The sequence below is a fragment of the Phyllobates terribilis genome, unplaced genomic scaffold, assembly GCF_046119375.1.
Source record: "Phyllobates terribilis strain yellow unplaced genomic scaffold, ASM4611937v1 Scaffold_99__1_contigs__length_5935540, whole genome shotgun sequence".
Taxonomy (NCBI): Eukaryota; Metazoa; Chordata; class Amphibia; order Anura; family Dendrobatidae; genus Phyllobates; species Phyllobates terribilis.
In genome coordinates, this window is record NW_027362859.1 from 2,491,877 (window position 1) to 2,554,431 (window position 62,555).

The 62,555-nt window shown below is 46.1% G+C and overlaps 2 protein-coding genes across 3 annotated transcripts; both read right to left on the bottom strand.

Moving 5' to 3' along the window:
* Positions 1–286: 286 nt before the first annotated feature.
* Positions 287–21,001, bottom strand: LOC141198699 (uncharacterized). 2 transcript variants are annotated; one of them, XM_073663109.1, is made up of 7 exons: positions 20,935–21,001; positions 6,364–6,503; positions 6,055–6,234; positions 5,848–5,971; positions 5,667–5,764; positions 5,382–5,472; positions 287–2,362 (listed from the first exon to the last, which is right to left on the bottom strand). In XM_073663109.1, exons 2-7 carry the CDS (start codon positions 6,430–6,432, stop codon positions 918–920), a joined length of 2,007 nt encoding a protein of 668 aa, XP_073519210.1. In that variant the 5' UTR covers positions 6,433–6,503; positions 20,935–21,001; the 3' UTR covers positions 287–917. The 2 variants fall into 2 exon arrangements, with proteins under 2 accessions (XP_073519210.1, XP_073519209.1); XM_073663108.1 differs by having other exon boundaries at positions 287–2,365.
* A 14,668-nt stretch (positions 21,002–35,669) lies between these two features.
* On the bottom strand, positions 35,670–62,311 carry LOC141198700 (uncharacterized). The gene is made up of 7 exons (XM_073663110.1): positions 62,259–62,311; positions 48,058–48,207; positions 47,824–47,928; positions 47,617–47,740; positions 47,436–47,533; positions 47,147–47,237; positions 35,670–44,244 (listed from the first exon to the last, which is right to left on the bottom strand). Exons 2-7 carry the CDS (start codon positions 48,163–48,165, stop codon positions 41,876–41,878), a joined length of 2,895 nt encoding a protein of 964 aa, XP_073519211.1. The 5' UTR covers positions 48,166–48,207; positions 62,259–62,311; the 3' UTR covers positions 35,670–41,875.
* Between the last annotated feature and the right edge of the window lie 244 nt (positions 62,312–62,555).

Here is a 62,555-nt window from a genome sequence, read left to right on the forward strand (position 1 = left end):
GAGAGTTCTGACCAGCAATGAATCAAGATCTAAATCCCATTGAACACCTGTGGAGAGATCTTAAAATTGCTGTATGGAGAAAAATATTAAAATTTGAGAGTAATCAGTGGTTGATACCATCTTTTCAGTTAGCCATTAAAAGGTAAGAAATTTCAAGCTTTCAAGACTACTCAGGTCTCTTCATCAGACATAGTATAACAAAATCTGAAGAGTCACATATTTATACACAACAGGGCACAGGAATAATGCAATAGATAAGACAAGTGACGTGAAGCAGAACTATCAGTATGGGAGAGGGAGAAGCAGTTGTGGCCGTAAAAATGTTTGGCCACAAGTAGATCTATTCTTTTATTGTGTGGCGATGAGAATTCATCCTTGTTTTAAGGTTTTACCCTGTCTCCCCTACATACAGACCCCCAGTTGGACATTTGGTACATATAATTAAATTCATTGTGATGCAGCTGAAAGTACCTGGGATCTTGTGGTCCTGATGTGAGTTGGGAATCTTTATCTTGTCCATGGTCATTATAAATGGACAGGTTTACATTTACAGTTGGTGAGGATGTATTTTATAAGTTTCACCACAAAGGTGAAACTAATCCTCCCAGTCAGTTTGCTTTCCCTCCCAGTACCTTTTCATTCTAACAATGTTAGGTTTCTGGGAGATTATACTTGTTCCTTTTATTTTTGGTTCTCCTTAGCTTGCCTTAATTGCCCTATATGAATGTGTTTTTGTTTCTCACTCAGAGTTTTCGTATTTTACTTCACACTTTCCTTTCCCCTTGTTTAGAGTGTGTTGAAGCCTCCCCTCTGGTTCCTCAGGAGGTGTGAGAAACTCCTCAATGGCTTATTAGTTAGTTAGGTCTGCGGTGGCGTTTTTAGTTGTACAGCTAGGGCCTTTCTAGTCTGTACAGAAATTAGTTGGGTGTAGTTGCGGCATTCTCCCCTGTGTGGATTGTCCAGTGGTTATCAAGATGCACTTTCTGGTTATAACATTTCCCACATTTTGAACATGAAAAAGGCTTCACCCCTGTGTGAGTTCTCTGATGTTTGGTAAGACTTGATTTCTCTGTAAAACATTTCCCACATTCTGAACAGGAAAATGGCTTTTCTCCTGTGTGAGTTCTCTGATGGTTGATAAGAGTTGATTTCACTGTAAAATATTTCCCACATTCTGAACATGAAAATGGCTTCTCCCCTGTGTGAGTTCTCTGATGTACAATAAGATTTGATTTCTCTTTAAAACATTTCCCACATTCTGAACAGGAAAATGGCTTCTCTCCTGTGTGAGTTCTCTGATGGTTGATAAGAGTTGATTTCTCTGTAAAATATTTCCCACATTCTGAACAGGAAAATGGCTTCTCCTCTGTGTGGTTTCTCTGGTGCTTAAGAAAACTAGATTTCTGGTTAAAACATTTTCCACATTCTGAACAGGAAAATGGCTTCTCCCCTGTGTGAGTGCTCTGATGTGTGATAAGATTTGATTTCTCTGTAAAACATTTCCCACATTCTGAACAGGAAAATGGCTTCTCTCCTGTGTGAGTTCTCTGATGGTTTATAAGAGTTGATTTCTCTGTAAAATATTTCCCACATTCTGAACAGGAAAATGGCTTCTCCCCTGTGTGAATTCTCTGATGTTTGATAAGATTTGATTTCTGTGTAAAACATTTCCCACATTCTGAACAGGAAAATGGCTTCTCCCCTGTGTGAGTTCTCTGATGTGCGATAAGAGTTGATTTCTTTGCAAAATATTTCCCACATTCGAAACATGAAAATGGCTTCTCCCCTGTGTGAGTTTTCTGATGTTCGATAAGCGTTGATTGCAATGTAAAACAGTTCCCACATTCTGAACATGAAAAAGGCTTCTCCCCTGTGTGAGTTCTCTGATGTTTAATAAGATTTGATTCCTGTACAAAACATTTCCCACATTCTGAACAGGAAAATGGCTTCTCCCCTGTGTGAGTTCTCAGGTGCCTAACAAAATCTGATTTCTGATTAAAACATCTCCCACACTTGGAACAAGAAAATCTATTCTTCGCTGTGTGAATTTTTTGAGGTTTAAGAAAAGACTTTTTGAGGGGAAAACTATTTCTATATTCTGAACGTGAAAATGGCTTCTTTGCTTTAGGGGCAATTTGTTTTTTAATGTTTATTTTGTGACTTTGATTTTCCTTAGTAGTCGGTAATGAATCAGAAGACAGAACCTGTTTCATAGGATCAGATGATTGATCTTTGTTGTGAAGGGATGATGGTAAATCTGGAGTAATGGCATTCACTTCAATTGTATCCTGTGAGATCTCAAAATTATCTGATTTGAAAACTGAAGATGTCAGCTCTCCCACTGATCTCCTGGTACAGTCATCTGCTAAGAATAAAACCAATTATTATTTTTTAATAAAAAATCCTTGAATTTTATATTTTTGAACATTTCTACTTAAACTGTCTGTAAAAAAAGGCAAGTTATATAAAAAAAATTCACGTATTCACCAGGACAATAACAGTTCACAGTCTAATAGAAAACCTCATAGAATGGAGCAGTGGAGCGTGGTGTTCAACTGTTTTTTCATTCTGCCTCCCAAATATGGAATAAAAAGCCACCAATGTTATGTAGGCGAAAACAATACCAATAAAAACTTCTCCTCATCTCACAAAAAAACAAGTCCCCACTCAGATCCATCATCTGTCAATGGAATAACAGAGGTTTCCACATTATTAGTGGCTCAAAGGCTCTTGAAAAGCAACATGGCTTCCATAAACCAATCCAGCAATATCCGCTCCCCCAAAGTCAGATCTCCCCCTTGCTTCTGAGCTTTGCAGTAGTTTATGTGCCTAAACCACATTTAGCATCCATGTATTTGGTTTTACTATAATGAGAAGAACCCACTTAATTTACGGTGTGTATCTCCTGGAGCACAATCTGGGCACTATGTGTTGGGTAATAAACTAGCCCATTTGCAATTTTCACTCTCCAACGTCCATTGCGTGGTAATTTCTGGAAAGCGACTGTGGAGTCAAAATAGTCACTACTCCTATAGCTTAATTCACTGAGGGTTATAATTTCCAAAATGGAGTCACTTTATGGGGATTTCTACTGCTCTGGTTTTCCGCCATTTTGTCATATTACGACTTCTGAAAAAGGTGTGTCCCATCTCATCTGGGACATCTACTTCTCCTCCTGCTTCAACTTGTGTGACGTCTGCTTCTGTCACCAGGAGCCACCTTATTCATTCTGCAGGCAGCGCTGGTCATGGAGGAGACGTCAGAACCAGAAGCTCTGGGCGGTGCAGGCTCTACGCAGCCACTAAGATTAGGGTGCCTGGGACCTGAAGTACCATCCAGTCTGGCAGTATGGGTGTGTGTTGTCCAGCTGGAGTAATCTGCTCCCAGCTTCAGCCATTTGGAAAGCACCGCACCCTACTAAAGCTGGAAGCATATTGCCGGAAGCTGCCAGATACAGCCTTGTTCTCCTCTGGTTCAGTCATCTGTGATCAGCTCCCGGCTTGTGCATTTGTTTCTGTTGTGACCTCGGCCCGTGTACTGACTACTCTTGTGTCTTCTAATTTTGTATTTTCTCTATCCTCTTGGTTCTGACCCGGCTACCTGACTATTCTTCTTTCAATCTTGCTCCAGAGAACAGCAGTTAACACCATGGCCCAAGCCTAGGGGTCTCTGTGTAACTCCAGATCCACGTAGAGGGGTTAAATGGTGATGAGCAAAGTAATTTGTGAAATCAGTAAACCGGGTAGATAAGACAAGCCTGTTTGTGGTAGCCATCTTTTGAGCTGCCAGGTGACCATGAACAGCGTCCCCAATACATTGTGTCTGCGAACTATTCCAGCAAAATCTGCATTCCTAATATCTAAATGGCGCTCCTTCTCTTCTTAACCTGCCATGTGCCCAGACAGTAGTGTACAACCGTATATAGGGGGATCAAGAGAAGTTGGAAAATAATTTGTAAGGTTCATTTGTTTCCTATTATCTTTTGTGAAGAATTCCAGAGTTATCACCACATAAAGTGACACATGTCAGATTTGAAAAATGGGCCCTGATTAGGAACAGAAACTGGGTGCGGGAAGAGGTTAAAGCAGAGGATTTCTAAAGTCAAAAACTGTGACTATAGACAATAAAACATCTACTGAAATGATCAAACTGAACAGAGAAAAATGAGTAACTAGTGGTGAAACCTCTCTGTGGTAATTAGAGTATGGGGCTCAGTGGCTCTTGGCAATCTAAACTATCGTAAGGGACAATATATTCTGTCAGATGAGAAGAAATATTAGACATTTAAAGTGAACTTTTTATAATAGTGCAGAGCGGAGGTGTCTTAAATTTAGATCTCGGGCATTTGGAAGAGGCAATGGACATCTATTTGAAAGACTACCAGGGAGTTACAGCGTCACATAAGTGAGGCAGGCCGATCCCATCACAATGAAACTATCATACAGAATGAACTAAAAAAGAATATAAAAACATGTAACATCCCCAACAACAATGTATGTATGAAGGGAGAAATCCAACACTAAACTGGAGTTGCACTCATTTATGGTGGACCATTTGGCGCGAACAAGTCGGAACCCCGAACACGAACCTGAATTTGAAATTCGCTCAATTCTATTTATGACGTGGAGTGAATCCATAAAACCAGGGCTCGAGCCAACACATCTCCTGCAGGCGTGAATAAATGTATATTACAGCCATCAGCCACGCACAACTTAGAGATATATCATGGCACAGGTGTAATGTTTTTCATGTAGTTTATCACAATCCTGTTTGAAGTTAGCTGGTTTTAAAAGAAGTTGAAAAGTCAGGATAAAGGGAAACTCTGTTGTTATTGTACAGAAATTCACACTTGGCCTCACTGCACATTTAATTTTGTCGATCATAAAAGTGAAGTTTGGCCAGAAAGACTGGACCTGGTCTTGTAGGGACCATATGAGCACATTCAGCAGCACAGAAGGGAGAGAAGGTAGATTCATCTAATAAGATATCAGGGATCTAGGAAGCCAACAGCATCATTATCCTCCGCTTTCTCTTACAGACCCATCATAATATTTTTCTTCAAGTGATTTTCTCACTTGTCAGCACATTCTAAGTACGCTGTCATTTGGCTTTATAGTTTACAGACCTGGGCAGGTAACGGTCAGCGTCTCCTAATCCCAGGGTGTAGGTGGATCCTCCAGGTTGTAAGTGCTACAGAAAAGGGCTTTCACAATTACACAAAGTAATCTGAATATTTTTGGACGGAGGAGAATGTTGTGGACTAGCGGCAAAATGGTGATCACATGATTGTGATATGGCCGCACTACACCACTGATAAAGAAGCCACAGCCGGTGACTGAGAAGAATCTGTGACTTCTCTGCATTTAGTGGTTACTACTCACCTGGGTACTCATATGTAGGAATCTCCTCTTTACACCGCTCATCACCCCTCACATATGTATCTGTAATATTAATATGGGTCAGATCTTCACCCTGAAAGAAATATTATAAAAGTCAAAGACAGATGGAGAAGTCACAAGTTTGATCGGCTCTAATCCTGTTATCTCCACCGTTCTCATGACACAAATATAAAACATAATAGTGGTGGATAAAACAAAACTGAAGACATGACCTTCACAGCCGTCTACACATCATAGGGGAGATGATGATACCTTCTCTCCATCTACCTGATGATCCTGAGGAACATTGGGATCTTCTTGTTTACAGTTCTGTGGAAGACGACGACGGGGACATCTCTCTGGTGTTGTCCTCTTACTGGATAGATCTGGAGGAAACACATACAGGGACTGAATTCATTCTTTACATACAGATAATTATAGGCCGTGTGTATTTAGTCCTGTCTATTACCTGGTGATGTGAGGGGCTGGGGAACCTCCATCATGATGTCCCTGTACAGATCTTTGTGTCCCTCTAAATACTCCCATTCCTCCATTGAGAAATAGACAGCGACATCCTGACACCTTATAGAAACCTGACACATACAAAGATACAGTCATGCATCCAATCACTCCATAGCGTTACTGTATAAAGTCCCATGATTTCCAGCAGTGTCACCTCTCCAGTCAGCAGCTCAATCATCTTGTAGGCGAGTTCTAGGATCTTCTGGTCATTGATGTCCTCATGTATCAGAGGGTGAGGTGGAGGCCCTGTGATTGGGCTCTGTGGTCTTCCCCATCCCTCAGACACAGGGTCCTGAGAGCGCTCACTAGAGGTCTTCTTCACTACTGTGTAATCCTGGTTATGGAGAGACACAGTAATAAATCTCACTACAGACATTTCCAGAGTCCTCACCTTTCCAGTTCTGTCCATTTGTTATTCCCATAGATAAGAATGATGTAATGTGACGTCATCAGAATCTCTCACCTCTCCAGTAAGCCGGAAGAGGATCTCTAGGGTGAGGTGTAATATCCTCTCCACCATCTTGTCTATCATTTTCCTGGATAAATCAGGAAAATTTTCTTATATAGACAATCTTCACTGAGAGGATCCGGTATTTTAGAGATCTGAATGAGAAAAAGATAAGCTGATGGATAAGACCATTTTTCTGCAATGATGCGGAATCCAAAATGTACCACGAGCACCCTTTATCTGGTGTTCAGGTCTATTGCCTGTATATTAAAATCTGTGACATTTGAGCAGTACCTTTTCACCCGTAAAAATCGGCCCTTGGGTAATCCTCTTTTCATGGGGATAGGGGTGGTGGTTATCCCACTTCAATAGTTTATTAGTCCTTGAAGGTTTATGGTAGACTAGATGGTGGCCCGATTCTAACGCATCTGGTATTCTAGAACATGTATGCCGCCGACCAGGCGCAATCAGCATAGCAGTGTTTAAATTTGGCGCCAAAATCGCTCATTGATCGCAGCCGGCGGCCGTGACCAATCAGCAGAGCCGTGTTTAAATTTGGCGCCAATATCGCTGATTGGTCGCGGAAGCCGGCCACGGCCAATCAGCGAACCGTGTTAGTGAGGACTGGAGAGCGTGTTTAAATTTGGCGCCAAAATCGCTGATTGATCGCGGCCGGCAGCCGCGACTAATCAGCAGAGCGGTGTTTAAATTTGGCGCCAATATCGCAGATTGGTCGCGGCCGCCGGCGAACCGTAATGGTGAGGACCGGGCACCGGCGCTGGCTGTGCGGGTACTTAAGCTGCGAGCAGCCGGGAGATGGGCGGCTGCTAGCAGCCGAAGTATCCCGACCGGCGGCGGCGCTCCCCGGTCCTCCTTTCACACTTGCCGTCGAGAGATCAGCGGGCCAAGCCGCTGACCTCACGACGTTAGCAGCATGGAGGTCAGCGGCGCCGCCGGTCGGGGTACTTGTACTGCCAGCTAGCACCGCCGCTGACCTCTGTGCAGAGCGTTGTTTAAATTTGGCGCCAATATCGCTGATTGGTCGCGGCCGGCCCCAAACGTTGCAATCATCATTGGCCCCAATCTCCTCCCTCTCATGCCCTGACTTTGCACTGAAGCATTATAACAAAATATTGCAATGCGCCCTGGATGAAGCTGCACCTCCTACACAGAGAACAACTCGGCACAGACGGCGACAACCCTGGAACACGCTGCAAACACGTTTTCTCCAGTGGTGCGCCAGGTGTGCCAAACGGCTGTGGACAAAATCTAATCTGGCCGAAGATTTCCTCCATTATAAATTTATGCTTAAAACCTATAACTCCGCCCTTCACCTCTCCAAACAAACCTACTTTAACAACCTAATCATCTCATGGTCCAATAATCCTAAACACCTGTTTGACACTTTTCACTCCTTCCTTAATCAAACAGCACAGGCCCCAACCACCAACCTCAGCACTGACGATCTGGCCAATTATTTAAAAGAAAAAATTGACCATATTCGATAGGAAATTTTCTCTCAATCCCCAAATGTTATGCATACTCCTCCCTCCCACACTGCATCTTGCTCATTTTCTGACTTCGAACCAGTCACGGAAGAAGAAGCGAAAAGGCTCCTTTCTTCCTCTCGCTCTACCACCTGCACCAGTGACCCTATTCCCTCACATCTCCTTCAGTCCCTTTCTCCAGCTGTCACTACTCACCTAACTAAAATATTAAACCTCTACCTCTCATCTATTATTTTTTCCCTCCTTTTTTAAACACGCCAGCATACATCCATTACTTAAAAAAACATCCCTCGACCAGAACTGTGCTGTTAACTACAGACCTGTTTTCAATCTTCCCTTTATCTCTAAACTCCTGGAAGGACTGGTCCACTCCTGTCTAATCCGCTATCTCTCAGATAACTAACATTCTACTGAAACTGCACTCACTAAAGTTTCTAATGATCAACTAACAGCCAAATCTAATGGTCACTACTCCCTGCTGATTCTCCTGGATCTCTCTGCAGCATTCGACACTGTGGATCTACCTCTCTGAGCGCTCCTTCACTGTGTCTTTTGTTGGCTTCTCTTCTTCTCCCCTTCCCCTTATTGTCGGGGTTCCTCAAGGATCAGTCCTAGACACCCTTCTTTTCTACTTATATACCGCTTCTATTGGACAAACAATCAGCAGATTCGGTTTTCAGTACCATCTCTATGCCGATGACACCCAATTATACACCTCTTCTCCGGACATCACTCCTGCATTATTACAAAATACCAGTGATTGTCTTTCCGCTGTCTCTAACACTATGCCCTCCGTCTATCTAAAATTGAATCTGTCATAAACTGAACTACTCGGATTTCCTCCCTCCACTAACCTACCTGTGCCCGATATTGCCATTTCTGTTTGTGACTCCATCATTACTCGCCAGCAACATGCCCGCTGTCTTGGGGTCATACTTGATTCAGATCTTTCCTTCACTCCTCATATCAAATCACTCGCTCGCTCGTGTCTTCTACACCTCAAAAACATCTCTAGAATCAGAAATTTTCTTACCTTTGACTCTGTAAAAACTCTTACTGTAGCTCTTATTCATTCTCGTCTGGACTATTGCAACTCTTTACTTATCGGTCTCCCTCTTTCTAAACTTTCCCCTCTCCAATCCGTCCTGAACGCAGCTGTCAGGGTCATATTCCTCACCTACCGATACAACGATGTTTCTTCCCTGTGCCAGTCATTGCACTGATTGCTCATCCAATACAGAGTTCAATATAAACTTATTGCTCTTACCCACAAAGCTATCCACGATTCAGCACCACTCTACATCTCCTCCCTTGTCTCAGTCCACCACCCTACCAGTGCCCTCTGTTCTGCTAATGACTTAAAGCTAAAATCCTCCATAATCCGAATCTCCCACTCCCGTCTCCAAGATTTCTCGCATGCTGCACCAATTCTTTGGAATGCACTACCCAGGACAATTTGATTAATTCCCAATACCCACAGTTTTAAGCGTGCCGTAAAAACTCTTTTATTTAGACTGGCCTATCACCTCAACACACTTATCTAACTGTCCCAGTTTGGCCCATATTAAAATTTTCTTCAAAATCATGCTCATACCATCCATGCACTGAATAGCCTCTGTCTGTACTGTACACATACTGGCTGGTGATCAGTTCATGTAGTGTTATGTACTTACCGTATTTAGTATATTCAGGCAGTATATATACAATATATGTACATTGTGCCTTTTGTGTCTCCCCTATTTCCTTATAGACTGTAAGCTTGTGAGCAGGGCCCTCACTCCTTTTAACATCTGAGTTATGCTTATTCTGTAAATTCTGTATTGTCAGTATAAGTCCCCCCTAAAATTGTAAAGTGCTGTGGAATTCCCTGACAAATTCAAAAGATTGTTCACTCGTCCCTGACCAGGTGATAAAAATGTCATCAATATATTTGTACCATACCCCAATATATGGATCACATCACTTATGATCATCCCTGAATATTGTGGATTCCTCCCACCAGTCCAGGGATAAGTTAGCATATGAGGGGGCACAGAGGCTCCCCATCGCAGTACCCCTGAGCTGGTGGAAGTACTTCCTGTCAAAAAGAAAGAAGTTATGAGTAAGAGTGAATTTTAGAAGATCCTCCATGAAGTCATTATGTCTGCTACACTCTATTGATCTTGATTTCAAGAAATGTTTTACTCCTCTGATACCATCCTCATGTGGTATATTACTGTACAAAGCCTCAATATCTAGTAAGGCCTGCTCCCCTACATGCCTGTATACATGCTCAAGGGTATACATGTAGGGGAGCAGGGAAAGGGAAAACCATTTTCCAGAGGGATTATTCCAACTGCAGGACCTCAGGCGCTAATGCGGGAACATTACACTGTAATGGCTTCATACATCCTGCATAAGGGGCATAATGGGGGCATCACACTGTGTGGGGGCATCATACATCCTGCATAAGGGGCATAATAGGGGCATTACACTGTGTGGGGGCATCATACATCCTGCATAAGGGGCATAATGGGGGCATTACACTGTGGGGAGATCATACATCCAGCATAAAGGACATAATGGGGGCATTACACTGTGTGGGGGGCATCATACATACAGCATAAGGGGCATAATGGGGGCATTATACTGTGTGGGGGGCATCATACATACTGGATAAGGGGCATAATGGGGGCATCATACATACTGCATAAGGGGCATAATGGGAGCATTACACTGTGGGGGGCGTCATACATCCTGCATAAGGGGCATAATGGGGGCATTAACACTGTGTGGGGGCATCATACATACAGCATAAGGGGCATAATGGGGGCATTACACTGTGGGGGGCATCATACATCCTGCAAAAGGGGCATATAGGGGGCATTACACTGTGTGAGGGCATCATACATCCTGCATAAGGGGCATAATGGGGGCATTACACTGTGTGGGGGCATCATACATCCTGCATAAGGGGCATTACACTGTGTGGGGGCATCATACATACAGCATAAGGGGCATAATGGGGGCATCATACATCCTGCATAAGGGGCATAATGGGGGCATTACACTGTGTGGGGGCATCATACATCCTGCATAAGGGGCATAATGGGGGCATTACACTGTGTGGGGGCATCATACATCCTGCATAAGGGGCATAATGGGGGCATTACACTGTGTGGGGGCATCATACATCCTGCATAAGGGGCATTACACTGTGTGGGGGCATCATACATCCAGCATAAGGGGCATAATGGGGGCATCATACATCCTGCATAAGGGGCATAATGGGGGCATTACACTGTGTGGGGGCATCATACATCCTGCATAAGGGGCATAATGGGGGCATTACACTGTGTGGGGGCATCATACATACTGCATATGGGGCATAATGGGGGCATTACACGGTGTGGGGGCATCATACATCCTGCATAAGGGGCATAATGGGGGCATTACACTGTGTGGGGGCATCATGCATCCTGTATAAGGGGCATAATGGGGGCATTACACTGTGGGGGCATCATACATCCTGCATAAGGGGCATAATGGGGGCATTATACTGTGTGGGGGGCATCATACATACTGGATAAGGGGCATAATGGGGGCATCATACATACTGCATAAGGGGCATAATGGGGGCATTACACATACTGCATAATGGGAGCATTACACTGTGGGGGGCGTCATACATCCTGCATAAGGAGCATATTGGGGGCATTACACTGTGTGAGGGCATCATACATCCTGCATAAGGGGCATAATGGGGCATCATACATCCTGCATAAGGGGCATTACACTGTGTGGGGGCATCATACATACAGCATAAGGGGCATAATGGGGGCATCATACATCCTGCATAAGGGGCATAATGGGGGCATTACACTGTGTGGGGGCATCATACATCCTGCATAAGGGGCATAATGGGGGCATCATACATCCTGCATAAGGGGCATAATGGGGGCATTACACTGTGCGGGGGCATCATACATCCTGCATAAGGGGCATAATGGGGGCATTACACTGTGTGAGGGCATCATACATCCTACATAAGGGGAATTACACTGTGTGGGGGCATCATACCTACTGCAGAAGGGGCATAATGGGGGCATTACACTGTGTGGGGGCATCATACATCCTGCATAAGGGGCATTACACTGTGTGGGGGCATCATACATCCAGCATAAGGGGCATAATGGGGGCATCATACATCCTGCATAAGGGGCATAATGGGGGCATCATACATCCTGCATAAGGGGCATAATGGGGGCATTACACTGTGTGGGGCATCATACATCCTGCATAAGGGGCATAATGGGGGCATCATACATACTGTATAAGGGGCATAATGGGGGCATTACACTGTGGGGGCATCATACATCCTGCATAAGGGGCATAATGGGGGCATTATACTGTGTGGGGGGCATCATACATACTGGATAAGGGGCATAATGGGGGCATCATACATACTGCATAAGGGGCATAATGGGGGCATTACACATACTGCATAATGGGCATAATGGGAGCATTACACTGTGGGGGGCGTCATACATCCTGCATAAGGGGCATAATGGGGGCATTAACACTGTGTGGGGGCATCATACATACAGCATAAGGGGCATAATGGGGACATTACACTGTGGGGGGCATCATACATCCTGCAAAAGGGGCATAATGGGGGCATTACACTGTGTGAGGGCATCATACATCCTGCATAAGGGGCATAATGGGGGCATTACACAGTATGGGGGCATCATACATCCTGCATAAGGGGCATTACACTGTGTGGGGGCATCATACATCCAGCATAAGGGGCATAATGGGGGCATCATACATCCTGCATAAGGGGCATAATGGGGGCATTACACTGTGTGGGGGCATCATACATCCTGCATAATGGGGGCATCATACATCCTGCATAAGGGGCATAATGGGGGCATTACACTGTGTGGGGGCATCATACATCCTGCATAAGGGGCATAATGGGGGCATTACACTGTGTGAGGGCATCATACATCCTGCATAAGGGGCATAATGGGGGCATTACACATCCTGCATAAGGGGCATTACACTGTGTGGGGGCATCATACATCCAGCATAAGGGGCATAATGGGGGCATCATACATCCTGCATAAGGGGCATAATGGGGGCATTACACTGTGAGGGGACATCATACATACTGCATAATGGGCATAATGGGGGCATCATACATCCTGCATAAGGGGCATAATGGGGGCATTACACTGTGTGGGGGTATCATACATCCTGCATAAGGGGCATAATGGGGGCATTACACTGTGTGGGGGCATCATACATACTGTATAAGGGGCATAATGGGGGCATTACACTGTGGGGGCATCATACATCCTGCATAAGGGGCATAATGGGGGCATTATACTGTGTGGGGGGCATCATACATACTGGATAAGGGGCATAATGGGGGCATCATACATCCTGCATAAGGGGCATAATGGGAGCATTACACTGTGGGGGGCGTCGTACATCCTGCATAAGGGGCATAATGGGGGCATTACACTGTGTGGGGGCATCATACATCCTGCATAAGGGGCATAATGGGGGCATCATACATCCTGCATAAGGGGCATAATGGGGGCATTACACTGTGTGGGGGCATCATACATCCTGCATAAGGGGCATCATACATACAGCATAAGGGGCATAATGGGGGCATCATACATCCTGCATAAGGGGCATAATGGGGGCATTACACGGTGTGGGGGCATCATACATCCTGCATAAGGGGCATAATGAGGGCATTACACTGTGTGGGGGCATCATACATCCTGCATAAGGGGCATAATGGGGGCATTACACTGTGTGGGGGCATCATACATCCTGCATAAGGGGCATTACACTGTGTGGGGGCATCATACATCCAGCATAAGGGGCATAATGGGGGCATCATACATCCTGCATAAGGGGCATAATGGGGGCATTACACTGTGTGGGGGCATCATACATCCTGCATAAGGGGCATAATGGGGGCATTACACTGTGTGGGGGCATCATACATCCTGTATAAGGGGCATAATGGGGGCATTACACTGTGGGGGCATCATACATCCTGCATAAGGGGCATAATGGGGGCATTATACTGTGTGGGGGGCATCATACATACTGGATAAGGGGCATAATGGGGGCATCATACATACTGCATAAGGGGCATAATGGGGGCATTACACATACTGCATAATGGGAGCATTACACTGTGGGGGGCGTCATACATCCTGCATAAGGGGCATATTGGGGGCATTACACTGTGTGAGGGCATCATACATCCTGCATAAGGGGCATAATGGGGCATCATACATCCTGCATAAGGGGCATTACACTGTGTGGGGGCATCATACATACAGCATAAGGGGCATAATGGGGGCATCATACATCCTGCATAAGGGGCATAATGGGGGCATTACACTGTGTGGGGGCATCATACATCCTGCATAAGGGGCATAATGGGGGCATCATACATCCTGCATAAGGGGCATAATGGGGGCATTACACTGTGCGGGGGCATCATACATCCTGCATAAGGGGCATAATGGGGGCATTACACTGTGTGAGGGCATCATACATCCTGCATAAGGGGAATTACACTGTGTGGGGGCATCATACCTACTGCAGAAGGGGCATAATGGGGGCATTACACTGTGTGGGGGCATCATACATCCTGCATAAGGGGCATTACACTGTGTGGGGGCATCATACATCCAGCATAAGGGGCATAATGGGGGCATCATACATCCTGCATAAGGGGCATAATGGGGGCATCATACATCCTGCATAAGGGGCATAATGGGGGCATTACACTGTGAGGGGACATCATACATACTGCATAAGGGGCATAATGGGCGCATCATACATCCTGCATAAGTGGCATAATGGGGGCATTACACTGTGTGGGGGTATCATACATCCTGCATAAGGGGCATAATGGGGGCATTACACTGTGTGGGGCATCATACATCCTGCATAAGGGGCATAATGGGGGCATTACACTGTGTGGGGGCATCATACATCCTGCATAAGGGGCATAATGTGGGCATTACACTGTGTGGGAGCATCATACATACTGCATAAGGGGCATAATGTGGGCATTACACTGTGTGGGGGCATCATACATCCTGCATAATGGGGGCATTACACTGTGTGGGGGCATCATACATACTGCACAAGGGGCATAATGGGGGCATTACACGGTGTGGGGGCATCATACATCCTGCATAAGGGGCATAATGGGGGCATTCCACTGTGTGGGGGCATCATACATACTGCATAAGGGGCATAATGGGGGCAATACACGGTGTGGGGGCATCATACATCCTGCATAAGGCGCATAATGAGGGCATTACACTGTGTGGGGGCATCATACATACTGTATAAGGGGCATAATGGGGGCATTACACTGTGTGGGGGCATCATACATACTGCACAAGGGGCATAATGGGGGCATTACACTGTGTGGGGGCATCATACATACTGCACAAGGGGCATAATGGGGGCATTACACGGTGTGGGGGCATCATACATCCTGCATAAGGGGCATAATGGGGGCATTACACTGTGCGGGGGCATCATACATACTGCATAAGGGGCATAATGGGGGCATTACACTGTGTGGGGGCATCATACATACTGTATAAGAGGCATAATGGGGGCATTACACTGTGTGGGGGCATCATACATACTGCACAAGGGGCATAATGGGGGCATTACACGGTGTGGGGGCATCATACATCCTGCATAAGAGGCATAATGAGGGCATTACACTGTGCGGGGGCATCATACATACTGCATACGGGGCATTACACGGTGTGGGGGCATCATACATCCTGCATAAGGGGCATAATGAGGGCATTACACTGTGTGGTGGCATCATACATACTGTATAAGGGGCATAATGGGGGCATTACACGGTGTGGGGGCATAATGGGGGCATTACACTGTGTGGGGGCATCATACATCCTGCATAAGGGGCATAATGGGGGCATTACACTGTGTGGGGGCATCATACATACTGCATATGGGGCATAATGGGGGCATTACACGGTGTGGGGGCATCATACATCCTGCATAAGGGGCATAATGGGGGCATTACACTGTGTGGGGGCATCATACATACTGTATAAGGGGCATAATGGGGGCATTACACTGTGGGGGCATCATACATCCTGCATAAGGGGCATAATGGGGGCATTACACTGTGTGGGGCATCATACATCCTTTATAAGGGGCATAATGGGGGCATTACACGGTGTGGGGGCATCATACATCCTGCATAAGGGGCATAATGGGGGCATCATACATACTGTATAAGGGGCATAATGGGGGCATTACACTGTGGGGGCATCATACATCCTGCATAAGGGGCATAATGGGGGCATTATACTGTGTGGGGGGCATCATACATACTGGATAAGGGGCATAATGGGGGCATCATACATACTGCATAAGGGGCATAATGGGGGCATTACACTGTGGGGGGCGTCATACATCCTGCATAAGGGGCATAATGGGGGCATTACACTGTGGGGGGCATCATACATCCTGCAAAAGGGGCATAATGGGGGCATTACACTGTGTGAGGGCATCATACATCCTGCATAAGGGGCATAATGGGGGCATTACACAGTATGGGGGCATCATACATCCTGCATAAGGGGCATTACACTGTGTGGGGGCATCATACATCCAGCATAAGGGGCATAATGGGGGCATCATACATCCTGCATAAGGGGCATAATGGGGGCATTACACTGTGTGGGGGCATCATACATCCTGCATAATGGGGGCATCATACATCCTGCATAAGGGGCATAATGGGGGCATTACACTGTGTGGGGGCATCATACATCCTGCATAAGGGGCATAATGGGGGCATTACACTGTGTGAGGGCATCATACATCCTGCATAAGGGGCATAATGGGGGCATTACACATCCTGCATAAGGGGCATTACACTGTGTGGGGGCATCATACATACTGCACAAGGGGCATAATGGGGGCATTACACGGTGTGGGGGCATCATACATCCTGCATAAGGGGCATAATGGGGGCATTACACTGTGCGGGGGCATCATACATACTGCATAAGGGGCATAATGGGGGCATTACACTGTGTGGGGGCATCATACATACTGTATAAGAGGCATAATGGGGGCATTACACTGTGTGGGGGCATCATACATACTGCACAAGGGGCATAATGGGGGCATTACACGGTGTGGGGGCATCATACATCCTGCATAAGAGGCATAATGAGGGCATTACACTGTGCGGGGGCATCATACATACTGCATACGGGGCATTACACGGTGTGGGGGCATCATACATCCTGCATAAGGGGCATAATGAGGGCATTACACTGTGTGGTGGCATCATACATACTGTATAAGGGGCATAATGGGGGCATTACACGGTGTGGGGGCATAATGGGGGCATTACACTGTGTGGGGGCATCATACATCCTGCATAAGGGGCATAATGGGGGCATTACACTGTGTGGGGGCATCATACATCCTGCATAAGGGGCATAATGGGGGCATTACACTGTGTGGGGGCATCATACATACTGCATAATGGGCATAATGGGGGCATCATACATCCTGCATAAGGGGCATAATGGGGGCATTACACTGTGTGGGGGCATCATACATACTGCATATGGGGCATAATGGGGGCATTACACTGTGTGGGGGCATCATACATCCTGCATAAGGGGCATAATGGGGGCATTACACTGTGTGGGGGCATCATACATACTGTATAAGGGGCATAATGGGGGCATTACACTGTGGGGGCATCATACATCCTGCATAAGGGGCATAATGGGGGCATTACACTGTGTGGGGCATCATACATCCTTTATAAGGGGCATAATGGGGGCATTACACGGTGTGGGGGCATCATACATCCTGCATAAGGGGCATAATGGGGGCATCATACATACTGTATAAGGGGCATAATGGGGGCATTACACTGTGGGGGCATCATACATCCTGCATAAGGGGCATAATGGGGGCATTATACTGTGTGGGGGGCATCATACATACTGGATAAGGGGCATAATGGGGGCATCATACATACTGCATAAGGGGCATAATGGGGGCATTACACTGTGGGGGGCGTCATACATCCTGCATAAGGGGCATAATGGGGGCATTACACTGTGGGGGGCATCATACATCCTGCAAAAGGGGCATAATGGGGGCATTACACTGTGTGAGGGCATCATACATCCTGCATAAGGGGCATAATGGGGGCATTACACAGTATGGGGGCATCATACATCCTGCATAAGGGGCATTACACTGTGTGGGGGCATCATACATCCAGCATAAGGGGCATAATGGGGGCATCATACATCCTGCATAAGGGGCATAATGGGGGCATTACACTGTGTGGGGGCATCATACATCCTGCATAATGGGGGCATCATACATCCTGCATAAGGGGCATAATGGGGGCATTACACTGTGTGGGGGCATCATACATCCTGCATAAGGGGCATAATGGGGGCATTACACTGTGTGAGGGCATCATACATCCTGCATAAGGGGCATAATGGGGGCATTACACATCCTGCATAAGGGGCATTACACTGTGTGGGGGCATCATACATCCAGCATAAGGGGCATAATGGGGGCATCATACATCCTGCATAAGGGGCATAATGGGGGCATTACACTGTGAGGGGACATCATACATACTGCATAATGGGCATAATGGGGGCATCATACATCCTGCATAAGGGGCATAATGGGGGCATTACACTGTGTGGGGGTATCATACATCCTGCATAAGGGGCATAATGGGGGCATTACACTGTGTGGGGGCATCATACATACTGTATAAGGGGCATAATGGGGGCATTACACTGTGGGGGCATCATACATCCTGCATAAGGGGCATAATGGGGGCATTATACTGTGTGGGGGGCATCATACATACTGGATAAGGGGCATAATGGGGGCATCATACATCCTGCATAAGGGGCATAATGGGAGCATTACACTGTGGGGGGCGTCATACATCCTGCATAAGGGGCATAATGGGGGCATTAACACTGTGTGGGGGCATCATACATACAGCATAAGGGGCATAATGGGGGCATTACACTGTGGGGGGCATCATACATCCTGCAAAAGGGGCATAATGGGGGCATTACACTGTGTGAGGGCATCATACATCCTGCATAAGGGGCATAATGGTGGCATTACACTGTGTGGGGGCATCATACATCCTGCATAAGGGGCATTACACTGTGTGGGGGCATCATACATACAGCATAAGGGGCATAATGGGGGCATCATACATCCTGCATAAGGGGCATAATGGGGGCATTACACTGTGTGGGGGCATCATACATCCTGCATAAGGGGCATAATGGGGGCATCATACATCCTGCATAAGGGGCATAATGGGGGCATCATACATCCTGCATAAGGGGCATAATGGGGGCATTACACTGTGTGGGGGCATCATACATACTGCATATGGGGCATAATGGGGGCATTACACTGTGTGGGGGCATCATACATCCTGCATAAGGGGCATAATGGGGGCATTACACTGTGTGGGGGCATCATACATACTGTATAAGGGGCATAATGGGGGCATTACACTGTGGGGGCATCATACATCCTGCATAAGGGGCATAATGGGGGCATTACACTGTGTGGGGCATCATACATCCTTTATAAGGGGCATAATGGGGGCATTACACGGTGTGGGGGCATCATACATCCTGCATAAGGGGCATAATGGGTGCATTATACTGTGTGGGGGGCATCATACATACCGTATAAGGGGCATAATGGGGGCATCATACATACTGCATAAGGGTAATAATGGGGGCATTACACATACTGCATAATGGGCATAATGGGAGCATTACACTGTGGGGGGCGTCATACATCCTGCATAAGGGGCATAATGGGGGCATTAACACTGTGTGGGGGCATCATACATACAGCATAAGGGGCATAATGGGGGCATTACACTGTGGGGGGCATCATACATCCTGCAAAAGGAGCATAATGGAGGCATTACACTGTGTGAGGGCATCATACATTGTGCATAAGGGGCATAATGGGGGCATTACACTGTATGGGGGCATCATACATCCTGCATAAGGGGCATTACACTGTGTGGGGGCATCATACATCCAGCATAAGGGGCATAATGGGGGCATCATACATCCTGCATAAGGGGCATAATGGGGGCATTACACTGTGTGGGGGCATCATACATCCTGCATAAGGGGCATAATGGGGGCATCATACATCCTGCATAAGGGGCATAATGGGGGCATTACACTGTGTGGGGCATCATACATCCTTTATAAGGGGCATAATGGGGGCATTACACTGTGTGGGGGCATCATACATCCTGCATAAGGGGCATAATGGGTGCATTATACTGTGTGGGGGGCATCATACATACCGTATAAGGGGCATAATGGGGGCATCATACATACTGCATAAGGGTAATAATGGGGGCATTACACTGTGGGGGGCGTCATACATCCTGCATAAGGGGCATAATGGGGGCATTACACATCCTGCATAAGGGGCATTACACTGTGTGGGGGCATCATACATCCAGCATAAGGGGCATAATGGGGGCATCATACATCCTGCATAAGGGGCATAATGGGGGCATTACACTGTGTGGGGGCATCATACATCCTGCATAAGGGGCATAATGGGGGCATTACACTGTGTGGGGGCATCATACATCCTGCATAAGGGGCATAATGGGGGCATTACACTGTGTGGGGGCATCAGACATACTGTATAAGGGGCATAATGGGGGCATTACACTGTGTGGGGGCTTCATACATACTGCATAAGGGGCATAATGGGGGCATTACACTGTGGGGCCAGTAAAGGGGTCCTGTACTATAAGAACAATACGTTTCCTCCCTTCCTGTCTCCATAGTTGGGTCGTATGTATCTATTACAGGAAACAGAACAAAAACCTTATGATTCTTATAAAGGGGCAACACAAGACTCCAAAAGAGTCTCGGTGCTGAAGGGGTTAATGCCCCCTGCGCCCAGTAATGGGGTCTCCACATACCTCCACCTGCAGAGCCGCCACCACATATATGGCTGCTCTGTGCGCACAGGACCTGTGATGAGGTCACAGGAGGGGAGGAGTCAGGGGTCACATGATCAGGGGCCTCAGTGGATGCAGGACTCTGCTGTGCTGGTTGTCATGGTGCTGGATGAGCTGAAGTTTATGTGTGGGGTCAGGAGGGGTTTACAGTGTAGATGTAGCAGAGCCGCGTGTGTACGAGGTGTACGGAGCAGATCCGCGCGTGTACGAGGTGTACGGAGCAGAGCCGCGTGTGTACGAGGTGTACGGCGCGGAGCCGCGTGTGTACGAGGTGTACGGAGCGGAGCCGCGTGTGTACGAGGTGTACGGAGCGGATCCGCGTGTGTACGAGCTGTACGGAGCGGAGCCGCGTGTGTACGAGGTGTACGGAGCGGAGCCGCGTGTGTACGAGGTGTACGGAGCGGAGCCATGTGTGTACGAGGTGTACGGAGCGGAGCCGTGTGTGTACGAGGTGTACGGAGCAGAGCCGTGTGTGTACGAGGTGTACGGAGCGGAGCCGCGTGTGTACGAGGTGTACGGAGCGGAGCCGCGTGTGTACGAGGTGTACGGAGCACAGCCGTGTGTGTACGAGGTGTACGGAGCGGAGCCGCGTGTGTACGAGGTGTACGGAGCAGAGCCGCGTGTGTACGAGGTGTACGGAGCAGAGCCGCGTGTGTACGAGGTGTACGGAGCAGAGCCGCGTGTGTACGAGGTGTACGGAGCAGAGCCGCGTGTGTACGAGGTGTACGGAGCAGAGCCGCGTGTGTACGAGGTGTACGGAGCAGAGCCGCGCGTGTACGAGGTGTACGGAGCAGAGCCGCGCGTGTACGAGGTGTACGGAGCAGAGCCGCGCGTGCACGAGGTGTACGGAGCAGAGCCGCGTGTGTACGAGGTGTACGGAGTGGAGCTGTGTGCGTACGAGGTGTACGGAGCGGAGCTGCGCATGTATGAGGTGTACGGAGCGTAGCCATGTGTGTACGAGGTGTACAGAGCGGAGCCATGTGTGTACGAGGTGTACGGAGCGGAGGTGTACGGAGCGGAGGTGTACGGAGCGGAGCCACGTGTGTACGAGGGGTATGGAGCAGAGCCGTGTGTGTATGGAGCGGAGCCGCGCGTGTATGAAGTGTACGGAGCGGAGCTGTGTGCGTACGAGGTGTACGGAGCGGAGCCATACGTGTACGAGGTGTACGGAGCGGAGCCACGTGTGTACGAGGTGTACAGAGCGGAGCCACGTGTGTACGAGGTGTACAGGGCGGAGCCACGCGTGTACGAGGCTTACGGAGCAGAGCCGCGCGTGTACGAGGTGTACGGAGCAGAGCCGTGTATGTATGGAGCGGAGCCGTGTGTGTACGAGGTGTACGGAGCGGAGACTTGTGTGTACGAGGTGTACGGAGCGGAGCCGCGTGTGCACGAGGTGTATGGAGCGGAGTCACATGTCTATGAGGTGTACGGAGCGGAGCCGCGTGTGTACGAGGTGTATGGAGCAGAGCCGCAGGTGTACGGAGCGGAGCTGTGTGCGTATGAGGTGTATGGAGCAGAGCCACGTGTGTACGAGGTGTACGGAGCGGAGCTGTGTGCGTACGAGGTGTACGGAGCGGAGCCACGTGTGTACGACGTGTATGGAGCGGAGCCGTGTGTGTACGAGGTGTACGGAGCGGAGCCGCGCGTCTATGAGGTGTACGGAGCGGAGCATCGTGTGTACGAGGTGTACGGAGCGGAGCCGTGTGTTTACGAGGTGTACGGAGCAGAGCCGTGTGTGTACGAGGTGTACGGAGAGGAACCGCGTGTGTACGAGGTGTACGGAGCGGAGCCGTGTGTACGAGGTCTACAGAGCGGAGCCACGCGTGTACGAGGTGTACGGAGTGGAGCCGCATGTGTACGAGGTGTACGGAGCGGAGCCGCGTGTGTTCGAGGTTTTTCCCTCGTATCTTCACCATTTGGCTGTGTGACAATAATATTACATTTGTTCACCTACCATGCCGGCAGGTCCTATATTAGGCAGGTCCTATATTAGGCAGCTCCACCCACCGCTCTCTGCTGAATGTTGGTTGCTGGGCAGTTCACTCTGCTAGTGTCCAGTTTGTTGCTCCTGTTATACCTCGCACTCATGTCTCCGACTCTTCCACCAGCTGCTGCGGTCCTGGGGACTACCATTGAGTAGTACCCGATGTCTACCAGCAGCCCATCCTATCCTCTCCACCAGAGGCTCTAGTGAAGACCTGGTAGACACCTGGTTATGCCCCTCCAGGGTAAGCCCGGCCCGTGGCGCTGTGGGTCCACATCCACTAGCGTTACACCAAGTAACTGTGTGTACAATTACGGTGGCACAGCCTAATCATAGGTATAGGGGAACCTCCGCAGATGACCGTGCTGTTACTGAAAATCCATATACAAAGATTAAGGCCACATTCACATGTTCAGTATTTGGTCAGTATTTTACAACAAAATTTGTAAGCTAAAACCTATTCTTTATAGTTCATCTCTATTTGCAAATCCCTTCACTGGCTCCCAATTGCCCAGCGTATCCAGTTCAATCTACTAACACTGACCTACAAAGCCATCCATAACCTTTCTCCTCTGTTCATCTCTGAACTAATCTCCCGATATATTCCCTCATGTAATCTCCGGTCCTCCCAAGACCTCCTTTTCTTCTCCACACTTCGCTTCTCACCCAATTGCCTCCAAGACTTCTCCCGAATATCCCCCATCTTCTGGAATTCTGTGCCTCAACATGTCTGATTATCTGCCACATTCGGATCCTTCAGATGGAACTTGAAAACCCATGTCTTCAAGAAATCTTACAACCTGCAATGACCTCGCTGCCGCCTCACCACCACCAGAGCTGCTGCAACCCCCCAACCTACTGTCTCCTTCCCCACCATCCTATAAATGTAAGCCCGCAAGGGCAGGGTCCTCTTCCCTCTGTACCAGTCTATCATTGTTAGGTCATTTACTGTAAGTGATATCTGTATTTTGTGTGTAACCCTTTCTCATGTACAGCACCGTGGAATCAATGGCGCTATATAAATAATAATATTTCAGTCTGATTTTCCTGGATATTTAAGACCATTTAAGCGGACCCGTATATACATTAATCTACTTATCCCTCTTATTCTATTGTTTTTTATGCATATAAGAATTGTTCTTGGGTACACACCTAATATGTTTGCATGTGTAACTTTAGGTACATATTCTATATATATATATATATATATATATATATATTTATTATATTTCACATTGCACTTTATTTCTCATGCACCTTATTCATAGACAACTAATTCTGTCATATGTGCTTTTGTGTATATATGTACATTTGTATTCTATATAGACACAATTCTGAATGCATTTTATTTCTATAGGTATTTCATGTATGTACACGAATCATGTTTTCCATACATTTACACATTCACTTACAAAATTATAACCTTTCACATAACTTTAACACTTTTTTGTTTTACGATGTGATTTATCCATATTTTTTATGTAATAATATTCACTTTATACACAACATATGTGTTACTGTTTATGTGTATATGGGAATTCTTGTATTTATAATTGTTCATAACCTCTGTAAAACAATTGTTCTTAATTCAGTATGTCTCCATGTATATATTTGTTGGTTTATTTACCATCCTTTTTCTGACCCCGGACCTTTCTTTATATTATCTGCACGTTCCCGGCATGGGCGCAGGAGTCTTTCGGACCCACTGGCGGTGTCACTTGCCGCGTCTATCTGAGCCTGGAGCGGATCACGTGACTGGCTCCCGATCATGTGACTCATCATGTGGTCGTGAACACACGTCATCTACACCAGCCCCTCGGATGACTTGGCCTCGGGGTTTTGGATTGGCTACATGCGCCGCTCATGTTCCGGATTCAATTTAATATATGGCCATTTACTATTGGTGGTCCTGGCTGATATTTAACCCCTTTACAACCTATGATGTACAGGTACGTCATAGGTCGCTTCCCCCTTTTTAATGCAGACTCCGGTGCTGAGCCTGCATCTTTTCCCACACATGACCACTGATCTGATCAGCTGTCATGTGCCCCTAACAACTGCGGGTGGAATCTCGATCGGGTTTCTGATGTGTTCCCGTCCGGGGGCCTACTGCTTTAATTAAAATATTTCCCCCCTTCCCTGATGAAGGCTGTATGCCAACAGGCGTGTTGGGACCTGGCGCCATTTAAAGGGGTCTGAATACTTTCCGTACCCGTTGTATATATCAGCATTATCCACCGACACACTGTCAAATGTGATTGGGATATAGCACAACACATACTGTAAGTCAGTTTGTGGCAACCTCCCCCCTTTTTTTCCTTCTCACCAGCACTGGGATCATATCTCTGTGAGCGCATCACTTTAAAATAGACACTTTTTGATTATCCACTTTATTTTAACCCTTTTTATTTTTAATTTCAGGACAGTTAAACACATGTATTTCCTCTTCATTTTACAATAAATATGCAAGTATATAACGTGATACACAGTATTTTGACATGTGACTGTACATACCCCTCCCTCTGCTCTAAGCGTCTTTTTATAATTTTTCTGTATTGAAATCATGTACGTCTGTATTACCTTATTATTTATGTATGGCTGTACTGAAGGAGTCAGTGGACTCTGAAACGCGTTGACAATAAACCTACAATTTTATCATACCACTAATTGTGTCATATTCCAGAGAGCGCAAAAACACTTCCAATCCTGCTACATAAATCTACCGTCTCATGGAAGCTGCTGCATCTGGTTTTCAGGATCTATAACGGTTTTGTCTCACACAGCCTCATAAGGTGAGTGGTTCTACCTTTAATTATCAACCTTTTAATGTGGATAAGAAGACCCTATTCCACTTTTACATTTCTTTACAATTTGTCAATAACACATATAGTTTCTCCCTGTCTGAGTTATTTTTAATGGTCAACAAAATACGATTTTCCAGTAATTCATATTTCACACTCTAGGTATGATAATGGCTTCTCTGTGTGGGATTTTTGATGTTTAAAGGGATTGTTCACTACTTGGACAACCCCTTCTCATTCCTCATGTTTGATCCTGTTAAAATAAAAACACCTAAACTAATCTCCCATGCCGCCACTGTTCCAGCGGCATCGGCACTTGCATTCCCGGGGCTCATGTGAGGTTGTTACGTCTTATGACCCCTGCGCCCAATCAGTGCTTGTGCCACTGTCCCCACCTTCGCACTAATCCAACATCCTGAGTAAGTCAGAAAGCAGCTGCAGCCCTGGCTTCCTGTTGATGTTCAATACGTTCAAAGATGGGAAGAGTGAAGCTGATTGGGCACAGGGCTCGTGTGATGTAACAAGCCTATGTGAGCCACCAAAAAGGTAGTTGCTGACACCGCTGGAACAGCAGAAGCATGGAACGGGAGATTGAGTGCTTTTATTTATTTTTTTTAATTTAATTTGTTTTATTAAACAATTTTATAAACAATTATACATTGCATTTGGTAATAGAAAGCATCCAGAGACATCACATCAACACAGATTTACATCTCTTACATCAATGAGAACACATTAAAATAAACTGGTCGGATGGGTTATCGCATGCATATAAATAATTTCTTTGCCCTGTGGATGTCGCATCTTCTGGATTTATATAAAAAGGAGAAAAAAAAGGGTATTTTCCTAATTAGGACACAATCCAAACTTTGAACCCTCAACCACAACTTATCAAACTTGTGCTGTCTTTATCCTTTCCATGCTCAGATTGACTCTCATCGTAATATATATGGATCTAAATGTCTGCCCCTATAAGCAAACTCTTTGTCACTTATAACTTGTGGTTTTCTATTTATTCTCACACCCCTTTCAAATTTACTCTCCCACCTCAAACCCTTTGCCTAAGTAGAGACCGTAAGACACGAAGAATTCCAATAGTCCCATATTTTGGAAAATTTTAATGGATAACCTCTGTTTTGGTATACTATCTTTTCGAATGGGATGATGGAGTTTAACCAGTGCGATCCAAGATGGCAATGTTGGCTGTGTATTGCCCATCCATCTCAGTGCCAACAATTTCCTGGCCAAAAATAAGGTTTCTATAAAAAAAAATCTTAATATAATGATCCCAGGCATCATCCTCCATTACCCCAAAAAAGGCAAATCAATGGATCACATGGAATTGGGATGGATACTAAGGAAGATAATAAAGAGGTTACTTCCTGCCAGAAGGACCCAATAATGGAGCAGTCCCAAATTAAATGAACAAAGTCAGAATCTATGGTATGACATCGTAAACATTCTGAATTAGAGGAACGCCCCATTTGATATGGTCTGAGGGGTGTGAGGTATGACTGGTGATGAATAATATATAGCTGCATCAGCTTATTATTGACGGAGGGGGAGACAAAGGACGGGGACTCCAAAACTTCCTCCCATTCCTCCTCCCCCATATTCGGAATTAGAAGTCTCCACTTATTTTTTGTAAAGGGTTCCGATCTAAGCCTGTTGATAGCAAGTATGTATACAAGCTGGATATAAGACCTTGTGGACCTTGAGATTTAACCCCTTAAGCCCCGCGGGTGGTTTGCACGTTAATGACCGGGCCAATTTTTACAATTCTGACCACTGTCACTTTATGAGGTAATTACTCTGGAACGCTTCAACGGATCCCCCTGATTCTGAGAATGTTTTTTCGTGACATATTGTACTTCATGATTGTGGAAAAGTTTCTTCGATATCACTTGCGTTTATTTGTGAAAAAAATGGAAATTTGGCGAAAATTTTGAAAATTTTGCAATTTTCAAAATTTGAATTTTTAATCCCTGAAATCAGAGCGATATGTCACACAAAAGAGTTAATAAATAACATTTCCCACATGTCTACTTTACATCAGCACAATTTTGGAACCAAAATTTTTTTTTGTTAGGGAGCTATAAGGGTTAAAAGTTGACCAGCGATTTCTCATTTTTCCAACAAAATTTACAAAAACATTTTTTTAGGGACCACATCACATTTGAAGTCACTTTGAGAGGTCTTTATGACAGAAAATACCCAAAAGTGACACCATTCTAAAAACTGCACCCCTCAAGGTGCTCAAAACCACATTCAAGAACTTTATTAACCCTTCAGGTGCTTCACAGGAATTTTTTGAATGTGGAAGAAAAAAATGAACATTTAACTTTTTTCACAAAAATGTTACTTTAGACCCAATTTTTTTTATTTTCACAGGGGTAACAAGAAAAAATGGACCCCAAAATTTGTTGTGCAATTTCCCCTGGGCACGCAGATACCCAATATTTGGGGAAAAAACACTGTTTGGGCGCACGGCAGGGCTCGGAAGGGAAGGAGCGCCATTTGACTTTTTGATTGTAAAATTTGCTTGAATAATTAGCGGACGCCATGTTGTGTTTGGAGAGCCCATGTGTGCCCAAACTTTGGAGCTCCCCCACAAGTGACCCCATTTTGGAAACTAGACCCCCCAAGGCACCTTTCTAGATGCATAGTGAGCACTTGGAACCCCCAGGTGCTTCACAAATTGATTCGTAACAATGAAAAAGTGAAAAAAAAAAACACTTTTTCATTTTTATGAATCAATTTGTGAAGCACCTGAGGGTTCCAAGTGCTCACAATGCATCTAGATAGGTGCCTTGGGGGGTCTAGTTTCCAAAATGGGGTCACTTGTGGGGGAGCTCCAATGTTTGGGCACACAGCGGCTCTCCAAACGCAACATGGTGTCGCTAACAATTTGAGCCGATTTTCCGTTAAATTTGTTAGAGGACACCATGTTGCATTTAGAGAGTCCCTGTGTGCCCAAACATCGGAGCTCCCCCACAAGTGACCCCATTTTGGAAACTAGACCCCCCAAGGCACCTATCTAGATGCATAGTGAGCACTTGGAACCCCCAGGTGCTTCACAAATTGATTCGTAACCATGAAAAAGTGAAAAAAAAAACACTTTTTCATTTTTATGAATCAATTTGTGAAGCACCTGAGGGTTCCAAGTGCTCACTATGCATCTAGATAGGTGCCTTGGGTGGTCTAGTTTCCAAAATGGGGTCACTTGTGGGGGAGCTCCAATATTTGGGCACACAGCGGCTCTCTAAATGCAACATGGTGTCCGCTAACAAATTTAACGCAAAATTGGCTCAAATTGTTAGCGACACCATGTTGCGTTTGGAGAGCCGCTGTGTGCCCAAACATTGGAGCTCCCCCACAAGTGACCCCATTTTGGAAACTAGACCCCCCAAGGCACCTATCTAGATGCATAGTGAGCACTTGGAACCCCCAGGTGCTTCACAAATTGATTCGTAACAATGAAAAAGTGAAAAAAAAACACTTTTTCATTTTTATAAATCAATTTGTGAAGCACCTGAGGGTTCCAAGTGCTCGCTATGCATCTAGATAGGTGCCTTGGGGGGTCTAGTTTCCAAAATGGGGTCACTTGTGGGGGAGCTCCAATGTTTGGGCACACAGGGACTCTCTAAATACAACATGGTGTCCTCTAACAAATTTAACGGAAAATCGGCTCAAATTGTTAGCGACACCATGTTGCGTTTGGAGAGCCGCTGTGTGCCCAAACATTGGAGCTCCCCCACAAGTGACCCCATTTTGGAAACTAGACCACCCAAGGCACCTATCTAGATGCATTGTGAGCACTTGGAACCCTCAGGTGCTTCACAAATTGATTTATAAAAATGAAAAAGTGTTTTTTTTTTTCACTTTTTCATTGTTACGAATCAATTTGTGAAGCACCTGGGGGTTCCAAGTGCTCACTATGCATCTAGATAGGTGCCTTGGGGGGTCTAGTTTCCAAAATGGGGTCACTTGTGGGGGAGCTCCAATGTTTGGGCACATAGCGGCTCTCCAAACGCAACATGGTGTCGCTAACAATTTGAGCCAATTTTGCGTTAAATTTGTTAGCGGACACCATGTTGCATTTAGAGAGCCGCTGTGTGCCCAAATATTGGAGCTCCCCCACAAGTGACCCCATTTTGGAAACTAGACCACCCAAGGCACCTATCTAGATGCATAGTGAGCACTTGGAACCCTCAGGTGCTTCACAAATTGATTCATAAAAATGAAAAAGTGTTTTTTTTTTTCACTTTTTCATTGTTACGAATCAATTTGTGAAGCACCTGGGGGTTCCAAGTGCTCACTATGCATCTAGATAGGTGCCTTGGGGGGTCTAGTTTCCAAAATGGGGTCACTTGTGGGGGAGCTCCAATGTTTGGGCACACAGGGTCTCTTCAAATGCAACATGGTATCCGCTAACAATTTGAGCCGACAATTTGTTAGCAGATACCATGTTGCATTTGAAGAGTCCCTGTGTGCCCAAACATTGGAGCTCCCCCACAAGTGACCCCATTTTGGAAACTAGACCCCCAAAGGCACCTATCTAGATGCATAATGAGCACTTGGAACCCCAGGTGCTTCACAAATTGATTCGTAAAATTGAATAAGTGAAAAAAAAACACTTTTTCATTTTTATGGATCAATTTGTGAAGCACCTGGGGGTTCCAAGTGCTCACTATGCATCTAGATAGGTGCCTTGGGGGGTCTAGTTTCCAAAATGGGGTCACTTGTGGGGGAGCTCCAATGTTTAGACACACAGGATCTCTCCAAACGCGACATGGTTCCAATTTGTTAGAGGACACCATGTTGCGTTTCGAGAGCCCCTGTGTGTCTAAACATTGGAGCTCCCCCACAGGTGACCCCATTTTGGAAACTAGACCCCCCAGGGAACTTATATAGATGTGTGGTGAGCCCATTGAACCCCCAGGTGCCTCTCAGAAAATCATAATGTTGACTTGTGAAAATAAAAAAAAAACATTTTTTCCACAAAAATGCAAAAAAATATATTTTCACAAGGGTACTAGGAGAAATTGCACCCCATAAGTTGTTGTGCAATTTCTCCTGAGTACTCATATACCCCATGTGTTGGAAAAAAACTACTGTTTGGGCGCATGTAAGGGCTCGGAAGGGAAGGAGTGACGCTTTTGAACGCAGACTTTGATGGAATGGTCTGCGGGCGTCATGTCATGTTCTCAGAGCCCTTGATGTGCCTAAACAGTGAAATGCCTAACAAGTGCCCCCTTTTTGGTAGTGTTAGTTGATTTTTGAATTTTGTAATGTAGTGTTATACATCAGTTGTGTAGGACAATCTGACGAACACTACACAACTGATGTATGACAACCTGACGAACACTACGTCAGCTGTGCAGTGTTCGTCAGGTTGTTATACTTCAGAAATTAATTCAATAGTCCATCGAAGTATGGTACCTTTTGAAGCAGTCTTTCATACACAGGCCAGGTTTGTCAGGGCAGGTGTCACATTGATAAATGGTGTCCTTGCGTATTCCACTTTTATAACACACTCGGCACCTCTTTTGTGACTTTCCTTTTTTTCCGCTGTGAGGGATCTGCCCTGGGAAATGCTGGCCTGGTACAATTCTTGGTCCTTCAATTCCAGAAGTACTGGGGCCCTCTCTGTCACCGCTGCCAAATATCAGGGCCTTGATAACTGTTTCCTGAAACTGAAGGTGCGACGCAGAAGTCTGGCCTGCACATTGTGACAGAAGGAAAGCATTGTGCATTGCCATCTGTACAATGTGCACGGCCAGCTTCTTGTACCACACTCTGGACTTTCTCAAAGCACTGTATGGCTGGAGGACTTGATCAGAGAGATCAACTCCCCCCATGTACTTGTTGTACTCCACTACACAGTCTGGTTTGACGACCTGTGTAGTGGAACCTCGTACAGTGCTGAGTGTGCTGCCATCACCATGTATGGTGGTCAAGAAAAGGACATCCCTTTTGTCCTTGTACTTGACCATCAACAGGTGGTCGCTACATTGGGCTCTGCTCTCACCCCTCTTGAGCAGCTGCCCAATTAGCGTCTTTGGGAGGCCTTTCTGAATTTTGCGGACAGTACCGCAGGCTGCGGTACGTCGCGCAGAGAGGGACTGGAAGAGCGGGATACTTGTATAAAAGTTATCCACGTAGAGGTGATAACCTTTATCAAGCAGTGGGTGCACCAAGTCCCACACAATTTTCCCACTCACTCCCAGAACAGGGGGGCATTCAGGGGGTTCAATCCGGGAGTCCTTCCCTTCATAAACTCTAAACTTGTGAGTGTATCCTGAGGTACTCTCACAAAGTTTATACAGCTTGATCCCGTACCTTGCCCTCTTACTGGGCAGGTACTGCCGGAATCCAAGCCGCCCCTTAAAAGAAATTAAGGACTCATCCACACAAATGTCCCTTTGGGGCACGTACACTTCACCAAACTTGTTGTTGAAGTGTTCGATGACCGGCCGAACTTTGAAAAGACGATCAAAGTTCGGGTCATCGCGTGCAGGACACCTTGCATTATCTTGGTAATGCAAGAACTTGTAGATGGCCTGAAAACGTGTCCGGGGCATGACCATTCGGAACACTGGAGTGTTATACAAAACGTCAACACTCCAGTATTGCCGAAGCTCGGGCTTCTTCAAGATCCCCATAAGAAGGATCAGGCCCCAAAACTTCATCATTTCTACTGCGTCTACAGGAGACCAGTTAGAAAATGATGAAGAGGGGTTTTGTTCTAAAAATTGATGAGCATATAAATTAGTTTGGCCCACCATGAGGTTTATAAAATCCTCAGAGAAAAAGACTTTGAAAAAGTCTATTTCTGTGAGGCCGGTGGTGTCAAACTTGATTCCTGATTCCGCTACGAAATCAGGAATCAGCGGCTCATAATTTTCGGGGGGCGAAGTCCATATAGGCTCAGTAGTGGGGGGCGCTGGAACATCTCTCCTGCGACGACGGCGGGGCGGGCCAGCAGAACCTGAGGAAGAGGAGGAAGAAGAGAAGGAGGAAGACGACGAGGAGTCGGAAAAACAAAGAAATGTGGGATCCTCACCCTCACTGTCAGTGTCGGAGGCAAGAATAGCGTATGCCTCCTCCGCTGAATAATGAGTTTGGGATGAGCTGGACATTGTTTGTTATGTATGTGCTGCGTGTGTGTCAATTCTTTGAGAGTGTGTGTGTGTCAGTACTTTATTTAGAGTGTGTGGAAAAAGGAAATACTGTATGTGGTGCAAACAGCGAGCACGAGTGTGGATTGGTGAACTATGCCACCGATCAATACTCGGCGGCTGCTGGATGTGCGCACAAATGTGTGGGGAGTGGGAAGAGGGGAATTGTGTTGGATGAGGGGAGATCAGATTACTTACCAAAGTCCTCTCTGTTCTTTCAGGACCGGGAGCCCGTAGCAGGAGCCCGGCGCTGGTGACCAGGAGCCCGGCGCTGGTGACCGGGAGCCCGGAGCAGGAGACCGGGAGCCCGGAGCAGGAGACCGGGAGCCCGGAGCAGGAGACCGGGAGCCCGGAGCAGGAGACCGGGAGCCCCGCGCTGGTGACCGGGAGCCCGGAGCAGGAGACCGGGAGCCCGGAGCAGGAGACCGGGGGCCCGGAGCAGGAGACCGGGGGCCCGGAGCAGGAGACCGGGAGCCCGGAGCAGGAGACCGGGAGCCCGGAGCAGGAGACCGGCGCTGGTGACCGGGAGCCCGGAGCAGGAGACCGGGGGCCCGGAGCAGGAGACCGGGGGCCCGGAGCAGGAGACCGGGGGCCCGGAGCAGGAGACCAGCGCTGGTGACCGGGAGCCCGGAGCAGGAGACCGGGGGCCCGGAGCAGGAGACCGGGAGCCCGGAGCAGGAGACCGGCGCTGGTGACCGGGAGCCCAGAGCAGGAGACCGGGGGCCCGGAGCAGGAGACCGGGAGCCCGGAGCAGGAGACCGGGGGCCCGGAGCAGGAGACCGGGAGCCCGGAGCAGGAAGACGGGAGCCCGGAGCAGGAAGACGGGAGCCCGGAGCAGGAAGACAGGAGCCCGGAGCAGGAAGACGGGAGCTCGGAGCAGGAGACCAGGAGCACGGAGCAGGAGACTGGTACTGGAGCTGGAGATCAGAAGCAAAAGAATTAACAGGGACACTGGGGTGAGGCGGATTGGGATGGGAAGGGGGGTAAAAAGACAGGGAAGTGGGAAGAGGGGTAAAAAGACAGGAGAGTGGGAAGAGGGGGATTGGGGTGGATGAGGGGAGATCAGAGATGGACTTACCAAAGGGTCAGCAGGACTGGAACAGAAGACCCAGAGCAGGAGCCTGGGAGCCCGGAGCAGGAGACCAGGAACCCGGAGCAGGAGACCAGGAGCCCGGTGCAGGAGACCAGGAGCCCGGTGCAGGAGACCAGGAGCCCGGTGCAGGAGACCAGGAGCCCGGTGCAGGAGACCAGGAGCCCGGTGCAGGAGACCGGTACTGGAGCTGGAGATCATAAGCAAAAGAATTAACAGGGACACTGGGGTGGGAAGGGGGGTTAAAAGACAGGGGAGTGGGAAGAGGAGTAAAAAGACAGGGGAGTGGGAAAAGGGGGAAGAGGGGGATTGGGGTGGATGAGGGGAGATCAGAGATAGACTTACCAAAGGGTCAGCAGGACTGGAACAGAAGACCCAGAGCAGGAGACCAGGAACCTGGAGCAGGAGACCAGGAACCCGGAGCAGGAGCCCGGAGCAGGAGACCAGGAGCCCGGAGCAGGAGACCAGGAGCCCGGTGCAGGAGACCAGGAGCCCGGTGCAGGAGACCAGGAGCCCGGTGCAGGAGACCAGGAGCCCGGTGCAGGAGACCAGGAGCCCGGTGCAGGAGACCAGGAGCCCGGTGCAGGAGACCGGTACTGGAGCTGGAGAACAGAAGCAAAAGAATTAACAGGGACACTGGGGTGGGAAGAGGGGTAAAAAGACAGGGGAGTGGGAAGAGGGGGAAGAGGGGGATTGGGGTGGATGAGGGGAGATCAGAGATGGACTTACCAAAGGGTCAGCAGGACTGGAACAGAAGACCCAGAGCAGGAGACCAGGAACCCGGAGCAGGAGACCAGGAGCCCGGAGCAGGAGACCAGGAGCAGGAGACCAGGAGCCCGGAGCAGGAGACCAGGAGCCCGGTGCAGGAGACCAGGAGCCTGGCGCTGGTGACCAGGAGCCTGGCGCTGGTGACCAGGAGCCCGGCGCTGGTGACCGGGAGTGGAGCTGGAGACTCGGACCAGAGCTGGAGACCGCTGCAGGACGCAGAAAAAAAAGGTAAGGGGGGGTAAAAAGAGGGGGGAGGGGGGATTGGGGTGGATGAGGGGAGAACAGACTTACCAAAGTCTTCTCTGCAGGATCAGCAGCAGGCTCTGGAGCAGGAACCACAGCAGGTCAGGAGCAGAAGATCCAGGAGCTGGAGCAGAAGATCCAGGACGCTGGAACAGAAGATCCAGGAGCAGCGGCAGCAGCAGCGACTGGAACAGTGAGAATATTCTGTGGCACTACAAGGCCCAGCACAGACACATCAGATGTGATCGCTCTGTAGAAATCCTCACCAAATGTGAGGGTCTGCAGGGCGGTCACAGGGTGATGATGGGGTGGTGACAGGTGGAGGTAATCTGATTGGAGCAATCATTGATGACATCGATCGCTCCAATCAGAGTACCTGAATACAGGTGACCAGGCGGTCACAGGGAGGTGTCACCCCTCTGTGACCCCCTGTGGTGCATGTTGTGCCCCAGCCATCTGATTGGTGACACTGATTGCACCAATCAGACATGGCTGGAGCAGAGCACGCACCACAGGGGGTCACAGAGGGGTGACACCTCCCTGTGACCGCCTGGTCACCTGTATTCAGGTACTCTGATTGGAGCGATCGATGTCATCATTGATCGCTCCAATCACAGCAGTCTGGGGGCTTGAGTCACATTACAGGGGGTCATGGGGCGGTGACAGGCAGGTCACAAGCCGGTCACCGCCCCATGACCGCCCTGTCACCGCGCGGTCGCGCTACGATTGGTGCGATCGATGTGATCGGCGATCGCACCGATCATAGCAGTCCGGGGCCAGGGCTGGGGTGTCCTATCAACATCCTAGGATCGGTGCTCATAGGAGCACCGATCCTAGGCTGCAGATCACTGTTTCCGGCAATCACATTGCCGGAAACAGTGAGAAATGCTGTGATTGGCTGTTCAGATTTGAACAGCCAATCACAGCGATCGCTGGTGCGGGGGGGCGGCGACAGCCCCCGGGATGATGACGCCATCTACCAGGAGGTAGGATGGCACCGTAACTTTAATGCTGTCACCGCGACTTAAGTCGCGGTGCCGCATTAAAGATATGACGTACTAATACGGGTCTGGCTCTTAAGTCCCAGGGCACAGACGCGTATTAGTACGTCAGATGTTATTAAGGGGTTAAGTATTCCTATTAAGGGAAATGAGGAAATAGTTTGATTTCTAAATTTTGTAAGTGAGATCTGAGCCCAGTTCTAAATTGATGGTACCTGAAGAATTGAGATCTTGGAACCTTGAATTTATTTTGCACCTGTTCAAATGACATCAGTATAGACCTTTCATAAATGTCTCTTAACAAATAGACCCCACTAGCTTTCCAAAAGGGGGCAGATGAATGTTCCACTAATGTCGCAAAGTACGGATTCCCCGATATAGGTATTTCAGCTATAACATGTGTAAAGTCAATTCTTTTTTTTGCTTGCTTCCATACCGTTCTCGCCAATCTATGTAGGGGTAACAACTTAATGGTAGTCGATTTATTAAATTCTAAAAAACCCAGTAAACAACCTGTGCCTAAAACGTGTGGCAAGTGGTTCTCAGAATTCGGTAACTGGGAGTCAGGCATCCAACTACGGATCGCTTTTAGTTGACCTGCTTAATAATATAGCTGGAAGTCAAGCAGAGCTGCTCCTCCCATATCTTTACGACTTTGAAGGGTAAATAACCTGAGTTTATGTCTGGAGTTTCCCCAAATAACTGTGGACATCAAAGAGTTAAGAGATGTGAAGAATTTTTTAGGGACCGGTACTGCACCATGTTGTAATATATAATTAAATTTAGGGAGGAAGATCATCTTAATTAAGTTAATCCTTCCTGACACTGATAGCGGTAATCTCCCCCACAAGGAAAATTTACATTTAGCTTATTATTCTAATAAAGGGAGAGTATTACTCTAGAGGTCCTCTCTATCATTTCTAACAATCACAATTCCCATGTATCTGAAACAGGACACTACAGGTAAAAGAGATAACGTTTCCAAATCAGCATACGGAATGGGCGACAGAGACATAAGAGAAGACTTATCCCAATTTATAAAGAGATCCGAATATTCACTAAATTTATCAATAGTAGATATAACAGATGGGAGAGTATCTTTAACCTTGTCCATAAAAATTATCATGTCATCTGCATATAAACCAATTTTGTCAGTTCTGTTTGCAATTGTAATTCCACTGATATCCTCAGATGATCGTATTCTTATAGCCAATGCTTCAATTGCTAGAGCGAATAGAACCGGAGACAAAGGGCATCCCTTTTGGTTCCCCATTCCAATGAAGAAGATGTGGAGGATATATTATTTATCACTATCTTAGCTTTGGGGGCCGCGTACAATGTTTGAATCCAGACCCGGAATTTAGGGCCATGACCAAATTTCTCTAGGCAAGCAAATAAAAACGGCCACTCCAACGAGTCAAAAGCCTTGGCCGTATCCAATGAAGTCAAGGCTCAATCATTTCCCGGTATCAAAGAGCTATATTGAGCTATTGATTGCTCCCTTCTAATGTTAATAGAAGTATTTTTTCCTGGCATAAAACCTGTTTGGTCCGGCTGGACAACAGATAGTATCACCTTATTAAGTTTCATGGCTAGAATTTTTGTAAGAATTTTGTAATACACGTTTAATAGTGAAATAGGGCAATATGATCCACACTCCAGAGGATCTTTCCCCTTTTTTTTTAGGACAATAATATTGGCATCATAAAAGGATTCAGGCAAGGAACCACTTTGCATCGCCTCTGAGAAAGTCTCTAAAAGGTGCGGCATCAAGACTTTTTGGTATCTATGGTAGAGCTCTAGTGGTAGGCCATCAGGGCCCGGAGCTTTACCCAAAGCCATATCTGCCAGTGCTGCATTTATTTCCTCTAAAGTGATATCTGCATCTAAAAAGGATTGTTGTGTGACACTTAATTTGGGAAAATCAAGATCTGCCAAATAAGTGAGACATTCCAATTTATTATGGGCATTTTGGGATTTATATAATGATTTATAAAAGTTATGAAAATTACTTAGAATGTCTTCTGCCGCAGTAACTATATGGCCCCCTAATGTTCGAATCCTAAGAATAGCACTAGAGTTTGCGGACCATAAAGGCCAACAACTTACTTGATTGGTTCCCCAATTCAAAATATGATTGTCTAGTGAAGAATAGTTTACGTTTAGATTTAGTGTCAACGTTTTGTGTATCCAACCTATAGAAGTGTAGCCAGTTTACTCTATTCTCATCAGACGGGTCTGAAACATAAGTCTGTTCACCTTCCTTTAACCTATGTTCAAACTCGGTATCAACCTGTGAAGTCATTCTCTTGATGTATTAAATAGTGGAGGAGAGGCATCCTCTAGGGTATGCCTTCAGTGTATCCCAAAAAATCTTAATGTTCCTTGGCAACGGATGTACTTCCACGAAACAGTCTATTTGATCCGGTATTCTATCATCAGGACCAATTAATTTTAACCAAAAGGGACTAAAGTTTCCATGTGGGTCTGTCTTTTACCTGGTCAAATTTTAAGCGTTAGTATCACCGGACTATGCTCTGAGATTCCTCTTACCCCATGCTCAATACTATGTACCCACGTTGCGGTATTACTAGAACTGAAAATATAATCTAACCGCGATAACGTAGATTTGGTTGAGGAGTGACATGTGTATTCTTTAGTTCCGGGGTGATGTAATCTCCACAATTCTATCCAACCAATACTCTCCATATAGGTTGAAAACAAATTAGAAGATGGTGTTATTGTCGTTCTGGTGTTGTCACCAATACTCAATCTATCTAAATTTTCGTCCATAATCAGGTTGAAATCCCCCATACACAATACCTGAGCATCCGGGTAGTTTAGTGCGAAGCTTACTGACTTTTGGACAATTATTAGATTAGCAGGAGGTGGGTTTTATATACATAGTATTACATACTCTCTGGAATCAATTATAGCATTTATAAAAACAAATCTTCCCTCTGAATCTCTGCGGGCCTCCCAACTAATGGCCTTATGGATTAAAAGCGAAACTCCTTTTGAATAGCTTGTATGGTAAGAGTGTATTGACCATTGCAGCCAGGGTTTATTTAGCCACCTAGCTGAATCTCTAGTGAGGTTTGTTTCGACCAAAGCCAGGATATGTGGCTGGTAATTTTTGATTTGCAAGAATACTTTAACCCTTTTCTTAGGGGATTTAAGACCTCTTATATTCCATGTCATACATTTCAGTTGCGATGCCATTTACCTAATATAAGAAGATGGGAATAAATATGAGGGATAGAAACAAAAGGCCATTACACTATTACTGCTCATATTCATTATTTCCCGTTTGACGTATCCAATAATTTCCACCCAATTTATATATTTATGGGGTTCACCAGGTTGATCTATCGCCCCTATAGGTCCCAACAAATTATATTGCATGGAGACCAAGCAAAAAGGATTGAGCACTTTGACAGCATTCAACTTGTAAACAACAACCCTAGACACAACCAAAACAAGAAGTAAACTTTTCTTATGACGCTTCCTTTCAGGGAATACCTTCACTGATCCCAGTGTGAGGTATTATGTTGTCTTTGACGATGCAAAGTCTGAACTCCCGCATATGTAAAAGGTGTATCAAATTACATCAAACCCAATATTCAATATAGGAACGGAGGCACAAAGGGTGTCGGTCACCCTTTTCCAGGCTCTGGGTGCAATTGGAGCCACTCCAACGCTTTCTCCGGGGTAGCAAAGAAAGTAGTAGAGTTTCCAGAAACAATTCGGAGATGAGCAGGATAAGCCATTGCATAGATAATCCCTTTGTCTTTAAGTTTCTTCTTTACATCCATAAATTGGGCTCTCTGTTTTTGTAGTTCCACAGAAAAATCAGGGAAAATAGAAATTGCAGAATTGTTGTATTTAATAGAGCCTTTTTGTTGTGCTAATCTCAGGATGGTATCTCTGTCCTTAGAATTCAACAGTCTAGCAAGAAGGGGTCAAGGAGGGGCCCCAGGAGGGGGGGGGGTTGCTGGAACTCTGTGGTCCCTTTCCACAGCAAAGACCGGGGAGTATTCATCTCCTAGGGTAGATTTAAGCCAATTTTCCAAATAGATTTCAGGATGCTGACCCTCTGTTCATTCTGGTAGGCCAATAATTCGTATATTATTTCTTCGCATTCAATTTTCTAGGTCATCAGCTTTTTGGCGCCAGGCGTTTATGGATCCAGCCACTTTGGTCAACTTATTAACAACAGGTGGCAGTTTATCTTCCAGTTCTGATACCCTTGTCTCAGCGTCAGTGACACGTTTCTTCATAGTTTGCATGTCTTGGCGGAGTAGGCCCACATCTGAAAGAACCTTCTCTATCTTTCCGGTCAGAGAGTTCTTGCAAGTGGATATAGCTTTTAAAAGTTGGTCAGCAACTTGCTTCAAAGTCATTTCTTCGTGTCACTCCGCCTCCTCCTCATCAGATACATGACTCTTACGTTGATCCGTTGTTTTATTTGACAAGGATGTTGGCCCCTTCCTCAATCGAGAATTTTCCTGGGGTCCCTGCTGGCAAAGTCTTTCAATTTATTTTCTATACTAGAGTTTTTCCCTCGGCTCATTTTGTAACGTTATAGGCAGAATATATTGTATTATGTTTACTCCAATTGTATATTATGCAGATTTATTATGTAGAGGTCAGTGTCTGGACAATGCTGCCACCTGGTATCTTTACTGCAGCGGTGCCTCAGTAATATCTTTTATAAATTATATGCTGGTTTCAGTAGAAAACATATGTTATTTCCAATAATAAAAGTTGAAGGAAATAGTGGTTTCTGGTTGCTTTGTATATTGTTTCAGTCACTCTGTGTACCATATATGAATGCAAGGGACTAAATATAGGCTGAGAGTCTCATGCCCCAGGGCTTACACTTCCCCTTGCAGAGTTAGGATGTGGCTGCTGTGTTTCCCTCCTTCAGATATTCCAATGGCCCCTAGACAGGCCGCGGGACCGGGTTGTCCGGTACACTCACTGCTGCACCTCTCCAGAAGCCTGTCGCTCCTCAGGCCTTTCAGAGGGAGACCGACTGCCAGCATATATTTTCAGTGGCTCCTGTGAGCTGCGCCACGTGCAGAGCCCTCAAGATGACCGCCGCTCCTCAGAGAGTTTACTCTGCCGGGGTCCACAGAGCGCGCCGGACCGGAGCCCTCTCCATAGCAGCTCCTCAGAAGCCCAGCCGCTCCCCGCTTCTCCGGAGCTGTGCTGCAGGGCACAGAAATGAAAATCAGGGTCTGGTGAGTATAGGATTATGAGCTGGATAGCGGGAGCTCAAATCTCCTGCGTCCTCTCAGCTCCTCAGAATCGCCACGCCCCGAGTGCTTTTATTTTTAACAAGGCCAAACACGAGAAATGACAAGGGGTTGTCCTAGTATTGCTCAACCTCTTTAACAAGAAAAAAATTTCAACTAACACATTTCTAACATTCTGAACATGAAAAAGGCTTCTCCCCTTTGTGAGTTCTTTGATGTTTATTAAGAGTTGATTTCCGTGTAAAACATTTCCCACATTCTGAACAGGAAAAAGGCTTCTCCTGTGTGTGAGTTCTCTGGTGCTTAACCAAATCTGATTTCTGGTTAAAACATTTCCCACATTCTAAACAGGAAAAAGGCTTCTCCCCTGTGTGAGTTCTTATATACATAGTTACATACATAGTTTATAAGGCTGAAAAAAGACAAGCGTCCATCCAGTTCAGCCTATTTCTTGTGCACTGCAGCTATTCCGCTATTCCTATACCATGCGGTATAGGCCAATTTACATCATTGAGGAAAAATTCACTTCCCGACACCAATCTGGCAGTCAGATTAAATCCCTGGATTAATTAACTAAGCATAAGATGTAATTTTATTGTTCTCAAGAAAGGCATCCAGGCCTCTCTTGAACTCATTAAGTGAGTTGGACATCACCACTTCCTCTCCCAGAGAGTTCCAGAGTCTCACGGCTCTGACCGTAAAGAATCCCCTTCTATGCTGGTGCAGGAACCTCCTTTCCTCCAGACGCATAGTGTGCCCCCTCGTCTTTGTCACCATCCTTGGTATAAACAGGTCATGGGAGAGATCTCTGTACTGCCCCCTGATGTATTTATACATGTTTATGAGGTCTCCCCTAAGCCTTCTCTTTTCCAATGTAAATAGGCCTAATTTTGACAACCTCTCTGGGTATTCTAGTCCCTCCATTCCCTTTATTACCTTAGTCGCCCTCCTTTGTACCCTCTCTAGCTCCAATATGTCTTTCCTGAGCACCGGAGCCCAGAACTGTGCACAATATTCTAAGTGCGGCCTTACCAGCGCTTTATACAGAGGAAGAACAATGTTCTCATCATATGCCCCTATTCCTCTTCTGATGCATGCCATGACTCTATTTGCCTTCGCAGCTGCTGCCTGACACTGGGCACTCCAATTTAATTTGCCATTAACCAAGACGCCCAGGTCCTTCTCCATGTCAGATTTCCCCAACGGTTTCCCATTTAATATGTATGGGTGACTGCTGTTTTTCTTTCCCATGTGCATGACCTTACATTTATCGGCATTGAACCCCATTTGCCATTTTTTGGCCCAACTCCCCAATTTATCTAAATCCTCCTGTAGCTGTGCCCTATCCTCATCTGTATTAACTACTTTACAAAGTTTAGTATCATCTGCAAATATTGCTATTTTACTATGCAACCCTTCCACTAGATCATTAATAAATATATTAAATAATATAGGGCCCAAGACAGACCCTTGAGGCACCCCGCTAGTAACCCTGACACACCCTGAGCTTACTCCATTGATAACCACCCTCTGCTTTCTATCACTCAGCCAGCTATTTACCCACTTGCACACATTATCCCCCAGACCAAGCATTCTCATTTTATATACCAACCTTTTGTGTGGCACAGTATCAAACGCTTTAGAGAAGTCAAGGTATACAACATCCACTGACTCTCCCCGGTCCAGCTGTGAGCTCACCTCCTCGTAGAAGGCGATCAGGTTTGTTTGGCAGGAGCGATCCCTCATGAATCCATGTTGATATTGAGTTAGACAGTTATTATCATTAAGATATTCTACAATAGCATCTCTAAGAAATCCTTCAAACAATTTACCCACAACAGACGTTAAGCTGACTGGTCTATAGTTCCCAGGGTCACTTTTAGACCCCTTTTTGAATATTGGTACCACATTTGCTTGGCGCCAGTCTAGTGGGACAGTCCCTGTCCATAAAGAGTGCTTGAATATAAGATACAGTGGCCTGTCTATCACATTACTTAATTCTTTTAGTACCCGGGGGTGTATGTCATCTGGGCCTGGTGACTTGTCTATTTTGATATTATTTAGGCGTTTCTGAACTTTCTCCTGGGTTAGGTGGGTGATATTTAGCGGAGGGTTTACTTTATCACTCTGCATTTCCTCCGATAAATTGTTTTCTTTTGTGAAAACAGTGGAGAAGAAGCTATTGAGTAGGTTTGCTTTACCCTCATCGCCCTCTATGATTTTACCCAGGTTATTTTTCAATGGGCCAACGCCATCAGTTTTAATCCTTTTACTGTTTATATAGTTAAAGAACAGTTTGGGATTCGTTTTACTTTCCTTGGCAATTAGTCTCTCTGTCTCCTCTTTTGCTATTCTTATTTGTTTCTTACAGATTTTTCTCTGGTGCTTAACCAAAGCGGATTTCTGGTTAAAACATTTCTCACATTCTGAACATGAAAAAGGCTTCTCCCCTGTGTGAATTCTCTGGTGCTTAACAAAACTTGATTTCTGTGTGAAATATTTCCCACATTCTGAACAGGAAAATGGCTTCTCCCCTGTGTGAAGTCTCTGGTGACCATCAAGATTAGATTTCTGGTTAGAATATTTACCACACTTGGAACAAGAAAATCCATTCTCTGCTGCGTGAATTTTTTGATATTTAAGAAAAGACTTTTCGAGGGAAAAACTATCTTCATATTCTGAAAGTGAAAATGGCTTCTTTGCTTTAATATCCGTTTGTTTTTTAATGCTTATTTTGTGACTTTGACTTTCCTTAGTAGTCAGTAATGAATCGGAAGACAGGACCTGTTTCAAAGGATCAGATGATAGCTCTTTGCTGTGAAGGGATGATGGTAAATCTGGAGAAATGTCATTCATTTCAATTGTATCCTGTGGGATCTCAAGATCATCTGATTTAAAAATTGAAGATGTCAGCTGTTCCTCTGATCTCCTGGTACAGTCATCTGCCAAGAATAAAACCAATTATTAGTTTTGAATAAAATATCCTTGAATTTTTATTTTTTTTAATTTCTACTTAAACTCTCCGTAAAAATGGAAAGTTATGTAAAATATTGAATTATTCACCAGGACAATGACAGTTCGCAGTCTAATAGTAAACTTCATACCATGAACCAGTAAAGCGTTTTGTTCAACTGTTTGTTTATTGTGCCTCCGAAATATGGAATAAAAAGCCACCAAACCATGTTATGTAGGAGAAAATTATACCAATAAAAACTTCTACTCATCTCACAAAAAAACAAGTCCCCACTCAGGTCCATCATCTGTCAGTGGAAAAACAGAGGTTTCCACATCATTAGTGGCTCCAAGGCTCTTGAAAAGCAACATGGCTTCCATAAACTAATCCAGCACTATCCGCTCTCCCAAAGTTAAATCTCACCCTCACTTCTGAGCCTTGCAGTGTGCCCAGACCACATTTAGCATCCATGTGTTTGGCATTACTATAGTGAGAAGACCCCACTTAATTTACGGAGTGTGACTCCTGGAGCACAATCTGGGCACTATGTGTTTGGGAATAAAATGGCAAATGTGCAATTTTCACTCTCCAACATCCATTGCGTGATAATTTCTGGAAAGTGGCTGTGGAGCCGAAATAGTCACTACTCCCATAGATAAATTCACTGTGTCCCATATCCTCTGGGATCTGCTCCTGCGACGTCTGCTTCTGTCACCAGGAGCCACCTTATTCATTCTGCAGGCAGCTCTGGTGATGGAGGAGATGTCAGAACCAGAAGCCCTGGATGGTGCAGCCTCTGTCCAGCCAGGACTTCTGGTCCAGCCATGCAATCTTTATTTATTTTTCTATGGGATTCTTGTGTTAATTGTACTTAAAATGTCCGTAGAAATGGGAAGTTATTGACCGAATGACAGTTCACAGTCTAATAGAAAACCTCATAGGATGAACCAGTAGAGCGTGGTGTCCAACTGTTCATTCTGCCTCCAAAATATGGAATAAGAAGCCATCAAACAATGTTATGTAGGGAAAAATGATACCAATAAAAACTTCTACTCATCCCACAAAAAACAAGTCCCCACTCAGGTCCATCATCTGTCAGTGGAAAAACAGAGGTTTCCACATTATTAGTGGCTCAAAGGCTCTTGATAATCAGCATGGCTTCCATAAACCAATCCAGCAATATCTGCTTTTCCGAAGTCAAATCTCACCCTCACATCTGAGCCTTGCAGTGCGCCCAAAACACATTTAGCATCTATGCATTTGGCATTACTATAGTGAGAAGAACCCACTTAATTTAAGGTGTTTGAGTCTCCTGGAGCACAATCTGGGCACTATGTGTTGGATAATAAAATGGCCAATCTGCAATTTTTACTCTCCAACATCCAGGACTAATTGTCGGAAAGTGCCTGTGTAGTCAAAATAGTCACTACTCCTATAGATTAATTCACTGAGAGTTGTAATTTCCAAAATGAAGTCACTTTATGGGGAATTCTACTGCCCTGGTTTTCTGACATTTTGTCATATTACGGCTTCTGCAAATGGTTTGTCCCATCTCCTCTGGGATCTGATCCTGTGAATCGGCTTCTGTCACCAGGAGCCGCCTTAATCATTCTGCAGGCAGCGCTGGTAATGGGAGTAATTAAAGTATGGGGCTCGGGGGCTCTTGGCAATCTAAACTATAGTAAGGGACAATATTTTCAGTCAGATGAGATTCAAGAAGAAATATTAGATGTTCAAAGAGAACTTTTTATAATACTGCAGAGCTGAGGCGTCTTAAATTTAGATCTCGGGCATTTGGAAGAGGCAATGGAGATCTTTTTGAAAGACTACCAGGGAGTTACAGAGTCACACAAATGAGGAAAGCTGATCCCACTACAATGAAACTATCATACAGAATGAACCTGTAAAAAAAAAGAAAGAATATAAAAACATGTAACATCCCCAACAACAACGTATGTATGAAGGGAGAAATCCAACACTAAACTGGAGTGGCACTTATTTATGGTGGACCATTGGAGCTACTATGAGTCCTGACCAGAAGAGTAGAGAAAGTATTAGTGCCCCCATTTCAGGAGAGATTGTGCAGTAATCTGAATTCCTTAGGACTGAAAACATAATGGAATTTATGTCGTGGAGTGAATCCATGAAACCAGGGCTCGAGCCATGCCAACACATCTCCTGCAGGCGGGAATAAATGTATATTACAGCCATCAGCCACGCACAGCTTAGAGATATATCATGGCACAGGTGTAATGTTTTCTGTATAGTTTATCACAATCCTGATTGAAGTTAGTCGGTTTTAAAATAAATTGAACAGTCAGGATAAAGGGAAACTCTGTTGTTATTGTATAGAAATTCACACTTGGCCTCACTGCAAATTTAATGTCGATCATAAAAGTGAAGTTTGGCCAGAAAGACTGGACCTGGTCTTGTAGGGACCATATGAGGACATTCAGCAGCACAGAAGGGAGAGAAGGTAGATTCATCCATTAAGATATCAGGGTTCTAGGAAGCCAACAGCATCATTACCCTCCGCTTTCTCTTACAGGACCATCATAATATTTTTCTTCAAGTGATTTTCTAACTTGTCAGCACATTCTACTTAAGCTGTCATTTAGCTTTGTAGTTTACAGATCTGGGCAGGTAACGGTCAGCATCATCTAATCCCAGGGGGCAGGTGGATCCTCCAGGTTGTAAATTCTATAGAAAAGGGCTTTCATAATTTCCCAAAGTAATCTGAACATTTTCAGACGGAGGAGAATGTTGTGGTCTAGAGGCAAAATGGTGCTCACAAAATTGTGATACAGCCGGACTACACCACTGATAAAGCAGCCACAGCCGGTGACTGAGAAGAATCTGTGACTTCTGTGCATTTAGTGGTTACTACTCACCTGGGTAGTCATATGTAGGAATCTCCTCTTTACACCGCTCATCACCCCTCACATATGTCTCTGTAATATTACTATGGGTCAGATCTTCACCCTGAAACAAATATTATAAAAGTCAAAGACAGATGGAGAAGTCACATCTATGATCAGCTCTAATCCTGCCATCTCCACCGTTCTCATTACACAAGTATAAAACATATAATACTGGTGGATAAAACAAGACTGAACACAAGACCTTCACAGCCGTCTACACATCATAGGGGAGATCTCATGACACCTTCTCTCCATCTACCTGATGATCCTGAGGAACATTGGGATCTTCTTGTTTACAGTCCTGTGGAAGAAGAGGACGGAGACATCTCTCTGGTGTTGTCTTCTTACTGGATAGATCTGGAGGAAACACATACAGGGTCTGAATTCATTCTTTACATATAGACAATTATAGGCCATGTGTATTTAGTCCTGTCTATTACCTGGTGATGTGAGGGGCTGGGGAACCTCCATCATGAAGTCCCTGTACAGATCTTTGTGTCCTTCTAAATACTCCCACTCCTCCATGGAAAAATAGACGGCAACATCCTGACACCTTATAGGAACCTGACACATACAATGATACCATCATCCCCTCGATCCCTCCATAGCGTTACTGTATAATGTCCCAGCATTCCCAGCAGTGTCACCTCTCCAGTCAGCAGCTCAATCATCTTGTAGGCGAGTTCTAGGATCTTCTGGTCATTGATGTCCTCATGTATCAGGGGGTGAGGTGGAGGCCCCGTGATTAATCTCTGGTTATGGAGAGACACATTAATAAATCTCACTACAGACATTTCCAGAGTCGTCACCTCTCCAGTTCTGTCCATCTGTTATTCCCATAGATAAGAATGATGTAATGTGACGTCATCAGAATCTCTCACCTCTCCAGTAAGCCGGAAGAGGATCTCTAGGGTGAGGTGTAATATCCTCTCCGCCATCTTGTCTCTGTCCATATCCATCTTTGATGAGTAAATCAGGAAAATGTTCATATATAGAAGATCTTCACTGAGAGGATCCGATATTGTAGAGACCTGAATGAGAAGAAGATAAGTTGATGGAACATCATAAAAATCCTGTGTAATAATACATCTATTGGAGATAATGAGAGGAAACATATAAGGAGATTTATTATTTCACATCATTTAGTTTTTTACTTTACATCTAGTAATAAAACCTTTATATTTTAGGCCACAGACAACAAGCAGTTTCTTCCTCGGAGTCGGCAGCTGAAGGCTAAGTGCCCACGTTGCGGAACTGAAGCATATGTTTTACGCTTCTCCCTGGCGGGAAAATCGCATGCGGATTTTACATGCGGTTTTCCCGCCAGGTAGAAGCGTTTGTGAGGCGTCTTTGCAGTGTCTTTGCATGCATTTCCGCATGCGGGTTATCAAGCACTTCTCCAAGTGATTTAAGCATCACTTGGAAAAGTGCTTGACAACTTGTTCACACTATATAAATCCATGCAACCGGCATGGATTTATATAGTGTGACCAAGTAATAGTTAAAAAAAAAAGAATCAGAATGGTAAAAAATAAAAAAAATAAAGTTTATACTCACTTTCCGATGCATTCTCCGCCCCGTCCGGAGTCTTGAGCGGCTCATGCTGTTGTGTGCAGGACCTGCGGTGACGTCATTGAGTCATGTGATGGGTCACATGACTCAATGACGTGGCAGGTCCTTCACACAACAGCGCGATGTCGGGAAAACACCGGGAAGACATCAGAAGATAAGTATAAACTTTATTTTTTCTTTTTTTTACAGGTTCTTTGGTACCCAGGTCTGGATGAGAGTCTCCTCTCATCCAGACTTGGGTACCATCCGCACATTGATTCCGCTGCGCTTCCGCAAAATTAACGAACATGCTGCGGATTTTTGACCGCAGCATATACGCTGCGGAAAAATCCGCAGCATGGGCATTGACATTGCGGAATGCCATTGGGGACCATGGGGTGCGGATATACATGCGTTTTACAAGCGGTTACGCTGCGGAAAATCCGCAGCATATACGCCTGTAATACGCAACGTGGGCACGCAGCCGAATACGTTTCTCATAGACTCATCTTCTATAAAGCTAATTCTCGTCGCATTTTCTGACACTGGAATGGAGAATAACCTCGGCATTCAATGGTTCAATTTTTTTAATGCAGTCCAAAAACAAAAGTTAGCGTTTAGGTCGATCTGACCTTCATCAGTAACTGTTGGAAATAGCACAAAGAACAAAACAATAAATAGAAGAATAATAATAATAAATAATAAAATTAAAAAAGCATATACAAATGGATCATTGCGCAATAACATGATAATATCTCTTGTTTAACCTGAACAATAAACATGCTGTCACACAGTGCATAATATTTCATCAAACCCCATTAATACGGATACAACATCATAGTATAGAGCAAGTATATATAAAAATTGAAGCGAGCTGACACCTACTAGACTGCTGGATGGTATTCAAAGGTAGGAATTCAAAAGTGTGGAGATATAGTGACACTGGTTGCTTGGGTCTGCAGAAAAGAGCAGAGAGTGGCAGACTCAGAGTTATCAGCTGAGAGGGACTGTGGAGGCAGAGATAGACAGAATAGAGCTGGATGTAGCATACCTGTGACCCCTAGTTCCTGGTTATAAGTTGGTACTGCACGTAGTGGCTTAGAGGAACGCGGTGTCCACCGCTAGTTCCTGGTACTGTGCGCGTTTTCAGGGGTAGGATGGTTTCTAAAGGTGGGGGGCGGGAATAGTGAGGGCGGCTGACCAATCGCGGCCAATCCCGCAGTGCTGTGTAGTGTGAACTCCGGAAGTGCACGTGTGACGTCACCGGAAGTGACACGCTGCTCCCAGGAAGCTGTGCGTTCCACAGGCCGGTGTAAATGCGTTCCAGTGAGCTGGAATATTGAGTGCCAGGGAGAGAGAACGTGCGTTACACCAATATAGAGCCCCCAATGGGCATGAGCCAGAGCCTTTGTTGGAGTTGAGAAGGATCCAGGAGAGGGGACAAGAGTGTCCAGAGAGGAATAATCTGCAATAAAGAAGACAATATATGAGTAGGATATGGAGATCAAAACATGTATATTATTGACCTATTCAAATTGAAGACCACATTTAAAAACGTAAAATACATTTCAACATGGGGTCACAAGTTTCTCTATACCAATTGTTCATTGAGAACCAAACTCCAAACATAAAAAAACCTTATATAAAAAGCCAGTAGGTCACAGTCCCTATTAAGGTCTTTCGGCTCTAAGGACTGTAATTCATGAATCCAGAAGGCTTCTCTACGTTTGAGAAGGCTCACTTGGTCGCCCCCTCCGACGTGGTGTCAAAACTTGTTCCAATACCTGGTATTTGAATTGAGAAATACTATGTCCTGCCATGATAAAGTGTTGGGGAATGGGTAACATTAGGTTTTTGCACAGAATTGTGGACTTGTGCTTTGAATCCATTTTGGGATTCTGGAAGAACCGTTGTTTAGGACCTTGGTGCGCTGTGCCCAAATCGGCACATACCAGAGAGTCTCTAATATTGGTTGCTCTCTTAAAACACGGTAGTAAGGGGGTTGTTGGAACGCAAGGATCGTGGGATAGCTGGTTTGTAAGATGTTCCAGTGTTTCCTAATGGTTTTATGTAAGATGTAGGCGAAGGGGTGTAACGTGTGAACGAAGGGGATTCTGTCCTTAGTGTTTGGACGATCAGTTCTGGAATTCGACGCCTGGGGATGCAAGAAGCTAGGTGGATAGCCTCGTTCAATGAATTTGGTCGTCATTTCTTGTAACCTCTGATTGCGGATAGTGTCACTGGACACTATCTGTTTGACCCTCTGAAATTGTGATGTAGGTATAGATTTCTTCAACGACCTTGGATGATTGTTAGAAAAGTGTAATAGGCCATTGCGATCGGTGGGCTTGGAATAGAGGTCAGTTGTTAGCTGGCCCTGTGTATCCTTGATCCTTGGAAACTAACACTGCTTGAATCATATGTCATGGTGAAGCTCAAATCTGGCTATGCGGAGTTAAGTGTGGAGAAAAACCTCTAAGGATTCTAAGGGACCCTCTCATATGCAAAAGATGTCATCTATGAAACGTTCCCAGAGAATGGAATGTTCTTGAAAAAGTGGATTAGAGTAGACCACCTGATTCTCGAAAGATGACATGAAGCAATTTGCATATGGGGGGGCCACATTGGTACCCATCACGGTGCTTTTCACCGAAAAGCCTTAATAGGGACTATGACCTACTGCCCTTTCTATAAGGTTTTTTTATATTTGGAGTTTGGTTCTCATTGGACAATTGGTATAAAGAAACTTGTCACCCAGGGATCTTATGTGACCCTATGTTGAAATGTATTTTACGCTTGGAAATGTGGTCTTCAATTTGAATAGGTCAATAATATACATGTTTTGATCTCCATATCCTACTCATATATTGTCTCCTTTATTGAAGATTATTCCTCTCTGGCACATTCTTGTCCCCTCTCCTGGATCCTTCACCACTCCATCAAAGGCTCTGGCTCATGCCCATGGGGTCTTATGCTCTATACTGGTGGAACGCACGTTCTCTCTCCCTCAAACTTCCGGCTCACTGAAACGCATTTACACTGGCCTGTTGAACGCACAGCTTCCTGGGAGCAGCGAGTCACTTCCGGTGACATCACACGTGCACTTCCGGAGTTCACACTACACAGCCCTGTGGGATTGGCGGCGATTGGTCAGCCGCCCTCACTATTCCCGCCCCCCGCCTTTAGATACCATCCTGCCCCTAACAACGCACACAGCACCACCAGGAACTAGCGGTGGACACCGCATTCCTCTAAGCCACTACGTGCAGCACCGCTTTACAGTGGGTATGGAAAGTATTCAGACCCCTTTAAATTTTTCACTCTTTGTTTCATTGCAGCCATTTGGTAAATTCTAAAAAGTTCATTTTTTTCTCATTAATGTACACTTTGCACCCCTTCTTGACTGAAAAAAAAACAAATGTAGATTTTTTTTTTAATTTATTAACAAAGAAAAACTGAAATATCACATGGTCATAAGTATTCAGACCCTTTGCACAGACAATCATATTTAAGTCACATGCTGTCCATTTCCTTGTGATCCTCCTTGAGATGGTTTTACTCCTTCATTGGAGTCCAACTGTGTTTAATTGAACTGATAGGACTTGATTTGGAAAGGCACACACCTGTCTATATAAGACCTCACAGATCACAGTGCATGTCAGACCAAATGAGAATCATGAGCTCAAAAGGAACTGTCCAAGGAGCTCAGAGACAGAATTGTGGCAAGGCACAGATCCGGCCAAGGTTACAAAAGAATTTCTGCATTACTCAAGGTTTACAGTGGCCTCCATAATCATTAAATGGAAGAAGTTTGGGACCATCAGAAGTCTTCCTAGACCTGGCCGTTCAGCCAAACTGAGCAATCGCTGGAGAAGAGCCTTGGTGAGAGAGGTAAAGAATAACCCCAAAATCACTGTGGCTGAGCTCCAGAGATGCAGTAGGGAGATGGGAGAAATTTCCACAAAGTCAACTATCACTGCAGCTCTCCACCAGTCGGGCCTTTATGGCAGAGTGGCCCAACGGAAGCCTCTCCTCAGTGCAAGACATATGAAAGCCCGCATAGAGTTTGCTCTAAAACACATGAAGTTCTCCCAGACTATGAGAAATAAGATATTCTGGTCTGATGAGATGAAGATAGAACTTTTTGGTGATAATTCTAAGCGGTATGTGTGGAGAAAACTAGGCACTGCTCATCACCTGCCCAATACAATCCCAACAGTGAAACATGGTGGTGGCAGCATCATGCTATGGGGGTGTTTATCAGCTGCAGGGACAGGACGACTGGTTGCAATTGAAAGAAAGATGAATGCGGCCAAGTACAGAGATATCCTGGATGAAAACCTCTTCCAGAGTGCTCTGGACCTCAGACTTGGCCGAAGGTTCACCTTCCAACAAGACAATGACCCTAAGCACACAGCTAAAATAACAAAGGAGTGGCTTCATAACAACTCTATGACCATTCTTGACTGGCCCAGCCAGAGCCCTGACCTACACCCAATTGAGCATCTCTGGAGAGACCTGAAAATGTCTGTCCACCCATGTTCACCATCCAACCTGACGGAACTGGAGAGGATCTGCAAGGAAGAATTGCAGAGGATCCCCAAATCCAGGTGTCAAAAACTTGTTGCATCAATCCCAAGAAGACTCATGGCTGTACTAGCTCAAAAGGGTGCTTCTACTCAATACTGAGCAAAGGGTCTGAATACTTATGACCATGTGATATTTCAGTTTTTCTTTAATAAATTTGCAAAGCGTTCTACATTTCTGTTTTTTTTCAGTCAAGATGGGGTGCAGAGTGTACTTTAATGAGAAAAAAAAATGAACTTTTTAGAATTTATTAAATGGTTGCAATGAAACAAAGGGTGAGAAAAATTTAAAGGGGTCTGAATACTTTCCGTACTCACTGTATATAGAATGGAGTCTGTCTACAATAATGTACTGCGCTTGCGCTACTTCTCATGAGCTAGAGGTCCGATAATGTCCATCCCCTAGTGCAGTGGTCCCCAACCTTTTTTGCACCAGGGACCGGCTTGAAGCAAGATCATTTTTCCATGGCCCAGCAAGGAGGGGGTGGGGTGGGCGGGGCTTTGGTCATATGGGGGCGGGGTAATGGAGGGATTTGGAGTTTAGTGCATACTTATCATATAGTGTAGACCAGGTCCCCGCCAGGAGCTATGCCAGGAGCCCCACATAATGTGCTGTGCCAGGAGCCGCATCACTGAGGCCCCATCACGCCCTGCAGCAGGACAGGGCAGCTGTCCTGACAGCTGCTGTTCAGCTGCATTTACTTCATCCCAGGGGCGGACACAGACTGTAGTGGGCCCCTGTGCAAGAAATTTTTGGGGGCCCCCCCCGCCCTTCATAAGGCAACAAAGTTATGTAAACATAACCCCCCATGTGCATCTCTCACCCCCCCATGTGCAGCTCACCCCCGTGCATCTCTCATCCCCCTCCGTGCATCTCTCATCCCCCTCCGTGCATCTCTCATCCCCTCCGTGCATCTCTCATCCCCCCCGTGCATCTCTCACACCCCCGTGCATCTCTCATCCACCCCCCGTGCATCTCTCATCCACCCCCCGTGCATCTCTCATCCCCCCCGTGCATCTCTCATCCCCCCCGTGCATCTCTCATCCCCCCCGTGCATCTCTCACCCCCCCGTGCATCTCTCACCCCCCCGTGCATCTCTCACCCCCCCGTGCATCTCTCATCTCTCCCCTCCCTCCCATGTGCATCTCTCATCTCTCCCCTCCCCCCATGTGCATCTCTCATCTCTCCCCTCCCCCCATGTGCATCTCTCATCTCTCCCCTCCCCCCATGTGCATCTCTCATCTCCCCCCATGTGGATCTCTCCCCTCCCCCCCATGTGGATCTCTCCCCTCCCCCCCATGTGGAGCTCTCATCTCTCCCCTCCCCCCCATGTGGAGCTCTCATCTCTCCCCTCCCCCATGTGCATCTCTCATCTCTCCCCTCCCCCATGTGCATCTCTCATCTCTCCCCTCCCCCCATGTGCATCTCCCATTCCCCCCACTCCTAGTTAATTGTATTTAAAAAAAAATAAAACTTGTTATACTTACCCCCATGCGATCCCTGCAGAATCCTGGCGCTCGTCCAAATCGCTGACACCAGGTTCTCCTGACTTCCGGCCATGTGACGGCGCCGTCACATGACCGGAAGTCAGGGGAATCATGAAGGTGCTGCCGCAGCAGCGCAGCGCTAACATGTCCCGGACCCGGCGCTTAGCATGCGGCCGGGGGCCCCATGAGGAGAGAGACGCACAAGAGGGGGGCTCCTACCGGCCGGGCCCCATACTGGAGTCAGGGCAGTCATGCCCTGATGGCGGCCCTGCTGGAGGCTGGAGGGGCCCCCTCTCCCCGCGGACCGGCTGAAAAACCCCAACGGCCCGGTCCTGGTCCGCGGACCGGCGGTTGGGGACCTCTGCCCTAGTGTGCATGTCCGGAAGTGACGTGCTTTACACTGAAAAGCCAGATAAACTGATTCCCACCGTGCCAGTAGTACCCGGGACTGCGTATGCCCGTAGTTGTGTTACACGCCGGAGCACATCTAGGATCATTCTGAGACTGCGAATGTCCATAAGTATGAGTTGCACGCAGAAGCGCATAATGAATTTGGATTGCATTCCAATATAGAAAAGTCCTGTCTCTGAGATTAGCTTCATGGGAGATTATACACAAGTATTGCACATCCTCCCATCATGCAATAGTCATGTAGATCTACTTTGTCACTACAAAAAATATGGGATGATGGCCCACAGTATATTCCTAAATGGTCAAATTTGACCCCTATTGCATAATTAGAGATAAACAAGGATCACCACACTTGTTAGTTACTACACTGCATGCAGAATTATTAGGCAAGTTGTATTTTCGAGGATTATTTTTATTATTGATCAACAACTATGTTCTCAATCAATCCAAAAGACTTATAAATATCCAAGCTTAATATTTTTGGAAGTTGGAGTGGGTTTTTTTTAGATTTGGCTATCTTAGGAGGATATTTGTTTGTGCAGTTAACTATTACTGTGCAGAATTATTAGGCAACTTAATAAAAACCAAATATAATCCCATCTCACTTGTTTATTTTCACCAGGGAAACCAATATCAGTGCACAAAATTTAGAAATAAACATTTCTGACATGCAAAAACAAAACCCCCAAAAATTAGTGATCAATATAGCCACCTTTCTTTATGATGACACTCACCAGCGTTCCATCCATAGATTCTGTCAGTTGCTTGATCTGTTTTCAATCAACATTGCATGCAGCAGCCACCACAGCCTCCCAGACTCTGTTCCGAGAGGTGTATTGTTTTCCCTCCCTGTAGATCTCACATTTTATGATGGACCACAGGTTCTCTATGGGGTTCAGATCAGGTGAACAAGGGGGCCATGTCATTATTTTTTCTTCCTTTAGACCTTTACTGGCCAGCCACGCTGTGGAGTAGTTGGATGCATGTGATGGAGCATTGTCCTGCATGAAAATCATGTTTTTCTTGAACGATACCGACTTCTTCCTGTACCACTGCTTGAAGAAGTTGTCTTCCAGAAACTGGCAGTAGGTCTGGGAGTTGAGCTTCACTCCATCCTCAACCTGAAAAGGTCCCACAAGTTCATCTTTGATGATACCAGCCCATACCATTACCCCACCTACACCTTGCTGGGGTCTGAGTCGGAGTGGCGCTCTCTGCCCTTTACTGATCCAGCCTCTGGCCCATTCATTTGGCCCATCAAGAGTCACTCTCATTTCATCAGTTCATAAAACCTTTGAAAAATCAGTCTTAAGATATTTCTTGGCCCATTCTTGACGTTTTATCTTATGTTTCTTGTTCAAAGGTGGTCATTTTTCAGCCTTCCTTACCTTGGCCATGTCCCTTAGTATCGAATACCTTGTGCTTTTCGATACTCCAGTAACGTTGCAGCTCTGAAATATGGCAAAACGGGTGGCGAATGGCATCTTGGCAGCTTCACGCTTGATTTTCCTCAATTCATGGGCAGTTATTTTGCGCCTTTCTTGGCCAACACGCTTCTTGGGACCCTGTTGGCTATTTGCCATGAAACGCTTGATTGTTCGTTGATCACGCTTCAAAAGTTTGGAAATTTCAAGACTGCTGCATCCCTCTGCAAGACATCTCACAATTTTGGACTTTTCAGAGCCTGTCAAATCTCTCTTCTGACCCATTTTGCCAAAAGAAAGGAAGTTGCCTAATAATTAAGCACACCTTATATAGGGTGTTGATGTCATTAGTCAACACCCCTCCTCATTACAGAGATGCACATCACCAGATTTACTTAATTGGTAGTTGGCTCTCAAGCCTATGCAGCTTGGAGTAGGACAACATGTATAAAAAGTATCATGTGATCAAAATACTCATTTGCCTAATAATTCTGCACACAGTGTAAATAGTATATATGGGATATAACTGATAAGAAATAATTCTGATATAGAAGCTCAGATCTCTTCATGAAGTAAAACAATATGTGAACCCTATTTACAGGGAACAATGAGAGTAGCAATGAATAGAGTATAAAATCCAAAAATGTAACCCAAAATGGGGTTGTATTCACACAAAACAAGCATAGGAAATTTGCTCATTCAGTCCCTTAGGGTCTAGTGAATCCAATCTGGAAATCCACTCACTTTCCTTTTTGAGGATACATCTATTGTGATCACCTCCTCTCACATTGGGTTTAACCACCTCAATAATACAAAAGGAGATGTCTCCGGCTTCACCTCGATGTACACTGTTCATGTACCTCGCTAATGGGGTGTCGTGACCATGGCATATATCGCCCAGATGCTACCCCACCTTACTCCTAGATTCCCTCTTGACCTTGCCTACATAATCTAGGGGCAGGTGCATGTGGCCATATATACAAGTCCCGAGGTTTTACAGTTGGAATAATCCCTCTGAACAATGGTTTTACCAGTGGAGGAACAAGATTTATATGTCTCATCCAATTACAGAAAAAACATTCTCCACATCTGAAGAAACCAAAGATTCTTCTATCTAGCCATGTCCCCTTGGTTTTTTATAGACACTATGCACTAAATGGTCCCTAATTGACTGACCAATTCTGAAAGTTATTGTGGGAGTAGATCCCACAGCACCCTCAGGTCAGGGTCGGCCACAAGTACATCCTAGTGTTTTCTGAGGATATTAAAGATACGGTTACTCAGTTCCTATTACCAGTGTTATCCCATCTTTTTCTTGGTCTCTTGGTTAGGTATGGAGGAATGTTTGTCTCTCCTGTTTTTCTGTAAACGATTGTGCGGAATCCAAAATGTACTGTGGGTACCTTTTTCCATGAATCTGGTGTTCATGTCTATTGTCTGTATATTAAAATCTGTGACATTAGAACAGTTCCTTCTCAACTGTAAAAATTGGCCATTGGGTATTGCCTTTTTCAGTGGGATGGGGTGGTGGCTATCCCATTTCAATAGTTTATTAGTGTTAGTAGGTTTATGGTAGTTGAGTGTCCCTAGGGTCCCATCCCGTTATTTCTAGATTAGTACATCCAAGAAAGGCAACTGGTAATAATTAAACTCAGATGTAAATCTAAGGCCATCGCTATTGATGTAGAGTTCCCTGAAAAATTAAAAAAAAATTGTTCACTCGTCCCCGACCAGATAATAAAAATGTGGTCAATATATCTATACTGTACCCAAATATATGGATGCCACCACTTATGATCATCCCTGAATATTGTGGTTTCCTCCCACCAGCCCAGCAAGAGGTTATCATACGAGGGGACACAGGGGCTCCACATCGCACTACCCCTGAGCTGGTGGAAGTATTTCCTGTCAAAAAGAAAGAAGTTATGAGTAAGGCTATGTGCCCACGATGCAGAAATGAAGCAGAAAATTTCTGCAGCATTTCTGCATCTCCCTGGCAGAAAAAACGCATGCAGATTGTGCATGCGTTTTTCCTGCAGAATACATGCGGATTCACATGCGTTAACGCATGTGTTTCCGCATGCGGACTGACAAGCACTTTCCAGGCGATAGCATCACTGGGAAAGTGCTTGACAACTAGGTCACACTGTATAAATCCATGCAAAAGGCATGGATTTATACAGTGTGACTGTAAAAATAAAAAAAATAAAGCTATACTCACCCCCGATGCCCCGGCGTGTGCTGTCGCGCTCGTCCTGGCTTCTTCCAGGTTGCCGGCACATCGCGAGACAGCCTGCGGTCACATGACCGTGACGTCATCTCAGGTCCTGGAAGGAGAAGCGCTGCCGGCAAGCAGAGAGAAGCCGCCGGACAGGTGAATATAAACTTTATTTTTTATTTTATTCTTTTTTTACAGGTACAATGGTACCCAGGTCTGGATGAGAGTCTTCTCTCCTCCAGAACTGGGTACCATCCGCACATAGAGACGCATAGAATTCGCTTGTAGAAATGTACAGACACGGATTCTATGCGTCTCAATGCAAGTCAATGGCGGCGCTTCCGCAAAATGAACATGCTGCGGATTTATTTGCGCTGCAGAAACGCTGCGGAAAAATCATCAGCATGTGCATTGACATTGCGGAATGCCACTGGGGACCATGGGGTGCGGATTACCATGCGTTTTTGATGCGTTTCCGCTGCGGAAATTCCGCAGCATAAACGCATGAAAAACGCATCGTGTGCACGCAGCCTAAGAGTGAATTTTAGAAGATCCTCCATGAAGACATTAGGTCTGCTACACTCTATTGATCTTGATTTCAAGAAACGTCTTACTCCTCTGATACCATCCTCATGCGGTATATTACTGTACAAAGCCTCAATATCTAGTAAGGCCTGCTCCCCTACATGTATGTATACATGCTCGAGGGTATACATGGAGGGGAGCAGGCAGAGGGAAAACCATTTTCCAGAGGAATCATTCCAAGTGCAGGACCTCAGGCGGTACTGAGGGAACATTACACTGTGTGGGGGCATCATGCATAAAGCATAAGGGACATAATGGGGGCATTACACTGTGTGGGGGCATCATACATACTGCATAAGGGGTATAATAGGGGCATTACACTGTGTGGGGGCATCATACATACTGCATAAGGGACATAATGGGGGCATTACACTGTGTGGGGGCATCATACATACTGCATAAGGGGTATAATAGGGGCATTACACTGTGTGGGGGCATCATACATACTGCATAGGGAGCATAATGGGGGCATTACACTGTGTGGGGGCATCATACCTACTGCATAAGGGGCATAATGGGGGCATTACACTATGTAAGGGCATCATGCATACTGCATAAGGGACATAATGGGGGCATTACACTGTGTGGGGGCATCATACATACTGCATAAGGGGTATAATAGGGGCATTACACTGTGTTTGGGCATCATACATACTGAATAAGGGGCATAATGGGGGCATTACACTGTGTGAGGGCATCATATATCCTGCATAAGGGGCATAATAGGGGCATTACACTGTGTGGGGGGCATCATACATCCTGCATAAGGGGCATAATGGGGGCATTACACTGTGTGGGGCATCATACATCCTGCATAAGGGGCATAATGGGGGCATTACACTGTGTGGGGGCATCACACATCCTGCATAAGGGGCATTACACTGTGGGGGCATCATACATCCTGTATAAGGGGCATAATGGGGGCATTACACTGTGGGGGGCATCATACATACTGCATAAGGGGCATAATGGGGGCATTACACTGTGGGGGCATCATACATCCTGTATAAGGGGCATAATGGGGGCATTACACTGTGGGGGCATCATACATCCTGTATAAGGGGCATAATGGGGGCATTACACTGTGTGGGGGGCATCATACATCCTGCATAAGGGGCATAATGGGGGCATTACACTGTGTGGGGCATCATACATCCTGCATAAGGGGCATAATGGGGGCATTACACTGTGTGGGGGCATCACACATCCTGCATAAGGGGCATTACACTGTGGGGGCATCATGCATACTGCATAAGGGACATAATGGGGGCATTACACTGTGTGGGGGCATCATACATACTGCATAAGGGACATAATGGGGGCATTACACTGTGTGGGGGCATCATACATCCTGCATAAGGGACATAATGGGGGCATTACACTGTGTGGGGGCATCATACATACTGCATAAGGGACATAATGGGGGCATTACACTGTGTGGGGGCATCATAAATACTGCATAAGGGACATAATGGGGGCATTACACTGTGTGGGGGCATCATACATCCTGCATAAGGGGCATTACACTGTGTGGGGCATCATACATCCTGCATAAGGGGCATTACACTGTGGGGGCATCATACATCCTGCATAAGGGGCATAATGGGGGTATTACACTGTGGGGGGCATCATACATCCTGCATAAGGGGCATAATAGGGGCATTACACTGTGGGGGCATCATACATCCTGCGTAAGGGGCATAATGGGGGCATTACACTGTGGGGGGCATCATACATCCTGCATAAGGGGCATAATGGGGGCATTACACTGTGGGGGCATCATACATCTTGCATAAGGGGCATAATGGGGGCATTACACTGTGTGGGGCAGCATACATCCTGCATAAGGGGCATTACACTGTGGGGGCATCATACATACTGCATAAGGGGCATAATGGGGGCATTACACTGTGTGGGGCATCATACATACTGCATAAGGGGCATAATGGGGGCATTACACTGTGTGGGGCATCATACATCCTGTATAAGGGGCATAATGGGGGCAAACACTGTGGGGGCATCATACATCCTGTATAAGGGGCATAATGGGGGCATTACACTGTGGGGGGCATCATACATACTGCATAAGGGGCATAATGGGGGCATTACACTGTGGGGGCATCATACATCCTGTATAAGTGGCATAATGGGGGCATTACACTGTGGGGGCATCATACATCCTGTATAAGGGGCATAATGGGGGCATTACACTGTGTGGGGGGCATCATACATCCGGCATAAGGGGCATAATGGGGGCATTACACTGTGTGGGGGCATCATACATCCTGTATAAGGGGCATAATGGGGGCATTACACTGTGTGGGGGCATCATACATCCTGTATAAGGGGCATAATGGGGGCATTACACTGTGTGGGGGCATCATACATCCTGCATAAGGGGCATAATGGGGGCATTACACTGTGGGGGGCATCATACATCCTGTATAAGGGGCATAATGGGGGCATTACACTGTGTGGGGGCATCATACATCCTGTATAAGGAGCATTACACTGTGTGGGGGCATCATACATACTGTATAAGGGGCATAATGGGGGCATTACACTGTGTGGGGGCATCATACATACTGCATAAGGGGCATAATAGGGGCATAACACTGTGGGGCAGTAAAGGGGTCCTGTACTATGAGAACAATACGTTTCCCCCCTTCCTATCTCCATAGTTGGGTCGTATGTATCTATTACAGGAAACAGAACAAAAACCTTATGATTCTTATAAAGGGGCAACACAAGACCCCAAAAGAGTCTCGGTGCTGAAGGGGTTAATGCCCCCTGCGCCCAGTAATGGGGTCTCCACATACCTCCACCTGCAGAGCCGCCACCACATATATGGCTGCTCTGTGCGCACAGGACCTGTGATGAGGTCACAGGAGGGGAGGAGTCAGGGGTCACATGATCAGGGGCCTCAGTGGATGCAGGACTCTGCTGTGCTGGTTGTCATGGTGCTGGATGAGCTGAAGTTTATGTGTGGGGTCAGGAGGGGTTTACAGTGTGGATGTAGCAGAGCCGCGTGTGTACGAGGTGTACGGAGCAGAGCCGCGTGTGTACGAGGCGTAAGGAGCGGAGCCGTGTGTACGAGGTGTACGGAGCAGAGCCGC

What these genes read in the sequence shown, in the direction of transcription:
- LOC141198699 (XM_073663108.1), bottom strand. Translation starts at nt 6,432, where the DNA reads ATGATAGACAAGATGGTGGAGAGGATATTACACCTCACCCTAGAGATC. An exon ending in TCTTCCGGCTTACTGGAGAG is followed by an intron (nt 6,235 to 6,363) that starts GTGAGAGATTCT and finishes CTCCATAACCAG; the next exon opens with GATTACACAGTAGTGAAGAA. An exon ending in ATGTTCCTCAGGATCATCAG is followed by an intron (nt 5,473 to 5,666) that starts GTAGATGGAGAG and finishes TATTTCTTTCAG; the next exon opens with GGTGAAGATCTGACCCATAT.
- LOC141198700 (XM_073663110.1), bottom strand. Translation starts at nt 48,165, where the DNA reads ATGAACATTTTCCTGATTTACTCATCAAAGATGGATATGGACAGAGAC. An exon ending in ATGTTCCTCAGGATCATCAG is followed by an intron (nt 47,238 to 47,435) that starts GTAGATGGAGAG and finishes TATTTGTTTCAG; the next exon opens with GGTGAAGATCTGACCCATAG. An exon ending in TCCTACATATGACTACCCAG is followed by an intron (nt 44,245 to 47,146) that starts GTGAGTAGTAAC and finishes TATTCTTGGCAG; the next exon opens with ATGACTGTACCAGGAGATCA.